This window comes from Sceloporus undulatus, chromosome 5, assembly GCF_019175285.1.
Source record: "Sceloporus undulatus isolate JIND9_A2432 ecotype Alabama chromosome 5, SceUnd_v1.1, whole genome shotgun sequence".
Lineage (NCBI taxonomy): Eukaryota > Metazoa > Chordata > Lepidosauria > Squamata > Phrynosomatidae > Sceloporus > Sceloporus undulatus.
In genome coordinates, this window is record NC_056526.1 from 181,361,145 (window position 1) to 181,433,233 (window position 72,089).

At 42.2% G+C, this 72,089-nt stretch overlaps 2 protein-coding genes across 4 annotated transcripts in view; both read right to left on the bottom strand.

Annotated features, from left to right (window-relative positions):
- The window catches only part of CFAP299 (cilia and flagella associated protein 299), a 296,430-nt gene extending 292,064 nt beyond the window's left edge, over positions 1-4,366 (bottom strand). For all 3 annotated transcript variants that reach the window (XR_006104115.1, XR_006104117.1, XM_042469009.1), the window contains exon 1: positions 4,247-4,366. Coding sequence is in view for 1 of the 3 variants with exons in the window: in XM_042469009.1 (XP_042324943.1) it covers positions 4,247-4,366 (120 nt within the window). In the remaining 2 variants the exon portion in view is untranslated. The remainder of the gene's footprint in view (positions 1-4,246) is intronic.
- A 20,511-nt stretch (positions 4,367-24,877) lies between these two features.
- Positions 24,878-52,344, bottom strand: FGF5 (fibroblast growth factor 5). Its single transcript, XM_042469898.1, has 2 exons — positions 51,938-52,344; positions 24,878-24,997 (listed from the first exon to the last, which is right to left on the bottom strand). The coding sequence occupies exons 1-2, from the start codon at positions 52,332-52,334 to the stop codon at positions 24,981-24,983; spliced, it is 414 nt and encodes a 137-aa protein (XP_042325832.1). The 5' UTR covers positions 52,335-52,344; the 3' UTR covers positions 24,878-24,980.
- Between the last annotated feature and the right edge of the window lie 19,745 nt (positions 52,345-72,089).

A 72,089-nucleotide genomic window follows, 5' to 3' on the forward strand; every position in this document is an offset into this window, starting at 1 on the left:
TAGCGTGGGCTATCGAAATTCGGGCTAAAATCCATCTTTTCTGAAAAGACCCAGTTTCCGTGAAATATGAACTTGCCCTCGATCATGATCGGGGAAAATTCAGGGAGGGATTAAGGTCAGAGGGCGGGTATTCCCTCCCCTCATCCGTGGGGAGGGAGGAGGAGGAGGAGGAGGAGGAGGAGGAAGGAGCTGTGAGAAGAAGGGAACCATGGAGGGCATTCTATAACGGAGCAGGAGGAGGAGGATGAAGGAGCCAGGGCAGCTCAGAGGGAGGGGAGGGTCAGAAGGAAAGAAGAGGAAGAGGACTGACGGGAAATTGGGCTGCGGGGCCAAGCTGGAGGAGGAATGTAGGGAAATCAGGCTGTAGAAGGAACCTCTTTTATTTTTGACAATCTATGTGCATGATTTTTTTAAAAATATATATTTTTATGGAGTACATCATACCAACAAACATCAAAACCACAAAATGGAACAAATAGTATCAACAACAACAAATTACCAAATTCCCATACCATGCAACAACTTTCCTATCCTAAAACACATATAACATATAACGAACCTTCCTATTGCCTGAATTCTTCTTCTTCTTGTTCAAGAATGTAACTGTTTCATCTATTTTCATAACTTAATGTAAGTTAACATTAAGTGCATGATTTTTTTGGGTGACATGTCTGTGTGCTTGCTTGTGCTACTTTCATTTCCTCTTGCTCTTGGATTATTATTATTATTATTATTATTATTTGTGTTATATGCGGATGCTACAGTCAGAATGCCTGTGCTGCATTTCCCTTTTATTCCCAATTGATTCCATGGGACAGTTGGAACTGACAGGTCACTCTCTCTCAGCCTCAGTGGAAGGCAATGGCAAAGCTCCTCTGAAGAGAATGTAAGCAGGAGGAAAAGGGTCAGTTCAGTTCAGGTCAAAGGCAGGGCATGAATGGAGTTCGCATCAGGCACCTCCCCCCCTTTTTATTTTTTAAAATTATTTTTGACATAATATGAGCATGTTTTTTTTCTTGAGGCAGATATATAGATGGATAGAACATGGCTAGCTGCTTGTTCCCTTTCACTTTCATTTGCTGGCTTCCAGCAAAGGGGAAATGTTGCAAAGGGCAAGACTTGCGAATGAATGCTACAATTCGAATATTACATTTGTTGCTCTTGTCAATTTGGCAAATTGGCAAAATGATACATGCTTTTGCTACTGTCTCTAAGGAATTCAGGGGTAGCCCTGAATTCCTTTTAAGAGCAAAAAAAGAATGCATGGCAATCGCATCCTATTCTGGCATTTCCGAGGTGAGGAATTTATTATTATTATTATTATTATTATTATTATTATTATTATTAGTGTAAGATGCATTCTGGGGTGGCAAGGAGTGGGGGATACAGGATACATTAGCTTGCATTTTGGGTTTGAAAATGGGGCCAAGGGCAGATCATAAACTGCACTGACCCAAATGCCCACAACACACACACACATACGCACAAAAATGTGCACATTTTGGTGCATTTTGTGCCTGGCTCTTTTAAAAAAAAAAGGAGAGGGGAAGCACACTTCCGATGCCCCAATGAGTGCTGCAAACGTCACCTATGGCGATCGCTCGATTGACAACAGGCACCTTCATGTTAAACCCGATTTCTGAAGAAGGCATTCGGGTTAAAATGCCCCTCATTTTGTAGTGGGCACTCGCTTACGGAGAGATTCGGGAGGCCCCCCCCCAAATCTGCCCAGTTCCTTCAGGAGCAAAACCACTACTGGGAATGGGGCCCAAGATGACTAAATTGAGGTTGTCATACTTTGGCTACATCATGAGAAGAGATGACTCACTAGGAAAGGCAATAATGCCAGGAAAGGTGGCGGGCAGTAGAAAAAGAGAAAGACTGCATTACCAGATGGACAGATGGCCCTCAGCCTGCAGGATCTTAGCAGGGCACTGGAGGACAGAGGGGCTTGGAAGTGTCTCATTCACAGGATCACCATGAGTCAATGCCAGCTCAAGGGCAGTTAACAATACAACATATCTGATCAGAGAGATGTGACTTTGTTGTTGTTGTTGTTTTGGCAGGAGTGTGTGCTTTTAGTGAAGAGACAAGAAAACAACTGCAAGTTCTCCAGCCATTCAAAATGGCACTGTAAGGCAGGGGACAGTCTTGTGATCTGTCCAGTAGTTAACACAAGGCTCAGGGTTCCTCCAGATGAGGATTTCTTTTAGAATCAACCTGGCTAGCTCATTCATGTTTTATGGCAGGTTGATACGTAGCATTACACATTTGTAATATTCCCATATTTTCCCAGTTGAATTAATACCAAGGAAATAAAATTTTAACAACAAGCATCCGTGGTTTGAAAATACTTTTAAAATATCTGAATTCCCATAGGTGAACCTTGGTTTTGCCCTTGTATATAAGGGACACCATTTTACTATGCCATTATATTTAATGAGACTTGATCAGCCATGGATTTTGGTATCCACAGAAGGAGCCTGGAACCAAACTGCAGGGGATACCAAGGGCCCACTGTATAAATTCCAGATAGCGAACCTTGATTTTGCAGTTTTATATAAGAGACACCATTTTGCTATGCCATTTTATTTAATGGGACTTGAGCATCCACGAATTTTGGCATCCACAGGGGGTCCTGGAACCAAACCCCAGCAGACAACTAGGGCCCCCTGTACCCAGCTCCCTTAGTCTCTCCTCATAAGGTTTCCAGACCCTTCGCCATTTTGGTTGCCCTCGTCTGGAAACATTCCAACTTGTCAACATCCTTTTTGAACTGTGGTGCCCAGAACTGGACACAGTATTCCAGGTGTGGTCTGAGCAAAGCAGAATAGAGTGGCACTATTACATCCCTTGATCTATGTACATCTATTGCATCACTATACTTCTATTGATGCAGCCTAGAATCGCCTTGGTCTTTTTAGCTCTCGCATCTCACTGTTGACTCATCTTCAACTTATGGTCTACTTGGACTCCTAGATCTCTTTCACATGTAGTTTCATTCAGCCAGGTGTCCCCCATCCTGTATCTGTGCATTTCATTTTTCTGTCCTAAGTGCAGTACCTTACATTTCTCTGTGTTGAATTTCATTTTGTTAGCTTTGGCCCAGCTTTCTATTCTATTCAGGTCATTTTGAATCTTGATCCTGTCCTCTGGGGTATTAGCTACTCCTCCTAATTTGCTGTCATCTGCAAATTTGATAAGTATGCTCCCAATTCTGTCATAAAAGTCATTGATAAAGATGTTGAATAACATTATTGAGCACCCTTTGGGTTCGGCCAGTCAACCAATTACAGATCCACTTAACAGGTTCTTTGTCTAGCCCACATTTTACAAGCTTCTTTGCAAGAATGTCATGGGGAATCTTGTCAAAGGCCTTACTAAAATCAAGATATACTATATCCACAGCATTCCCTTGATCTACCCAACTGGTAAGTTTATCAAAAAAGGAGATTAGATTTGTTTGGTATGACTTATTTCTCTGAAACCCATGTTGACTTTTTGTGATTATGGAATTGCTTTCTAAATGTAAGGACTGGTCACTTCTCTCCAGGATGAAGAAGGGGAACCATTCCATTTTAATTGCCACTCTTTGTATGTTTTCGATTGTTTTTAGCTGCTCTGAGTGCCAACTTTTGGGGGGAAAAGCGGGCTACAAATGACTATAATAATAATAAAAATGAGAAAAATAAATAAATAATGAGGTGGAGGAGGATGAGGAGGATGAAATAAATAAATAAATAAATAATGACAAAAACAGATGATAATAATAATAATAATAAGTAATAATAATTACAACAAAAATTAATAACAACAGAAACAAATAATAATAATGAGAAAATAATAATAATAATAATGAGATAATAATAATAAAGAATAAGGAGAAAAATAAATAATAACAACAAAAATAATAATAACAATAATAAATAATGAGAAAACAATAATAATAATACAATACAGGAAGAGGCAGGATATAAATAAATATTATTATTATTATGAGAAAATAAACAAATAATAATGACAAAAACAAATAACAACAACAATAAAAATTAATAATAAATAACGAGAAAAATAAATAAATAAATAAATAACGAGAAAATAGATAATAAATTATAATAATAAATAATAATGAGAAAATGAATAATAATAATAACAACAACAACAACAACAACAACGACCAAAAATGATCTGAAAGAGCCAGGGCACTGCACTCTGCGCGTGCTCAGGGGCCCTCTCTCCGGCTGACCTCCAGGTAGAAGAGGTCCTGGGTGGTGATCTGGGAGTCCAGATAGTCCTCGTAGGTGTTGAACTGGGTGACGATGTGATCCAAGGCAGCCGCGACGTCGTCGCTCTCCACGCCGGCCATGGCTGCTCCCAGCGGCGTCCCTAGCAACCGCCCCTCCTCGAAGCCACGCCCCACGCAACCAATCGCCGCGTGGCCTCGCCGCTTAGCCACGCCCACCGCGGAAGCATAGGCAGCGATTGCCACGCCCACGCCTCTTCCTTACACTGTAGCCCCGCCCATCAGGTAAAGCCCTTTGCAAGAGGCTCAGGCTGCGTCTGCACTGAGGAATTGACCCAGTTTGGCACCGCTTTAACTGCCACGGCTCCATGCTGTACACTCCTAGGAATTGTTGTTTTGTGAACTGCTCTGTCAGAGAGCTATAATCCACATTGACCCCTTACTGTCATGGCTCCAGGCTATGGGCTCCTGGGAATTGTTGTTTGCTGAACTACTCAGCCTTCTCTGTCAGAGAGAGCTATGATCCAGTTTGGCACCACTTTGACAACCATGGCTCCCTGCTATAGGGATTTGTAGTTCAATGTAGCACTCTGACAGAGAAGGCTAAATGAGCTCACAAAACTACAATTCCCAGAATTCCCTTGCATGGAGCCAGGGCAATTATAATGCAGTTTGATCCCACTTTAAGTGCCCTGGCTCCATGCTCTGGAATCCTGGGAATTGTTGTTTGATGAGCTATTTAGCCTTCTCTGCCAGAGAGCTGTAACTCACTTTAACCCCGCTTTAACTGTCTTGTCTGAATGCTATGGAATTCTGGGATTTGTAGTTTGTTGTGGCACCAGAGCTCTCTGACAGGGAAGGCTGAATAAGCTCACAAAACTACAGTTCCCAGGATTCCATAGCATTGAGCCAGGGCAGTCAAAGTGGGCTTTGGACCTTAGGTGTCTTGTGTGGAAGCAGAACTTGAAGCATGGACACCATTTTGGCAGTTATAATCCACTTTGACACCAGTTTAGCTGTCATGGATGAATGCTATGGAATTCTGGGACCTGTAGTTCTGTGAGGTATTTAGCTTTCTCTTGTCAGAGAGCTCTGGTGCCACAACAAACTACAAACCCCAGGGTTCCATAGCATAGAGCCATGGCAGTTAAAGTGGTGCCAAACTGGATTATTTCTTCCGTGGGGATAGTCACTTCGTTTGTGCAGCTTCCAATGGCTCTGGTCTGTTTGGTTCGGAAGTGCTGGCGAAGGGGGGGGGGGGGGAAGCACTTTCTTTTCGTGGGAGGGTTTTTGTTTTGTTTTGCAAAACCCATTCCTTTGGCAGGGTTACTCAAAAGTAGGTGCATGGAACTTGTAGCTGTGTGCCTTCAAGTCGTTTCTGAAATATGGAGACCCAATCATGGGGTCATCCAATGGGTTTCCTTGGCTGAGCAGGGAATTAAACCCTGGACTCTCTAGAGCAGTGCTTTTCAACCTTCCTAATGCTGCAACCTTTTAATACAGTTCCTTGTGTTGTGGTGACCCTCAACCATAAAATTGTGGTGTCTCGGTTCCTAAGACCATTGGACATACAGTATGTGTTTTCAGATGGTTTTAGGCCAGCCCCGTGAAAGGGTCGTTCGACTCCCAAAGGGGTTGCGACCCACAGGTTGAGAGCTGCTGCTCTTTAAACAGAGGCTGGATGGCCATCTGCTTGGGGTGCTTTGATTGTGAGTTCCTGCATGGCAGAGTAGGTTGGACTGGATGGCCCTTGGGGTCTCTTCCAACCCTATGCTTCTAGTCCAAAGCCCAAACCAATATGCCACACTAGCTTGGTAGTCTTTCTTGTTGTTAATTGCCCTTGAGTCGACCCCAACTCATGGCGACCCTGTGGATGAGGCATCTCCAAGACCCCCTGTCCTCCTCTACTTTACTCAGGTCCTGCAAATTCAGGCCCTTGGCCTCCCTGTCCCTCTGGCCTGCACTCTTCCACTTTTTCTACATCTCTCTACCTTTCCTAGCATCCTTGTGTTTTCCAAAATAAAGCTGCTTTGGGCCACTTTGGAAGTGTGCTATTTAAATGACGCTTGCGTCCCAAGAGGGTGGAAGCCACACCAAAGCCATGCTCCAGTCCTAAGGCAGATGTTGATCACAAAGTTGTGCTGGAGGACCTAGAGATTCATTGAGAGGTGTTCTCTCATGTAAAAAAAAAGGAGTAGTTTTTTTATTTGCAGTTTCCCCACTTTTATGGAGGTCCTGTGCCTCTAATTCCAGTGAATGTGTAGGGCACACTATACATCCTCCTCTTCAAAACAGAGCCACCTAACTAATGCCTACACTGAAAGGTAGCATCTTTCTGGTGCTTATGAGTTACATTTCCACTAGCTTTCTTGGTGCTTCCTCCCATCTTTTTTGTGCAAACATTTGCTGCACTAAAAATATCAATAATAGGAAGAGAAAGCTACAAGAGAGAAAGTCACATCAGGTTATCCTCCCCATATGCTTGGAGATCATCAGCAGGCAAGAGAAGAATTTGTTTTGTAATAATCAGGTTTGAGATTCAGCTTGCTGACAATCATCCCAATTCCTTCGGGGATCTCTTAGGAAAGCAAATGGTAAATGCTCTCACTCAGCAAAGCTCCTTGTGACTTTAAAATGAGGTTGTTGATGCTGGGAGCTCCCCAAAGAGGTTTGTGTCTGGTTAAAAAAGTGGTCCTACTATGAGACTGAGTGCGGCAGCTTACTTGATAGAAGTAGCAGATTTGGGGGGTATCATTACAGTGGTGGTGGACTTACCTAAATCATGTGATCTACAGTTTTGTTTTTAAAAAATTCAAATCCTTGTGGAATGTACCGTAGTACTGTATACATTTATAATGCAATAATGAACTCTGCCAGAGTTTGACCAAAGAATTGCACTGGAGGACCTACAAATGCCTAAAGAAGTGTTCTCAGAAGGGTGACTTTATGTTGCAATCTTTAAATTCCTAAAGGGCCATCACAGAGAAGAGGGGGCAGACCTGTTCTCTGCTTCCCCAGAGGACCAGGTCCAACGGCTCACCAATGGAAATACAATTGGCCCTTCACATTTGTGGCTTTGATTATTCATGGATTTGATTAATATGGTCTCTCTAGGAATCTCTTGGTGCTCCAGCCTGACTCCAGCTCAACGTCCACCAGAAGTTGCACTGGAGGATCTAGAGATTCCTAAGAACATATTAATCAAATCCATGAATATCAAAGCCACAAATGTGGAGGGCCAACTGTACTTCCATTGGTGAGCCAAATTTTTTTAAAAATAGAGTTTGAATGGCTCCCATAGGCCATTGTATCCAGCCCTTCACTAAATGCAGGAAAGAGCATTCAAAGAAAGAGAACCCACCATCCATCAGTAATAATTTCCACTGTCAAACAACTTTTACAGCCCTTACTATACTGTTCCTTCTAATGTTCAATTGAAATCTATCCTCCCGTAACTGAAAAACCATTGGACTTAGTCCTACTCTCTGAGGAAGCATGGTCCTCTCTGTGACAGCCCTTGAGACATTTAAAGAGTGCAACCATGTCACACACACATCTTCTCTTCACCAAGATGAACATGCCCAGCTCCTTCAACCTTTTCTCCTATGTCTTATCATCCTTGTTGCCCATCTCTGAACTTGCTCCAATTTGTCTATTGTTGTGGTGCACTTTTTCGAGTCCTTTCTGACTGACGGCAACCCTAAGGTGGGCCTATCATGGGGGTTTCTTGGAGAATTTGTTTAAATTGGGTTTGCCTTTACCTTCCACTGAGAGAATGTGACTTGGCCAAGGTCACCCAGTGGGATAACATGACCAAGCGGAGATTTGAACCTTAGTCTCTCAGTGCTTGGTCCAGCACTCAAATTACTACACCATCCTGGCTCAGTTTTTCTAGATAGATAGATAGATAGATAGATAGATAGATAGATAGATGACTGTTAAGGGATTGGAAACATATGTCATGTGCAGTTGGAGCTGCAAGTTAACACACATACATTAGAAAATGATGCTTCTCTCAAATAAAAAAAGAAAAGACAGGTGTGCTTCTTAATCCCTCATCTTCTCTCTTCCCAGGCTGTCCAATTTACAGATTCAGTTCATGTTGCCCTGATATCATACAATACATAAGAGAGTTTATTAGAAAATCTCTTATTCAGATCTCACCTTGGATATGAACTCACAGGGGACAGAATTCTTAGATCATTTAGCAAACTTTAAATTTATCATTTACTTGTACAGTAACTTTATTTAAATCTATTTGTATAGTGTCTGGAGAACCAGTACAGAATTATTCCTTTCTCCTCCATCCAAGGAAGCTGTCTTGATTCTAAACCAGCGTCTGTCACAATAAACGACTGGGTAAGGGCAAACAAGATGAAGTTTAATCCAGACAAAAGGACCTTTGAGGCTGAGAGGAAGAAAGAAATTGGTAGCATAAGCTTTTGTAGCCTTAATTCTACCTTATCCATGAAAGCTTATGCTATCAACCTCTTTCTTTTTCTCAGTTAGCCTCAAAGGTGCTACAAGATCTCTTTGTGTACTGGCACAGGCTAACTCAGCTATGCCTTAGAATCAGTCCAGACAAGACAGGAGTGCTTCAGGTCAATCAAAGGGATTCAGTCTGTGTTTGATGGGGAGTAGCTGCAGCAGTTTACTTTTGCATGAGCATACTGGGAAGGGCAAGGCTCCACCTGCCTCCTTTCTGAGGTTCTGAGTTCAATTAACTTTTGCTCTTTAAATTCTAAAGATACTGAAGTAAGCTGAGGACAAAGAGGAAAGGAGGGAGGGAGAGGAAAAATCTATGACATATCTCATTGTAAAGGCACCAGAAAACAAGGATGACAGAGAATTAATCTGGACCTTTCCTGCCAAATCAGGACAATTGGAGGGTATATTTCATTTGACAGGGTACCCAGTCCATGACCTCAGATTTTGATCATAGAGTCAAGATAGGTAACCACAGAAGGACATATTTCCTCCCCAAGGTTTTTATGGTTTTAAAGCAAGTGTAGGAATCATATGGTCCTCCAGATTTTGTTGGACTAAAGCTTCTAGTGTGTATCTTTTGCTGTAACATATGATAACCTGGCATTAGTTTGCTCCAGCTCTATTAGAAAGACACGATCTGAGTGAATCTAATTGGAATTCCTTCTCCATTTTTAGGACAAATCTGAATTATTTTGAAGGCTATTGACCTTGGCTCCTTAACTGAGATATTTAGAGCCTTGGGGAAGATGCTTGCCATAATGTTAGAGAGTATATGATGCAGGGACAGATAATTTTGTTGTTTTTTGTAGTAAACAGCAACGAGGTGCCTTGTGTATTATATGCAGAGCTTGAAAATGTTGCTTCTGTGAAATACAACTCCCTGAATTCTCTATTACCATATGGCAGTGCTGGCTGTGGTTTTATGAGAGCTGTAGTCCCTGCTCTCTCTGTATATATTCATATTTATATTTTCAAGTTCTGCTTACTGTATATATTCATATAGAAGTCTAGAAATTTTGGCAAAAAAATTGACCCAAAACATGGGCCGACTTATCCATGGGTCAATGTAAGTCCTGTACTTTAACTCATATATATGGTCACTTCCTTTCTCTGAGTAGAGAGGCAAAAGGGAAGCACCTTTTCCATCCTGGGAACACCTAAAAGAAACACCAGCCATCTCTACTGTCGCATGTATTCAGCCTTTAGGGTGACCATAAACAATTATGCCTGCCAGAATTTTGTATGTTTTTGGCATGATTTTCCTTTGCTTCATCTTTTACATCCTTTGTTACATGTCTCTAAATTGTACCCTCGACTTATCCATGGGTCATACCAAAATCCCAAATTATGGCCCTCAAACCTGCCCTCGATCTATACATTAGGTCGACTTATAGTCACGTATATACAGTAAATTAAAAATATCGTTAAGATGATGGGAGGTCAAAGTAAATCCTCTCTTGTCATTTGCTTTTTGAGATCAAATGGCAAATATACAGTAAATTATAAATATCAGTAAGATGGTGGGAGGTCGAATCCTGTCTTGTCATTTGTTTTTGAGATGGAACGCCCAATTCAACCACTGCTGTTCAAGTGTCTGAGCATGGCTTTCACGTGGTGTCATCCAAGGTGAATTACTCTGAATTGTACTGAAAGTACAAGCAAGAATTAAGAGTGCGTGTGAAGAGAAATTCATAAACAGACACATCGGATGAAACAGCAGCACTCCAAGAGGGACTGCTGTACAAGCTTTTGCAAAACCCATGAACTGTGATCAAAAGCCCAAGCTGACAGGACTGCCCCTTTCTACTGCTATCTCATTTATCCTCAAGGACAGATGGATTGCCAGGCCTGCATTATTTAAGGAATGCTTAGAGTTGAAGAAATGATGAGGGATTCAAAGAGAGAGAGAAAGCGAAAGCTCTACATTCTTTGCTTGTAAAAGTATGTGAGGCAGGACAAAAAGGGCTATGTTCAGGATTGTTTTTCAGTCCCTTCTGATGAAGTTAAAATGCATTGCCATTGTTACCTTAAAAGGTGTGGGGTTCCCATGTACGGGGTCAGCATTTTCGTGGTGTTTTGGAGGAAAAGATGCCTGCAAGAGTACAGGAACTACTGGCATCTTTTACAACTATGTATACCGGTACTAACTGTAGCAAGACTCCAGTTTTAATGAAATAAGAGGGGTTTTTGCGAAATGTACAACCTTAAGAACCATACAAGGCTTAACTGAAAGAAAAGATGTGAAAGGCTGGATAGCAAGAAATCAGGGGTTAGAAGGGGTGGTCATAACCAGACCTGAAGAGTAGGTTCCACTGAAGTTGGCGAGTGGCTCAGAGATGGAGTCTGAGGGCAATACAGCGAGTGAGAGGGACCTGGTGTGCACACTGAGTCCATGGGTAAACTGTGAGTAACAGTGGGCAGCTGTCTGCAAGGTGGCTGGTCCTTGTTTGCATCCTCAAGAGATAATGGAGCTGTCTCATGGTGTAACAAAGACTTGATGGTTTTCCCATGGAACTGACAAAAGTGATTCTGGAAAGGCTGATGGCTTTAGCTTCAGAGTTGCAAAACATTAATAGTGTCTGAGACAATCCCTGATGATCACACAGAAAAGGTGGAAAGGATCACAGCGTGAGGTGAAGGGTATAGTCTCTAACTGCTTTGTGATGTGGCTTACTTGATCTTTATAGTCTGGGAGAGGAGGGAGTGAATCAGCAAACCCATTTACAGTGGTATCTAGGTCTTCCACATGTTTGATTTAAACAGGAGCAGTTTCTAGGTGAATTTTGTCTTTGGGGCACTACTGTTTGCATTGTCTCAGCAAGATATTTGCACTTCATTCTGTTTCATTCTGCATTTCCATCCATAGGCTAATGTGGGTCCTTGCTCTTAGACTATTACCTTCATTCCAAAAACTTCTAAAAAGCGTACAAGATTAATACATATTAAAACAATTAAAAGCTGAAGGTCTGTTTAATTTTTTTTAAAGGGGATCTTTATTTGACAGGGAAAAAAGACAACAGATTTGAGGCCAGCTATTATAGTTATATAGTACTGTATGTATTATATAGGGTGAAAAATAAATGTTTTAACAAAATATATAAATTGACGTCAGTTTCAGCAGCCTAACACCAGCAATGTCTCTGCATTTTAAAACATGTATTACAAGTGGAAAGCAGCAAGGAATCAAAGATGGAAAAAAAGGGGAGCAAAAGGCCTTTTCTGTGGGTGTTCCCAGTCTGTGGGCCTCCCTTTCAAAACAGGTTAGGCTCTTATGCATCCACAATTAGGTAAGGACCCTAGATATGCCTAGGGTTGCTGGATCTCAGGGGCTGCCCACTCTTCCTCAGTCTGCAGGCAATGGGAAGAAATCTCAGAGCAAGAGGACTGTCTGTGTATTTTCCTTATTTGTTATATATGGGAGGGTTTGATGTAAAAATACTTTTGAGCAACTATGATTGATACTTAATATATCATGCTAACTGATAACCAATTCTTATAACCTATCCCCTGTATCACTGTATGTTCATATGTGCATTCAAGTCATCCCATGAATATCCTAGGGTTTTCTTAGGCAAGGAATATTCAGAGATGGTTTGCTATTCTTCTGAAATATAGCCTGGTGTTGTTTTGCAACTTACATTCTGACAAAATATTAAATATTTGTAGGCAACCTGACACTGGAATAATCCATTGTTGGAAATTGATGTTCAAAGACGCATTTCACATTTGAGATTATAGCTAGGTCATGAGAACACAAGAGTATAAATATGAGGTTCGATACTCACTGAGTTAGGAAGCTTACTGCCAGCTCCTCATCTTGACAATTTCTTCAGAACAGCTCGAAAAATCTGCTGGGTAACACTTTGATTTAAAAACATGCTGGTTTAAAACCCTTAGAAAGCTTTTGAATATTTCCCCCTTTTCTTCTTAGCTCTTAGCTTGTCAGAACTGTATGTATTATAAATATTCTCCTTGGGCTGTTTTTTGTAAAAAGAAAAACAAGTTCTGTCTCTCACTTGGGAAAAAAAAACATTTTAAAGGGCCAATATGATAACTACCAGCTCTACAAAAGGGGCATTTTTAATGGGCAATTTTCACACAGCTGGGACAAGAAAAGGTTAACTGATTTTCTTATCTGTAAGAAGTCACTGCAGCACTCTTACAGGCAATCAAAGCCTATGCAGTATTTGTGATAACAGCTGTTCTAGATTGGGTCATTAGCACTGAATGAGAGGGAAAGAAAGCCTGGCATTAATTTCAAATATGCATATGGCAGTGGCAGTCTTCCAACCAGCCTAAGCACATAAGGATATGGTGTCACTCTAGATCAGAACAGAGGTCCATTTTGATAAGCATTTTCCAGCAGCCATTAGGCAGGAACCACCCAAGATGGTGACAAACAGAGTATGAAGACTAAACCCCTCACATGCTGGCTGTCTCCAGTATTAAAAGATACAGTACATTGCTTTTCATCATAGAGGTTTAAATTAGTTATAGTGCTCCATAGGTATTAACAGAGCTGTCCTCAATGGATACCATGGAACATTCATTGCCAAATTTGCCCTACATGGATTTGTCATTCTTGTTTTTAAGTATGAAAGTGGCACCCATCAAACATCTTGTGTTACAAAGCCTGGAAAAGTTATCTTTTCGATCACAACCCTCAGCTAAAGGATTCTGGGGATTGTTATCCAAACAGTAATTTTTCCAGGCTCTTGTTTGCTGTATGTTCTGTAAAGTAGACGGGATTGAAATGGGAGTGTCTACTTGACACATACTCATCTCATACTGGTCACAGGGTGAACTACATTTTCTTTTCTTACAGGTGGATTAGTGCAGTGGGATACAGTTGTCCAGGATGGAAAAGTAATCATAAGTCATTTGTGACAATCCCTAAGCAAGTGTTAACAACATTTCACATGTTAACATTGCTTGTTTTGGAACTAGAGGATGTTGTACATGAAGACTCATCAACCCAACTGATAACTGTTTAGGACAGGTTAACAGCTACTACAGCCTGATAAATTGTGATAATGTGGAAAACTTTAGATGTTACAGTATGATTGGTACATATAGTACTGTTTTCTGGATGCCTCATTTGAAAAAGAATATAGCCAAGTTGTAGCAGGTCTAGAGAAGGGCAATAAGGATGCTAAGAGCTATGGAGAACAAAACATATGAGGATCAGTTAAGGTAGCTGGGCATGTTCAGTCCAGTAAAGAGAAAACTGAGGGGTGACATGACTGCGCTCTTGAAATACCTCAAGGTATTTCTGTCACAGAAAGGTGGAGACAATTTTATTCTCTCCTTTCTCAAAGTGTAAGACCAGGTCTAATGGTTTTCAGTTAGCAGGAGGTTAGGTTTTGATTGAGCATTAGAAGAAACTTCTTGATGGGCAATGGGCAGTTTGGCGATGAGACCAGTTACCTAGAAACAGTGGTGTTTCTTGTATGGATGTCTTCAAAAAGAGGCTGGACAGATATCTCCTGAGAATGTTCTAGCTCGGTGGTTGCCAAAATTTGGCTCTCCAGATTTTTTGGACTTAAGTTCCAAGGATTCCTAACTGTTCACCAAGTTGTCTGGGGCTTCTCAGAGTTGAAGCTCAAAACCTCTGGAGGACTAAAGTTTTGGAACCACTGTTTCTAGATGGTGTGCCTGCATTGAGCAGGGAATTGGACTCAATGGCCTGTTGGGCCCATTCCAACACTCTGATTGTCCGTATCAGGCTAACGTTCAGAAATATGGCCCTTAAATCATTCTGAACCCATTCCAAACTCAGAGTTTATAAAATTACTTTTTGGATTTCTGTACCCAGAATCTCCCAAGTTTGATCCCTGAGAACTATGGGAGTTGCATTCCAAAAAGTAATTTTTCAAAGCTCTGCCGAGAACTGGCTTTCTTTGTTTAACATTCAAAAGCCCTTAGCACCTGGTCACTTCCATCAGTTCTCACTACTAACAATGGCCTAAGAATTTCCTCTGCAGAACATCATTATTCACTTATCTCCAGATAAGTGGAGGCTCACACACTGACAACAAGATTTGATTGGACATGGACAGGTGCCAAACACCATTAGCTCTTATTAATAAGGGGTGCAATCTGTCAAGCAAACTGCCGTCTATTTCAATCAAGGTCATGTTTTGGAGCAAACTGCTACAACTCTGGTTGGACAGCTCTTTCACTGTACTGTATTAATTAGCCATGTTGATTTCCTTCATCTTAAGACCAAATCACTGTTGGCAATTCAAGTTTCCTAAGGCTTCAGCCTTCATTAAGGAAACAAAAATATTTAAAATTAAAAATATTAAAGCAAAGCCTGTTATGGTCAACCTTTAAATCAGCAGAGTAGGAGAAATGTGTCCTTGGCCTCATTCACACTACGATTTAACCCATTGTGGAAATTGGGTTAAAAGGGGGTTTGTTCATACTTGTGCCGATTACACTCAGTGTAATTTTTTTTGGGGGGGGGGGCAGCACAAAGCACACATAAACTGGGTTTTTTTGAACCTGGAGGGTTCCAGCACATCTTTGTAAAAGAACCAGTTTTGGGGTTTTTTTTTAAGGGGCAGTGAATGGGAACATGAGGTCGATCCCATTCAGAGCACTCATGAGGAAGGACTTATGTGCTGAGGGGACATGATGAGATGGTGGATTGAGAGCTTGTGCTCACTGTTGCTTTTGCATGGTTGCCACTGGGCGTTTGGAGGGTTTGCTACAGCTCTCTGTGTTGTTTGTCTTCATTTCCAACTAATGGCAACCCTAGAGACAACTTATCGTGGGGCTTTCTTGGCAAGGATTCTTCAGAGGGGGTTTGCAATTGCCATCCTCTGAGGCAGATGGGGGGGGGGGAATCCCTCCAAGGTGAAGCTGTCACAGGGGTTTCATGGCAAGGGGCTTGCCATTGCCATCTTCCAAGGTGGTGAAGGGCATGGCATCAATTTACACACCAGTAGTCATTATTGCAGTTTGCACACTTTACAATTCCTCCATACTATACAACATGGGAAGGCAGTTTAATGTTGAACTAGACTGGGAAAATGATACCCAAATTTGATTGGCATTTAAAAAACAACAACCCACAAATGATCGAAATGGTGGTTTCATGTTAAATTGATACAAATGGTAAAGATACCTAAGGGACAATCCTGTACACAGTATCTTGGGCACCAATCCCACTTAATTCAGTTTGACTTGCTGCTACACAGACACTGATAGGATTTCACTTCCTTTGTCCAAACATGCAATTTCTTATTGTCTTCTTCTGTTTTGTTTCTACAGTAGTCTTTCATTATATCAGATTGTACATTTTCCCTTATTGCAGTAAGCCAAAGAAGTTTGATACCTGAGATGGCAATTCCAAATAAACTTCCTTAATATTAAATAAATAAAATAAAAGGCACTTTACATTTCTGTAATGGGACCTCAGAATCTGCTACCAGTGGCAGATTATACTGCCTAATGGAAATGAATACATAAAGAATACTCCTGGATCATCATTATTCTGCAGCCTTGTGACATTTCATATGGATATATTGTATGGGTGGCATTATTTTTATTGCACTCACCAATTAGGAAAATATTGTCTTGTTCATCTATAGAGAAAGGTGGGGGAGGGAACTAAAGGCTTGGGAATTATAAAACACTAGAAAGAAACCTGCAGGCAGGGAAAAAATGCTAAGGGAGCACTACTTTAATCATTCCTGGGAGGGGGGACAAAGATAAAAAAGAGGACACTTGTATTACTGCTTTTGCAGAATCTCACATGATTGCTACTAAAATCTGATGAGGTGAAGTAACTCCTTTCCCAGCAAAGATGAGTCCCCTCCCCCTGAATTTACTTTCTCTTCCATACAATTCAAGATTCTTCCAGTTGCTCTCATTCGGCCAGAGACCAGACCCAGACCTACTTAGCTTTCAGCAGTATTGATGCATTCTGTTCAGTCATACAATTGGCTGTTTTTAGAGTCTGGAGGTAATAGTCTTAATCCACATACCACCACCCCACAATCCTATGTAGATGACAATTTGTGTTATCACTTCACTTACCTTAAAATCTGGTAAACCAGCCTTGGTGACCCTCCTCCTTATTGTGTTTAATCAGGTCCTGATGATGTACCCCAGAGTGATTCCCTGATGGTAATATTAATCCTGTGCCTTCAGAACATGCTCTGTTTGTTATTGTGTGCCTTTGAATCATTTATAGAACCATAGAGCTGGAAGAGACCTCTAGGGTCATCTAGTCCAACACCCTGCCATGCAGGAACTCACAATCAAAGCACACCTGACATTTGGCCACCCAGCCTCTGTTTAAAAACCTCCAAAGAGAATCTACCACACTCCAAGGGAGTGCGTTCCACTACTGAACTGTCAGGAAGTTCTCCTAATGTATCCGTTTCTGATACATAATTTACTTGTATGGCACAATTAGGTTTTTCCCCCTCTTTAATACATAATTATTTACTTTGAACAGATGTAAATGATTTGATCACTGAAATGTAAGAGCAGCACAGATTTACAAGGGGAGGGGGGTTTAAAATGATATTTCAAATAATTTCACCATTCTTTATTGCCTTTTTTTTAAAAAAATCAAATAAACATATTTTCTTTTATGCAATATTCATAGATAATAAATACATGATAAAAACCACACTTTAATCATTAATTTGTGGAGCATCTCCCCTTGTAAGTCTATTAAAAGGGATCAGACCGACCACAAATGCTCATTTTAGTCCAGCTTTCCCCAGCCTGCTGCTCACTAGATGTGTTGGACTACAATTCCCATAATGTTTGACGGTTGCCCATATTAACCATGGCTTATGTGACACATCTGGAGGGTGTCATTTTGAAGAAGGCTGATGCAATCATTTGGTCTCACTAGACTTAAGTCTGAGTAGAGGTTTCTGTTCTTTTTGGAGAGAAGCAACAAAGTTCTTGTTATCTAGCTTTCTGAGTGGTATGCCTCCCATGACACCTTTCTACATCAGGCATAATATGTGTCTCCAGCGTGTTTCATTGTGAAGAACAATCTGCTTTAATTCTTGTTTTAGCTTTCATACTCCTGGGAAGTAACAAGTACCTGCATATCTCACCTCCCCTTCTGATAACCTCAGTGAGCTTAGAATTCATGTTTCAACCTAGACAAGAATATTGTTTTTAAAGAAGTGGTTCTCCAACTTTAGTCCTCCTGATGGTTTACACTTCACCTCTCAGAAGGCCCAGTTAGGAGAACCAGTGGCCATGAATACTGAGAGATGAAGTCCCTGTCACTGGACCATGAATATTCTAGGAGGTTTTGGATCTCAGTAAAGGACCTATTTGCAATATAGAACACAGAAACTTGGATAGTTCTTTAAAGCCCAGATTAGACCCTAGAGTGGACTCACTGTTCCACTGACATGGCAACCCCCAGCCATCATGGAATAATTCAAAATAGCTGGAGGACCAATGGCTGCTTTGGAGACAAGGCAGTACTCAGCCATCGGTCCTCCAAGTACCGGGACAAGGCAGCCACTGCAACCTTTCTTATTCCTTCCCCAGTTCTCCTCAAGTTCTGTCTCCCTGATACACACACACACACACACCTCTGTAGTGAGTATGATCTTTGTTGTGGTGTCTTACAGGTACAAGAGTGGAGAAGACATCCAGTATGTAGTCCATAAACCACTCTTCCCTGCTGAAGGCGGTGGCTCCAGTGTCATCTGTTCGGGATTTCAGCCTTAATTTTAAAGGAACTATTCAAGTTAATAACTCTTATCCTCAAAATAGGTTCAGGACCTTGAGTAGCTGCTTTAAAGTTAAGATTCAAATCCAGAGTGGATTCACAGTCTCTGTGACATCAGAGCACCAGTCTGCATTGCATATTCCCTGACCCCATTTTAGTCAAATTATCACCTGGAGCCTTTGGAAAACAGTAGCTATGCCATCAGAAAAGGTAAGCAGGCTGGCTCTCCTTGCTCTCCCCCATAACTCAAGCAGTGCCCCTCCTTTTCTCCTGTACCCCCATGGTACACATAGTTCATTCCTGCCTTTAGAATTTCAGCTGCCCATGGGGAAAATGCCCGTCAAAGCCTCTCATTCAAAGGGAGGAAGGAGATATCTATACATATAGAGTTTCCAGACTGGTGATAATATACCAGTATATGCATCAATATTGTTAGATTATGAGGCAGGGGTATATACGCACCATTCTCTACGTTGTGAAAACTTTGCCCCCTACTTTGTTCCTTGTTTTGCAATTTTTTAAAAAAATATGAATATTGAGTAAAATCCCTATCCTTCACAGAAAGTTAGAAAGGACCATATTGTCCAAAACCTTCACAAATGACTAGAAGGGCAATCAGCCATAACGGCAGAGACAGAAATCTTGGCTTCCTTAGAAGAACCAAGGACAGGCAGACCCAGATTTCTCTGAGAGATTCCTGGGACATATTGACACTCCTCCTAACAATGATAGCTACTGGTGCTTGAAAGGGCATTAAAAAAATGGGGGACACCACTCCTGTAACATTGGCATGCAACATAAATATCAAGATTCTAGCCCTTATGGATGAAAATATAACATAAGAACACAAACTGCTTTATCCTGAGTAAGACCATTGGTCCATCAATAGCACAGTAGTAATTCTAACCTACAGCAGCACATTGGGGATTCAGCAGGATTCTTTTCTAGTCTGTCCTGGAGATCCTTGATATTCCCTGGTGATCTTCCATCCAAACACTAACCTTGCTTAGCTTCTGAAATTAGATGTATCCAATGGTATATGGTGGTTATAGTTGCTGTTGTGTGCCTTCAAGTTGTTTCCGACTTGTGGTGACTCTATTATGGGAACTCTTGGCAGGATTTCTTCAGAAGAGGTTTGCCTTTGCCTTCTTCTGAGGCAGAGAGAATGTGACTTGGTTAGGGCACCCAGTGGGTTTCCATGGCCAAATGGGGATTCAATTTCTGGGTTCCAGAGTCACAGTCGAATATTCAAACCACTACATCACTTTGGTTAAACCATAACATAGTTTAAAAGTATATGAAAAATATTTGTTGTAATTTAAGATGCTGCAGGTGGTGGAAGACTAAGGATTCCATGGCCAGAGAGAGTCAGGTCTTCTTAATGACCAGCAGAATCAGGGAGAAAATGTATAAAATGAAAATAATTTGAAGTAAAAGAAGTCAGGCATATTAACATCATGTGCGCAGGTTGCAGAATCCAGGGGTTTTTTGGGGGGGGGGGGGGGGGGGGTTGGGGGGTTGGTGCACAATAGGTTTTGCCTTCATGCAGAATTTTACTACTGTTTTCCCCATTCCTAGAATTTAGGAAAATTACGTTTGTTTTGTCGTTTTTGTTTTTTTGTTTGTTTTTTGAGAACAGCTTCCTAAGTGTATGCACTTGTGGGCATGGCTGCTGCTGGGGCATTCTGGGACTTCTTGTCCAAAATGTAACTTCTCCAAGCTCTGCTTTAAAAAAAAATGCAGATTGCACAGCAGGCCTGATCTTGATCTCATTAGAAAAGCTAAGAAACCCTGACCAAGAGCCAATTCACACTATGCAATTATAGTACTGTTATTCCACTTTAATCACCATGGCAATGTCCAATGAAATTCTGAGATTTGCAATTTAGGGAGCAGCATTTTAACTCCTTTGCCGGAGCACTAGCAGCAAAAAAAGATTACAAACTACAAGATGAAACCATCATAGCTAAAGTGAATAACAATGATATAACTGGGTAGTATGAATGCACATCAGATCTATGTAGCTTGACAATCCTGTGTGTGTGTGTGTGTGTGTGTGTGTGTGTGTGTGTGTGTGTGTGGCCTATCTATCTCTGGCTCAAGAGCTGACTTAGAAGTTTATCACATGGGACGAATCCCATACAGAAACTAAATTTAAACTGAAAACAACCCATATTTGCGGGCTGTTTCTCAGAAGACGTTCGGGGTTAACATGAACAGAAAGTTCATTTGCGGGATGTTTTTCAGTTCATGTTTGTGTGAAAGAGAAATAACACAAAAATAACTTGAACACAGAGTCATCAAAACCAGCTTCTTTTTACTTTCACTAAATTCCAAAAGTACAAAGGAACTTTCCGTTTGGATTATTTTTGCGTTATTTCTCTTTCACACCAACACATCTGATAAACAACACCTGGATCTTAAAGTGCCATTTCTGCACGGGATTTTACCAATTCACTTTCCATGTGATAAATTACTTAGAGTTTGCAACAAATGATCACCTGCAAACATACAGCCTCATGCATATCTACCAAGTTTGATTTGGCTCTTGTTCTGATGTGAAGAGCAACCCCCTGCCACCATATTCTCAGAGGTGGTCTGATTCCCCCCATGGCACATGGCCAGCCTTTAAATAGTTGCAGTAAGCCAGAAGGGCGAAAAGGACCTTGGAAAACCTTTGGAAAAGGAGTCTCAGGAGATGATTTTGCTTTGCTGAGTAAAACACTTGTTAATAGGCAATGACAGCAGTGGTTGTCATCTGAGCCACCTTTAGGGGTGGGTCTCATTTCCCTCTCTCTTATAAAGCAGCAGTAGTAATGCTGTCCTCCAACCCTCCCTCACCCTCTCTCTTTGGACCTATAATAGCAGGAATTCCAGAGGGTCATAGCAGCAGTATTTTAAACACAGACACTGAAGCGATGAGGTTGATGGACAGAATAAGACTTGTTTTTCCACCTGTCCCAAGGAACAGCAGGAGAGAGAATAAAAGCAGGGTCATCTGGAACAGAAGAGCTCCTTTCCTCAGTCTTGATCCCCTCACTTGCCTTCCTGGGGAGGAGAGAGATGAGATAAAACAGTCCCTCCCCCCATGCTGCCTTAAGCATTCAATTGAAAATAACAATAACAACAAAAAATTGGATGGGAACAGTGAAGAGGGGATTAAGGTTATGGCACAGGCTTCAAATCTGTAAAAAATGAATGCTACAAGGAATGGAATCAATTCTTTAAAAACTCACAGTGGTAGAGATGGAGGCACACAACAGTGGTTTGTTTGTTTGTTGTTGCTGTTTCACATCATGAGCACATATGCATCCTAATGTTTTCCAAGATTTACATGTCTACATGGAGCTATGCAGTGCAATAGCTGCTCTATTCTCTTACCTGTTGTTAAAGGTTTAGCATATATTGTTGTTGTTGTATTCCTTCAGTTTCCGATTTACGACCCTAAGGTGAGCCTATCATGGGGTTTTCTTGGCAAGTTTCTTCAAGGGGGGGGGGGGTTGCCACTGCCATCCTCTGGGACTGAGAGAGTATGACGTGCCCAAGGTCACCCAGTGGGTTTACATGGCTAAACCAGGATTCAAACTCTGGTCTCCAGAGTCATAGTCCAATGCTCAAACCACTACATCACACTGGCTTGCTTAACATATATAGTGGAGGCATATCGGGAGGCATTTCTAGAGCTGGCCCTACTGTTTGTCAAGTTTGGTATCTTATGAGAGGACGGCAGTTTGTTCATTATCTAGTCTATTATTATTTTATTTTTACTGCCAGGTATTTGTGATCTCCTCTGTCTCCAGTGTCAAAATAATTTGACTGATCTAGGTTACTGCATACCTTGGATGCAGCCACACTTCATAATTCTAGCAGTTTGATGCCACTGGATGCCATCCTACAAAATCCTGGGATTTGTAGTTTGGTGAGATACTTAGAATTGTCTAGTACATTCCCTAACTTTAGTATTAGAGCTGACTGACAGCATTCAGGCTACTTCAAGAAACTACAAATCCCATTATTTCAAAGGATGGAGCCATGATATTTCAAATGGCAGAATGGAGTTATAATTGTGTAGCATGGATAACCCATTCCTCTGTGTGTGCGCTCATGCACACACACACCTCTGAGCAATATGCTGTTTTGCTTTAGGCAGCAAAACACCATGAGCCAGCCTTTGTATGTTTACAAGTTATTTTCTAGGAACAAAACTCTTGCACACCACTCCTTCTCTCTGGGGATGGCTAAAGGTAAAAGCATCCAGAGATATTTATTTAGAACCCAGTACTAGTCTGGTCACCTGATGTGTCTCAGAAATAACTAGGATTTTCAGCCAGGGGTTATGAGTAGAAATGGATTCAGATAAAGTTAATGCAGTCTGATATATATTATATATACTTGACTATAAGTCAACCTCATGTACAAATTGAGGGCAGGTTTGGGGATCAAAATTATGGATTTTGATATGACCCATGGATAAGTTGAAGGTAAAACTTAGGGGCATGTAACAAAGGATGAATCTAAAGGGTGAAGCGAAGGAAAAAATGCCAAATAATTTACAAAATTCCAGCAGCCATAACTTTTTGCACTCACCCTAGAGGCTGGATGGATGAGAGAGTAGAAGGAGGGTCAGTGCTTCCAGAATAGGTTACACTCTTGCCTTTCACCAGGGGATGAGCTAAAGTACAGTACTTACATTGACCCGTGGGTAAGTGGACTCAGGTTTTTGGGGTCAATTTTTTGACTACAAGTTCTAGACTTATACATGAGTATATGCAGTACTTTCTTTTCAGTGGAAAAAGAGCAGGGCAGGTTTATTCAAGAAGACTCTAATGCTTGGAAACATTACCTTTTTTGGATTGCAGTTCCCCAAACTAGCAAAAGGATACTGGGACTTGTACTGTAAAAGAAATTTAACATTTCAGTGCCTTGGAAGTCTCATCCTCAACTGAGATATCTGCTTGGAAAATAATGAGCAAATATCACCCTCCTCACACACCAGTGGTGGCTGCAATTCCAGTATAACATTCACGTTGGATATTAGTCTAAATTTTAAAGGAGCAATCCAGATATTTTGAAGGTTGAGTTCTGACAACATTGATTCTTCCTCTAAAATTCAGACTACATCTCATCTTAGCTGTCCTACCCCACTGATATAAAAGCCACCAGCTGCCACTAAGTTGTCTATGATGTACATGATGTACACAACCTCCCACTTCATAAAGTATTGCTAACCAAAACTATTTTGGCTTTCCTTGAAAGTGTTTGAATGTTTTGACTAACAAGAAACACCCACCTACACATCAAATTGGTTTTAAAATTTGCTTGCATCTAGAGTTTGATTGTACGGTGCATTCACAGGATTACACCAGAGAAGAGGGCAGCTTTTGTCCACACAAAACTCCACAAAGACATTGGAGTCCATGAATATCAATCAGGGCCACTGAATCAGGACCAAGGATTGCTAAATTTTAAAGTACAGACTTTGACATTTCACAACACCACAGGGCCTTTCCAGCCTGGCCAATGTGTCACATCATTATTTCTTTCTCCCATAAAATTTCAAAGTCTGGAAATGCTTTAACAATATAGATCCCCAGTTGTGTGAATCCACCTTCAACCATCCGTTTGTCTGAGGTATTTTCAATTTTTCTTCCTCGAAAGTGCAGGAAAGAAAAAAGTGTTAGGAGGGGAAAATTTTGTTCCCCTCCTCACACACACATACTCAAAACACAATTAAGAAAACAATTAAAACCAAGTAGTAGAAGAAAAAGATGCAACATATGAGGTAATCTTTCACATCTTAAAAGAATCATTTTCAGCTCTACTGTTCACCAAGCTGGAACAGCCATTTAAAGTCAGCAGAGGAAAATTTATATTCAGCGACTGGAAAGCAGAAAGATGAGACTGAAAATTAAGGCAACCCTCATCGCCCTCCATCAATGCCTTTCCATCCTTCTGAACGCCTTGGCTGCCTTTCCTCAAAGAGTAGCTGAAGAATTATACTTCATTCCTCCCAAAAAACCAATACAACTCTGATGTCAAAGTCTCAGAGGATTGTGAATCTTCCGATGGAGTCTCCCAATGGAGTTGGGTGCACTGTCTCACCCGCCATCCTTCATCATGGAATAATCACATTTAAGCAGCAGCTTCTGAAAAGGAAGATAACATTCCTTGGTTTAAGAGTTCATTGGTTGCTATCCAAAGCGAAACTTGAGTCTATATTTGACAGGAGGAGAGTTTTTCCGAGGCACCGGCAAGGAAACCTTTGGCTTTGGTGGGATGACAACAGGTGGCTTTTTCTTCTCAGGGACAGCGACTGTAAAAGCAAGTTCGGGCTGTTCGGTTTGTCTGAACCTTGGGAGGAAGTGAGTGGAAATATGCTGTGGTTTAACTCGGGGACTGCACCCTCTTTTTGCTTTGCCCCGTTTGTTCAAGGCCACATACCATTCCCTTCCCGTTTTCCCAGTCCTGTGGACTGCTGAGGCATAGGTGTTGTAGCTGTTTTCCTGAAACCTCTCTCTGAACTTGCAGTCATCTGTAAATGTGGCCTGAAAAGAAAAAACAAAAACAAAAAAAGTTGTTTCCCCCCTCAAAAAAATGAGTATTTCAATTGTACTATACTTTGTGATCACTTTGGCCACATAGCCAGAAAAACACAAAAATTTCTCACTAGAAAGAGCATCTTTCTTTCCCCTCCTCTGCCTTCTCCCCTAAGAATCACTGGCATAATGTAAGATTAGAAACAGTAACTTAACCAACTATAAAGGGTATATGAAGTGCATATTCACTTTATTGATGCTTCAAGTCATCAGTAAAGCCAATTTTAGCCTATGTGGAAGTACAATGGAGTACACCATGTCTTCTTAATGGAAACATTGACTACTGTGACCAATAATTATCCATCAAATGTATATGCTGTACTATTATACGAATGCAAAAATAAAATCTGTGCTAAAACATTTTGCTTGCTTTTAAAAGAAATGGATAATTACTTTATTTGGTTCAATTTATATTGTTTACTTTCCTCACTAAAATAGCTGTTCTGCTTTCAGTTACTGCTGGATAGGCTGGATTACTGTAATTGCTCTCCATGTGGGCTTCCTTGAAGGATAGTTTGGAAAATTTAGCAAAATGCAGCCACTCCACTGCTGGTGGAGGAAATTCAGTAGTTATATTGTGTGGCATGCATTGCTATTGTTGTGTGTCTTCAAGTCGTTTTTGACTTAGGGCAACCCCAAGGCAAACCTAACATGGGATTTTCTTGGCATAATTTTTTCAGAGGAGGTTTGTCATTGCTTTTCCCAGAGGTCAAGAGCATGTGACTTGTCCAAGATCATCCAGTGAGTTTCATGGCCAAACAGAAATTGAACCCTGGTCTCCAGAGTCAACACTCAGCCCACTATGCCATGCTGGCTCTCATATTGTGCCAAATTCTGCTGGTTACTGGTATATTTTGGGGAACTTGGATTGAAAGTGCTAGTATTAGCCTAGAAAGTTGTAGGAAATTCCATGCAACTTTACTTTGGGGGATTAAGAGTGAAGGTTTGTAGAAAGGGCCACCTACTCCCCCAGTTCAGCATGGAAAGACATCTTAGAAAACAACTCTGTTTATTGTGAGGTTTTTATTGGTTCAATTGGCTGGCTGTATTTTAAAAGCTCTAGGCATCAGCTGATTTTGATATTTAACCTTTTTGTACCAACTGGACATTTTAGTTTTTCAGAGTAACATTTCGTTGCCCCATCTGCACAGAATTAGACTTAAAATGTTGACATTCTGTGATATTATGTCCTGAAGAGCTTGTACACAATGTCTGAGATCTGACATCAAACAAACATGATGTACCAGCCACACAGTTCATGTCCTCCTCCATCTCAGCAGCTGTCAAAGAGGGGTCACTTCTGTTTACTGCATCAATGAAAAGGGGAGATAAAGGGGAGGTATTTCAAATGACGAAGAAGCAGTTGGTTTCAGCTCAGAAGGGAGAAGAAATGAGTCAATCCTCACTTTCTTTCTCTTCCAAGTCCAAACCAGCCACAACTTTATTGACTCTTCCTCCTTCTCTCCTCTCCACTGCAGTGGTATCTCCTTTGTCTTGAAAGCTGTGATGGAAGTGGGAAGTTTGGGTCAAGGTGCAAAGCAGAGATTCCCAAACGTTGGTTCTCCAGATAATTTTAGAATTCTTTTCCCAGAAGCACCTGCCACCATGGGCAATGTCCAGGAATCCTAGGAGTCTAAAACATGTGGAGGATCAAAATTTGGAAACCAGTGGAATAACTCCTTGTGCATGTCCAAAAAGAGACCAGTGTGTGCATAAACTGCACTTATGCATGTGAGCTGGGGTGGCGTAGTAGTTTGAGCATTGGATTATGACTCTACAGACCAGGATTTGAATCCCTATTCAGCCATATAAACCCACTTGGTGACCCTGGGCAAATCAAACTCTTTCAGCCTCAGAAGATGGCAAAGCAAACCCCCTCTAAAGAAACATGTCAAGAAAACTCAGGAAATGACTTCAAGGCACACAATAATAACACATCACTAACAGGATCCTGCCTGATGTCCCCAGCATTTAATCACTTGTCTTATCCAAATTTTCTAGGAGATAGTTTGTTTCAGTCTAAAGAGAAGGAAAGGGGGAAAGAAAAGAGGGGAGGGATCTTGTGGCATAGTTAATATTATTTTAGTATAAGTTTTGATGGACTACAACACCTTTCCTTAGATACACCAGATCCCACTTGATCTTGGAAGCTAAGCAGGGTCAGCTCTGGTTGATGAGAGACTGCCAATGAATACCAGGTGCGGTAGGCTATGTTTCAGAGAAAGGAACTGGCAAAATCTCCTCTGAGTAGTCTTTGCCTAAGAAAACCCTATTAAATTCTGGGGTTATCATAAACTGACAGACATGAAGGCACATACAAACACACAATGAGTTATAAACAACAGAGCTACCTTTGCTGAATTCCATTTTTTTGAGTAAAGAGGGCATAACAAAATTACCTTTGAAAGGTAACACATATTGTATGTTTAAAGAGTCATGTTTTTAAATTATACTCATAGGGCATTCTTGGGCATTCTGATTTTGATCAGAAATTTAAAATCTATAAAACTTTTATCGACCTCTTAATAATCCTAAAGTCCACACTGCAAGCAATGGGTAATCCAATGTGTGATTAAAACCACATTTTGTAACATTTCAGACAATTAATTGTTTTGGTAGGCTTTTTAGTGAGTTACACAACAAACTATTTTTCAAAAAGTACTTTTCAGAACTATGCATTTTGCTTTCTGAAGTAAATGACAAAAAGGTACCCATTTCTTGTACAGCAGAAAAACTAAACTGGCTCTGCTGATGGGAAAACTGATGGGAAAGCATATTCCACTGCACCTGAGCAGTAAGCAATGTCCATACTGACCAATTGCCCTGATTTGGCAGGGACACTCCAATTAACCCTCTATCACTCCACTTTTAAAATGTCCCTGTTTGTCTCTCCTCCCCACAATCGCCTCCTTCATTCCCTTCATCCATGGATTACTTTAGTTGCTGCAAATGTGCAGAAATAGTTTGCATTCAATTAACCCAGAAGGAAGAGAAGAACATGGAGCAGAGCCTTGCTCTTCCCAGTTGGTTCAGTGAAAAGCAAACTACTGCAGCCTCTCCAAGCATGTGTGTTCTTCATGCATAACTCTTGCCATCTTGACCATTGACATTGCATGGCCATGATGTGTCCTGGTTTTCATATCTGAAACGTTGGAGGGTATAGGAAGTGCAGGAAGCAATTTTATCATATTTTTCTACTAGCACCAGTTATTTTAGGCCCACGGGAGGCATTTTTTTCTAGTTGGAAGTGATTTACAAGCTGACTTACTGGTAAAATGTCCTCCCCTTAAGCTAAAATGGACCATGGCGGAATGTGGTGAGAATGACCCATCATCCCTACAAGACACTTGAGGGCAAAAAAGATGATTATTTTTTGCACATGGGTTCAGTATTCCAAGGACTCTTCGGTGCATTACAGACGGCCCAGAAGGGGCCGTCTCGCGCCACCACTGGTTGCAGCATCCGGGAACCGCAGCAGCCAAACGGCACGGTTCCCGGATGCTGCCAAGAAGGAGCGTGAAAATCGCGCTCCTTCTTACTCCCTGGAAGAGATGCTATGAGGCGCTAGTCGCGCACTCATGGCGTCATTTCCAGGGCACGACGTGCGGATGCAGAGCGTCCGTTACGTCAAGATGTCTGCGGCCGTGTGGAACGGCCACCGCCATTTGTTACGGACAGAGTCCGTAACAGGAGTAGGGGCGTCTAGAAGAACGTCCCTTTTTTAAACTGGGACGTCCTGAGGACGTCCCAAATGGCAGTATGTAACCCGCCTTCGATGATCTGTGTGGCCCCTAACCCCTGACCATTGCCTACCCCTGTCCTAGGAGGCATGGGGGCTTATTTTTAAAAACTTATATTAAAAATTGTAAGGTTTGGATTCTTTGAAGTCCCATGGGAAGCAAATATACTGCCCAATCTTGGGCACTTACCCACTCTGATGTGTTCTAATAAAGGGTGTGCTTCATCTACTAGGAGAACCATTTCAGGCTAGTTAGCATGCCCTTGGGACTAAGAGCTTGGAAATCTGCTTGTGAGTACTATGACATCCAGAAGCTTCCATCCAGCATAGCCACTTGTATTCCCACAAGGTAACTTTTCCAAGCTATGCCAGAGATTCTCCATGCACCCACCCAGCCTGCAGTTTGGGTTGTGTACGGGAGCCCTAGCATGGCTTCATGTGTGTTAGCCCTCAAAATGTTCATTAACTCTGTGCATTTGGTGCTAGGGAAATTTTTCCAAAAGAGCAAGCTGGGACTGTGAAGGTTACAGGATACAGTATATTTTGTTTCCTACAGTGACAAGGACTTGCAGAATGGGTTCTCTAGCAAGGACTAGGCATGATGTTTATCTTCCAGGAGGCTGTACATGATCAACTAATGGTTAGAAAACTTCTATTTGCTTCATGGAATTTTTCCAAGACAGGCACTTTTTAGTAGTGACTTGGCAATATTGGCAAATTATTTTAATATGTAAAGAGTTGTGGCTCCTAGCTCCTATTCTTTTCAGACTATGGTCTTTCAGGATGGGAGACAGAACTCCATTTCTTTCTCCAGATAAAACTGGATCCTTGATTCACCAACATGGCCTTCAGATCTTTCCTGGTGCAGCTGGGAGAAGTAAAACAACTTTAATTGCCACTTACAAATTGCTTAAAGAAGAGGAAATCTATCACCCCTAAAAGAGGAGATATTGCATGTGGTGATTTATATGTACAGATGCTCAATTAGACATAAGATTCTAACTTTTCTAGAAATACCATAGTAGGGAAGCCTGTAACCAGATGACCCATATGTCTTTTTGAGCATTCTGGGAGCTGTAGTCCCAGAAGTCATTTTTCTTGAGTCCTGATGTTCCCTGGGTTTAAGGTCCTAGAGTGCTAAGGGAAGAGATCAAAGGGTGAGCCATCATTGTAAACAGGGATAGGCTGGGAGGAAATTCTGCTGGTAAAGTTTTTGCTATTCTTCCCTCCTCTCTCTTAATGAATGGACCCTTGACCTCGGTACCCTCTCCCATGTGTTCAGCCTGAAAGAAAGTTGGACTGATGGATGAGACACACACTTCCGTGCCAAAACAATCCAAAACCCTTTGGGAAAGCAATCATGTGGAATTGTCTTCTCAGATTTATAGTGAACAAGCCAAGAACAGGAATTCACTGCACTGTGATCATCTTCCAGCTCCCCTCTGTTGTTAGTAGCTATTTAGAGCTTGTTCATTTTTGAAGAAGGAGACTGGGGGGTGGGATAGGCAGAAGAATTCTCTTTTCACACATAATCCATCATGGTGAACAATAAGACCTTTTTTTTAAAGCACATTATTGAAGCCATTATTTCCTCTTTTTTTTGCAAGAAAAATGCTTAACTCAGCCCTCTCCAAACTACTGGCCTTCAGGTGCTTTGAATTAAAACTGACATCATCCCCAGCTAGCAGGACATTGGCTCTGTACAAATGATGGGCCCTGTAGTCAAACACATTTGTCTAGCTTTATCTGTTAAATGGGGTGGGATTTGTATAGTTTGTTGTTGTTTTTCAGGACATAAGACATCCTGGGAAACCCATTACTAGGGCTTCTAACATTGTTCCAATTTGACTGATGGACCCCAGAGAGTATTAACAGTGACTACATCCAATACAACAGATGTCTCTTGTGAAGGTCACTCCCCTGCTCTAATCTATGTCTGGCCATTCGGGCTAGAACAAAAGGATGAAAAAGTATGGATGTGATCTTATCTGTGGCTACTGAAGCAAGTCCTCCGTTTCCTGCCAAGATCTGTCTCAACCAGAAGAGCAAAGCCTTTGTCTCTTGGGACATTAATTTTGCTCAGCTGCCTTTGCAATCAATGAGAAAAGAATTATTAAACAGGATGGTAAATTGAAAATGCCTCTGAAAAATTTGCTTTTGTTTATGTTGGAAACATCAGTGGAACACGCTCTTTACTATGAAAAGGTTTATTATTTGTTAAACTCTCAAAATATTATATGATTTGACAACCATGAGATAGTATCTAGTAGGTCTCAATGAAAGCATTTAAGGAGGAGCTTAAAAGCATTCAAGATGTTTGCTTCTATTAGGAGGTGTGCTACAAGGGTTTTATGCTCTGGTCCCATCTCATACTTTGACCCTCAGAGTTTTCCTACCAAAACTTCAAAAATTCAGCACCACAGAATATTACAACCAGTGCATAGTGCAGTAAATGAGATTCCTTAAGTCCTTGTACTGGCTTCATATTAGGCATCACTTTCAATATCACCTAAGGAACATTTTGCTCTCCATACCTTTTGGACTACAAGAGCTGAATCCCATGCTGGATGGGGCTGAGGAGGGTTGTAAACTAAAACTATTATAGTTTTTATTGTAAAATATTTCCATCTCTGTCCTGAGAAGTTTTTGCCTTTTCTAAAGTCTGTACTGTTATCACTGAATGTTCAACTATGGGGCTCAACAGACCACCTTGAAAGGGGGGGCTGGGGGTGCTCATTTTTGCTACTGAGGGAGGCTGCAGCAGCCAAAACACATGGCTTCCCTCTGCACCAAAAAGAATCAGCTAAAAGCAGGCTCTTTTTGGTGTGCACGGTGGATGCCATGAGTGCGCCATTGGCGCACTGTCATGTGTTGATGACACAAGCATGGCGGCACAACATGCGAACACTGCATTTGCATCATGATGGCAGCCCCCGTGTGGACCATGATGGTGGTGCTATCATGTACTAGGGTTTGGGAGCATGTGGTTGCTCTGCTCTCCTGAACCTTAGTTTTGGCCCCAGGGCACCACAAAGTGCCTGTCTGTACCAGGCCTACTTTACTTTTGAGTTAGGATGGCCACCTGAAGTCTTTTCACATTAGACAATTATGGTGCTATGATTCCACTTTAAATGCCATGGTTGCATCCTATGGAATCCTGGTACAGTCAGCCCTCTGTATCCCTGGATTCTGCATCCCCAGATTCAACCATTCATGCCTTGAATTTTTTTTTAAATTCCCAAAGCAAACCTTGATTTTGCCATTTAATATAATGTATACCATTTTACTTGTTGTTGTTGTCATTTCCAACTTATGGCAACCCTATTATGGGGCTTTCTTGACAAGTTTCTTCAGAGGGGTTTGCTATTGCTTCCCTCTGAGGCTGAGAGAGTGTGACTTGCCCAAGGTCACCCAGTTGGTGTACATGGCTGAGCCAGGATTTGAACCCTGGTCTCCAGAATCATAATCCAATAGTAAAAGCACTACAGAAAGCTGGATCACTACCCCATTGTATAACAAGGGACTTGAGCATTCATAGATTTTGGTACCCACAGTGGGTTCTGGAATCAAATCACAATGGATAGCAATATAGAGATGGGTACTTAGAATTCTAAGGAGAAAACTCCAGTGTCACACCAGAGTACACACTCCCGGATTCCACAGGATGCAGCTATGGCAGTTAAAGTGGCATCATAGCATTATAACTGTGTAATATGAAGTGACCTTTGTTTTTTTCACCTTTAGCATCTATATGGCTGACAGACGTGTATTACATGATACTCCCCATGCTAGGAATAGCTATATCTGTTGGACTAGGCCAATAAAAATACATATTTTCATCAACATGTGTACATTTCCTCATATTTAATATGGACAGAACTTGAGGGCTTTTCAAATGCATCAGAAAATGACAGATTTTCCCCATTCCTCCTCTTGGGGTACTTTCAGAGAGATAGATTCTAGCACCAACAATCAAAAAACACTGCAGCTGCTCTGCCTCCCCACCCAAACAGGTTTTCTGGGCTAAGAAATGTCATGGAAGTGGCAACAAAACAGAGGAGAGCTACAACTAAAAGAAGTCATAATCTGGACCCCCTGCAAAATTCCTCAAAGGAGGAAAGGTAATACGTATCACATTCAGTCTCACCTGGAAACACCCTTGGGATCACACCTAGTGTATTCTCTTCCCCCACTTATATTTCATCATATCAGTAGTGACACTGCCATTTTCTTTCTTTAAAAACAGGGGAGGAGAAATGCAATATATCTACACATTCTAAACTTCAGTCAGTTTAATGGTAGGTAGGTTTTATGTCCCTAGTTTCTTTCCAGGCTCTCAGATTATAGGCCAGGCATGCCAGGTACCAGGTTAAGATTGTAGGGAAGACATGCAAGGTACCTGGATCAATCTTATGATGATTCTCTCATTTTAGAAAGCTTGCGTATTTTTTTATTTTTCAAAGAGCCACATGAAAATGTATTCACTGTACACTCACTTTTCTGCTTCTTAAAAATAAAACAGTCCTTTTTGAGTAGATGGGGAGGTAGAAGGGGAAAAGCAAATGGCAGCCCTGGTGTTAACCAATTGGGATTGTATGCGGTATTTCTTCTCCAGAAATTGACCTGAAGCAAAATTGCCCCCCGCATAGAAGATGTTGGGTGCATTTTGGGGGGAAATTTTAAAAAATGTAAGTAGTTTGCAGTCAACAACAGAGATAGTAGGAAATGATAATTGCCAGGATTAAGGTTGCTTCTGAATCCAGTTTCCTTATTAAAAATGAACTGCCTTATAATTTAATTAAATTGCTGCCTAAATGGAAGGCTGAAGGTCAGATAAGAAAGGGGGGACCTACCAGAGCCCACTAAATTCCATCCCCTGTATAACAGTGGGACTTAGGTTTATCTCTAGTTCAGCTAAAAGTAATCAAAATGTTGTCAGTATCAAAGAGCTTGCCTGAGTGACAAGCACAGCACTTGCCTCTTGCCTCCTCGAACTCATTAGCCCATAAAATAACTTCATCCTGCCAAAGCAGGAAAGAACAGCAGATGCTGGTTTTACATTATCAGCATTATTTAACCCAGTGATCTTTAGACATTTGGCTCAGGTTTCCACTAATTTCTTGCACCAGTTTGACGGATGGAGCCCCAGTCCTAACCTTTCAGGCTGACCCATCTTAACTTGTGTCCACCTATAACACCACTTCTTGCTTGTAGCAATCAGCCAAGAATCAAGAAAGGGGTTTAATTTAATTTTGGCAGCCACTAAATTATAAGTCAAAGCTCTAACATGAAATGATAAAATGATTTCACATTAGGGAGGAGGGGGAAAAAACAGCTTACATTCACCCAAACACCGGGCAAGCTACAGAAGAAGCTCTAAAGCTGGTTGAAAGCAAATCTAAGGCCTTAAAAGGAGACTGCACAACACTCAACACATTGATTAAAATAAATTTTACTAAACCGGAGCTACCAGCTATACTTATATTCTAGACAGCTCAGCTTTAATGTCTTACAATCCGACTTTTTTTTTTATCCAGACATCCTCTGTAAGCAGGAGATAATCCACGCAGAAATTTACAAACATATAAAATCTGTTGTTCACTTTTAAAGCATGACAAACTGAAACCTTATTCATAGGTTTGCCTTGTAAATGATACATTTTAAAAAAGCAGGGACGTAGCCAAGGGGGGGGGGTCCTTGGGGTCCGGACCCCCCCCCTTCCATTAGAAAAATGAATGGTGCGTGCTGCTGCGACGCTGTGCCCAAGCCCCATTATAATGGTGGCACTTAGTCTGGACCCCCCCTTCCTAAAATCCTGGCTACGTCCCTGAAAAAAGGGAAAGAATTTTGATGGTTTCGAGATTCTTGCCAAGAATACCCATTGTGCATCTTGTTGTGAACAAAACTTCACCTCACTTTAGAAATATACACATTTAGAAGATTTGGGGAATATTTTATACACATACATTGGCATAAATTTATAAAAAGTGGAGGGTTGAAAATATGTGCAGTTAAAAAAATGCACACTTTAATCAAAGGAGAAAATGTGGGGAAAACACACTAATGGAGAAAAATACCACACAGTTTAGTCCACAATGAAAAATAATGTACAAATATGTGTACAATAGAAAAAGCATGTGAACACATGCAGAAATTACTGAATGCATATGAATTTCCATGAGGAAAGAAGAAACAAGGTCTCTTTTTACACTACACAATTAAAACACTTTGGTAGCATGTTAACTGCATCCTATGGAATTCTGGGATTAGTATTTTGAGAATTTGGAATAATTTGGGAAACTACAAAACCTGGGGCAAAGCTATGGCAGTTTAAGTGGTATCAAAGTGTTATACAAGCTGAGCATCCCTTATCCAGAATTTCAAAATCCAAAATACCAAAGTCCAAAATTGTCCACACAAGTGTCTGAGATACGTAGTGACACCTGTGCCTTCTGATTGTTCATTGTGCACAATGTTTCCTGCACAAAATTATTAAAAATATTATGTATAAAATTACCTTCAGGCTATGTATATATAAATATTTCATATTTAGGTTTGGATCCCAACTCCAAGGTATCATATTATATATATGCAAATATTCCAATGGGGGGGGGGGGGGAATCCAAAATCCAAAACACTTCTCACCCCAAGCATTTTGGACAAGAGAGACTCAATATGTAATTATATAGTGTGAAAGAGACCAAAGCCTTGCAACCTGATATGAACTAAGGCTGGAACAGGAATACAGATGGGATAGGGAGAAAAGCTATGAAATCAAGACTGAGAATTTATTTTTATTTTTATTTTTGCATCTCAAATAAGTAGCACAGCTTGTACTTGGTGTATGGTCTGGCACATTAGACCAGGCCAAACACTTTAGTCAGAAATCTTCTGGCTTTGAAAAGCGGCCTCCGAAGTGCGCCTGGGACCCTGGCTGCAGCTGGGCTGCACTTGTCAGTAGAATCAGCGATGAATTACATGCAATAATTCCCACCTGCATATCGCAATCTGGTGCATCCCATTGGGGTGCAATCAGGGGTTTTGTCCATGTGATAAGCTCCTAGGAATGTAGCCGCATTGCAAAATCAAAGCAGTTTGACACTACTTTAACTGCCATGATTCTAACCTACAGAATTGTGATATTTATAGTTTGATTGATGTGCCAGAGCTCTCTGACAGAGCAGGCTGAATACCTCACCAAATTACGCATCCCACAGTTCTGTAGGATAGAATCAAAAGTGGTGTCAAGCTACTTTATTTTTGCTCTGTGTGTGTACCCTAGGATGCTAACCAATGCATTCAAATTGCAAACGAAGATATTCCACTTAAACATTAAGAAGAACATCTTGATAATAAGAACTATTTGACTCTGAGAGAGAGAAAGCCTGAGACCCTCCTTCTTTGGAGGGAGTTAAATGACGTTTGGAAATGTTACATTTTTGACTGAAACTTTTTAAATGCTTTAATTGTGTATTTCTGCATGACAGACAACCTTCTGGGTAGCTCTTAAGATACTTTTCAGCTCTATCATAATTCTTTACAATCATTAATTTTATGACCCAAAAAACAGTTTCTTTCCTTGTTTTTTCCTGGTTTATTCTTCATCCAAGGTGATGAGTGAAGGGGGACGAGGTAAGGTTTTAGGAAGTCTTCACATACTGCATGACCCCTCTGTGGTTTGTGTGCTGTATGGCAGGGGTAGGCAACTGAGGACGCGGGGCTGGATGCGCCCGGCAAGGCCTTTGGACCGGCCCCAGCCTGGTCCTGCCGCCAATTGCCGCAGAGCCTTTGGCCTCTCGCGTGAGGGCGTGGGGTCCTTGGCCTATCAGGAGGAGGCGGGCAGGGTGGCAAGCGGGGGCAAGGGGGGGCATTGTTCTATAGGCCTCAGAAACTGCATTTATATTAAACATTTTTTTTAAAAATCAGCAATTTTGTTTGTGTCCTCCATTTTTAAAAAAAAGTGTCCTCCTTTGAAAATTTTGTCCTACAGTTTTCCTGGTTTATTTATTTATTTAATTTTTTTAAGTATTTAATTATTTATTTTTGGCTTTTCGGCCCCCCCATTGTGCTGAGGGAAGCAACCCGGCCCGCCCGGCTCAAAAAGGTTGCCTACCCCTGCCGTATGGCTTCAAGTTGTTTTCTGGCTTATGTGTTGACCCTAGGTTACCCCTCAGGGGTTTTTTTCTTGGCAGATTTCTTCAGGGGGTTGGTTACGTTGCTTCCCCTGCGGGCTGGTGAGAGCAGTGTGGACTAAGCCCAAAGTCACCCAGTGGGGGTTTCACGGATGAGTGGGGGGAATTGAACCCTATCTCCCAACATTGTAGTCCAACACTCAAACCACTGTGCCATGCTGGCTCTTCCAAAGACACCTATCCTATATTATGGTTTGCTAGCAGTGCATTCTGATGGCTATTCCATCACAGCAGCATTTATGAAAGTTCTGTCTGTAGATCATAGGCTATTAGCCTGGATTCTAAAGTATAGTTTCAGGCTTAGTCCATTACAGTATCTCTTTTAAGGACTTGGTGGTATGGTGGATGTGGGATGTAGATGTGGATGGGTTGCCTTCCTGAATACATCTAGATGGATTCTAATCAAACCGTTTAATGACTTTTCTTTTTGACAGACTTTCCTAGTTTATCGTTTTTGCAGCGACTTTGCGCCATATTGAGTTTTAGCAGCAAACTTTGGATAGTTTGGAAATTTAACTTTTTCCTGATTGCCTGAACTTCCAGAATCTTCCAACTACATAGTTTAATGGCCCAAGCTGCCTAGGGATACTGGGAATGGACGTCCAAAATGCAACTGTCTTCATTCTCAGCTTCTTACATCAGTGCAGAGTCCATTCATTTTTTTCCTCTTCTTGCAGTTTTGGGCAGGCAACAATATCATATGGTTTCGGTATTTGATGAACTGTTGACACCCTGTGAGCTGCTAACACATGTCTGTGGGGTCTTATACTTTAACATGAAGTTTGAATGTTATGCAGGATTTTTATAAGGCATTCAAAGCTCTTTTTACTGCTAAATTTTTCTAAATCTGAAAAAAAGAAATCTCAGATGATATGGTGGATATACCTCTGTATGTGTGTGTGCACACCTGTGCATGCGTTGTATGCACATATGTACATGATTACCCACGACCATGGAACCTTCCTTGTTTTGAATTACAACTCCCAGAACCCCCCAGTAGTAGTATAGCCAGTGGGATTCTGGGAACTGTAGTCCCAAAAAAGTACATGTACAAGTTCTTGCTATTTCACAGATACCATTTCAGCCATTATCCCACGTGTAAGGCAGTTTTAGTAAATTAGTGTGATTTTTACTTCACACTTTGCGTGGAGTTTTCCTTTTTTTTGACATCGCTTAAAATTTGTTTGCTGAAAACTCCTCGTATTCCTCTATCCCCTGGCCACCCGCTTTTCCAAATACCTAGGATGACGAAATCCCAATAAAACACAATTTTCTTTTTTTCTTCACAGCACTGGGGCCGAAGGAGACGGGACGGCATCTTACGTTACTTTTCCTGATGACACTGAGTGCGGAAGAAGACGGGATGGGAAGAACGAAGAGTAAGACAGAAAGCGGAAGAGAAGCAAGAGAAGAGAAAGGAAGAAGAACGAAGAAGAGAAAGAAGAAGAAAGAGAAGAAGAAGAAGACAGAAGAAGAACGAGAAGAGAGAGAAGAAGAAGAAAGACGAAGAAGAAGAGAAGAAGAAGAAATCCCTAGCTTTGTCATTTTAGGTCTTAACCTAGTGATTTCATGGATGATTGCTTTTTGCTTGCTGCTTGAGTTATCTGAATATACATTTATTTATAGGACGTTTCATGGTTTTTGGGCAAGATGGGCAAAGATGTGTTGGATGGGGGGGGGATGGGGCCTGGGATTTATGGCTTGGCTTATGAGTTGTGATCCGTTGCCTTGGATGAGCAGCGAATATTATGGAAAGAAATGAGAGGAGGTGCTTTCCAAAATCAAAGTGTATAGTTTGAGTTGCGACTTTCCCCTCTCCACGACTGAATTCTCAACACTGTGACCCCAGTCCCTGAAACAATTTCCAGCACCTGGGGCTCAGCAATGGACTGGAACAAGCATACAGCAGCCCTCCATATTCCCTGATTCTTTATCCACAGATTCAAGCATTCATGGCTTGAATAACGTACAAATATCAAAAAATATATAAATTCCAAAAGCAAACACTTGATTTTGCCATTTATTATAAGGGACATCTTTTTTACTATCAATTGTATTTATAGGAATTTAGCATCCATGGGTTTGTTATCATGCTGGGATGTGGTCTTGGAACCAAACCTCAGTGGATACCAAGGGCACACTGTATTTATCTATATGACAAATGTGAGCGAGTACATTTCTTAGCAGCAGATTATCAGCACTCATTTGGAGCAGTCCTCTCAGAAATGAAGAGATCTGTCTAGGCGGCTTGAATCTTGGACATCTTTTTCATCAGCTAATTCCCAGACTGGCATGTATTCATCTAGTGTAATATTTCTCACTCACTCACACTCCCAATAGATTTCACAGGGGCTAACTGTTTGCACAAATCTGGGGAATTGATGTATATGGGACAGAGTGCTGGAACTTGGATATGGAAGAAACCAGGTTCAAATCCACACTAGTTATGAAATTTGATCATCTGGCCCAATTTCATCAGGGGTTGCCCTGCAGTGGAGCAGGGGGGGGAACTTTGTGTATCAAAAGTAACACGAAGAAAAAGACAAAAAACAATACAAATCACCACCATCAAGAGCACCCACACAGATATGTTTGTTTCACTGGTCTCCGGGCGTACTATTGGGGGAAAGGGGGGGGTCTTCCTGAACGGTGGTAAGGGGGGTTCTTCTTGACATTTAAGTTGTGTTTGAAACTAGCCAGTTGTAATTAAGAAACACTATAAGCATGTATATATACCTTAAATAAGGCATCGCTTCAAGGCTCTAAACAAAGCAAAGAAACACAGTTCACCTGGGCCCCGACGCCAAGACCCATTTCATACCAGCATTTTCTATACGCTCCAGTGCCCTTCTCCAAAATGCTTAGGATCAGGAGGTGTTTTGGATTTCAGCTCTTTCCTGGATTTTGGAATATTCACATCTATACATCAAAGAGATATTCTTGGAGATGGGGACCCACAGTCTTAAACATGAATAATTTTTGTTCCTATCAATATTATGTTTTTTCCTCTCAACCCTCTCCCCCACTGTCCCCTGTTCCCCTGTTACAACTCCTGTGCTGAGGTGGAGGAGGGGTGTATAAGTGGCGTGTTTTGTAATGGAAACTTTTGCGGGAATCACTGCTCTGTGCCCATTTCCATGTATAAACCCTGTATAAACCACCACTGGCTCCGACCAGTACTGGGACTGTGCTCTGTTTTTGTCATCTGATGCTGAGGCATGCTCCAAGGGAGTCTACTCCTGTGGTCCTGATTTTCAGCTGCCTGTTCCCGCACCTTGCCACATCTGCCCCGAACATCCACCGCTCTAGCAAGCTCCAGCCTGTAACAGAAGACTTTGGTCTAGATTCAAGTTGAGTCTTCTGACGCCCCTTGTCCAGTCCTAATAAGCCACTATCTCTCCTTCAGAAATGAGGAAGAAGGTTGCTTTAGACTTGTCCTGCTCTTTGCGCGCAGAAGGATGTTAGCTAGCCAAACTCATTTTATGTGTGTTCCAAAATGTATAGTTGTGGGGAACCTTAAGACTACCATTTGGTGGTTAGGGAATCTTGAGATGAAGTGGATTACAGCCCATGAACCTCATTCATAAATCGTATCTATTCTAGTGAAAGTCCAGTGTCTGATACCACTCTCTACTTGTCGCATCCATAACAGTGATGAAAGCTGTTTTATTTTCGGCTGCATCAATGAAGTATAGTGGTGCTGATGAAAGGCAGTGTTAGTAGAGTACAGACCATGGTTAACTGCATCTAGTTCTGGACCTACCAATTCAGAAAGGATGTGGGAGAAGAAGCTGGGGAGTGTCAGGGGGTAGGCAACCTTTTTGAGCCGGGGGCGGCGGCGCCTCGAGTTGCTGTCCCTCAGACAACTGCTGGGGGGGCCGAGCCACAAATAAAATAATTAAATTACTTTTTAAAAAAATAATAAATATAATAATAAACCAGGACACTGTAGACAACCTGTTCAAATGGAGAGGACACTTTTTAAAAATGGAGAAACATAGGAGGACATTAAAAATTGTCTGATTTTTTAAAAAAATGTTAAATAAATGCATGTGTTCTGAGGCTTCGATAGACAATTGCCCCCTTGCCGCCGCCTTGCCCCCTTGCCCCGCCCCTCCTTGATAGGCCAAAGGCCCCACGCCCTCACGCGAGGGCCAAAGGCTCTGGCGGAAGATTGGCGGCAGGACCAGGCTGGGGCCAGTCCGTCCCAAGGCCTTGCCAGGCCACATCCGGCCCCCACAGCCGCAGGTTGCCTACCCCTGGTCTGAGAGGAAGGTGACCAAAATGCTGAAAGTTCTGGAAACCGGGCCCTATGAGCAGTGTTTAGGCCGTTACACACGGGCAAGTACACTTAACGGTACGCGCAGAGCGTCGACTAGGGTAAGAGGGGTGGGTGCTTCCGCACCGCCCCTAACCCTAGTGCGTGCTGTGCATGCACAAAAATGGCGGCGCCCCTTCCACACGGCCACCTCATCATACGTCACGGCCGCGGCCCGCCTCCAAACGAAGGGGCGGCGCAGTTGTGACGTAGTGGGGTTGCGTCAGGGCGCCTAGGACGCCCTTTCGCGCGCCCCGGAAGGAGCTCCATTTCGGAGCTCCTTCCTGGTTTGGTCCGCTGGGTGCAGCCTCGGACGGCTGCACCGCCAGCCAAGGACCAAAGGAGAAAGCAGGGCCAAACAGCTCCTTTCTCCTTCTCCCCGCCGCCTGCGGGGTGTCCTTGGGGCTTGAAGCCCCAAGGACACCCCTTTCCAGGCTGCAGGAGGGGCCTTTTGCCGCTTCCCCGCAGCCCGGGGAAACAGGCGGCGGATCGGGGCTTCATCGCTGCCCTCTTTCTTGCTTGGCCGACTCCGCTGCCCGCTGGAGGCCCCGGAATGGGGAAAGGTGCACCTACAGGCCGCCCCAAAGGGGCGGTCTGTAACGCGCCTTAGGGAGCTGGGTATGTTTAGCCTGGAGAAGTTTAAGAGGTGATATGATAGCCCTATTTAAGTATTTGAAGGGATGTCATATTGGGGGCACCTTTAAGACTAACGGATTGGGGTATCTGTGAAGCAAGCTTGTTTTCTGCTGCTCCATAGACTAACATTAGGAAGAACTTCCTGACACTAAGAGCTGTTCAACAGTGGAACAAACTCCCTCGGGGTGTAGTGGAGTCTTTTTCCTTAGAGGTCTTTAAACAGAGGCTGGATGGCCATATGTTGGGGATGCTTTGATTGTGATTTCCTGCATGGCAAGGGGGTTTGACTGGATGGTCCTTGAGGTCTCTTCCAACTCTATGATTCTATGAATGCTTTACCTGTGCAACAGAGGGTGCACCTACATTAGAAAATAATGCACCTTGACACCATTTTTATTGCTTTGGCTCCATCCTACAGAATCCAGGGATGTATAGTTTTGTGAGGCACCAGCACTCTTTGGCAAAGATGGCTACAAATCCCATGATTCCATAGGATGGAGCTACAGCTCTTAAAATGATATTAAACTGCATTATTTCTACAGCGTGGAAGCACCTAAAGACAAATGTGCATCATGATCATGCATACCTCTCATCATCACTGAACATAATGCAAGATAAGAGTACATTGGTGCATCATAGGTGCATCATAGAAGCACAATTAGAGCTGAATAAAGACTTCTGTACTTCAGCAATTGAAACACAACTTTTGTAATTATTTTGAACTATTTTATTTTGAACCCTAAAGACCAGCATTCCTAGCTTGAGGCCTTCCAGATCTTTTGGAATACATATCCCACTATCAAACTTTCACCATTACCTCGGTAGGCTGGGGATGATTGGAATTGTAACAGAACAGCTATTGGAGGGTAGCTGTTCATGAACAGCTGCCCTAGACCATTAGAGGCATGATAGAATAGTGCATGGTAGGTCACAGCATAACAAGTTCATCTCTGCCTTTCATCACCTTGAATATCTATGACAGGGAACTCCTCCTCCTGTGCTTGCTTCATTCTGCCTCCCATTTCTTTCGGTGATTTGCTTTTGAAAAGAATGCATTTTACTCTTGCTATTTGGTGCTCTGATTTAGAGAGTGATCAAAAGTAGAAGGAAAATAGCAGATTTACTTTGTGCTGAAGGTGAACAAAGGTGATTTTGAAACAGCATCAGAATCTGTTCTTCCTTAAAAGCAAAAGAGCACAGCAGGTATGTTTTTACATAGCAGTACCACAGTTTTGAATCACCCCTGTAGTGCCACAAAATTATAGAAGGAACGATATAAGTAGTAGTTATTATGAAGTCATAATGTAAGAGCAGAAATGTACTGGAAAGAGAATGTGGCTGAAATGGGTCAAGACAGCATTGCATTACTCCATGTAGAAAGTTCAAATGTTCTCAGTTGTAATCAATACAATATACTGCAGCTAGAATACTTTGGGAATTAAATATCTACATAGATCTTCATTTGTAGAACCAGTTTAAAATGCTGGAGTTAGCTTTTAAAGTCCTAAATTAGCTTTCTCATCATGGCATCCTCCATATACTGGTTGAAGGCAGGCAGATTTTGAGGCCATATGTTAGAGAAGACTATCTTAGGATCAGGTTATTTAAAGGACTGTCTGCATGTGTCTGACCTTTAGGATCAGCACTTGAAGCTCACTGTGAACACTTTGAGAATTGTAGCATGGATAGGGTCTTTTTGGTGTGATCTCCCATTTCTGGAATATCCAAAATTTCAAAAGGGACTGTGTTCCAGAAAAACAACAAAGAATCTTGTGACATTTGTAAGGCTAACATATCTGTTTGAGTTTTTGTGGAATGTAGTCTACTTCTTCAGATACATGGAGCACTTCATTAGATTTTTTGTTGTTGTTGTTTGCCTTCAAGTCATTTCAGATTCATGGTGACCTTAAGATGACCCAAACAAGGGGTTTTCTTGGCAAATTTGTTCAGAGGGGGTTTGCCATTGCCATCTTCTGAGGCTGAGCGTGTCACTTGCCCACAGTCACCCAGTGGGTTTCCATGGCTGAGCCAGGATTCGAACCCTCATCTACATAGTCCTAGTCCAACACTCTAACCCCAGCACCATACTGTCTCAGCATGTATATATTAGATATACATGCATAATATACACATTGGCTTCAAGTATATATACATAGTATATATGGTTGGGGTGGCATTACAGCAAAACTGGATACAGAAAATCACAATCCCATTATCACTATGCATGGGGACTTGATTCTAATTACAGTAGTACAAAACAAAGCAAAACACGTCTAAACTTTTTCTCTCACTTCGACTATCGGGGGGGGGGGGCACTTCTAAAATGCTATTTGTTTTTCAAGGGATGCCTCTACTGGGTCAGTCTTCCCACAAAATGCAAACAACTGCTTTAGAGAAGCAACATTATTGGGATTTTGACAGGGACCCAAAGAGTTAACCTTTCCCCATATCACCTCCAGATTATGGATGCTCAAGCTTTCCTACAGCTGCTATTTACAGAATGGGGAAAATGTGCAGGTTGATTAAAAATTTGGTCCTGAGAACAGCTTGATGTTCACTCAGTCAGCTTGTACATTGTACATTGTTTTGACTGAGGAAATCCCTCCTCTTAACAGGGACATAGCCAAGGGGGGGGGTGTTCTAGGGGTCCGGAGCCCCCCTTCCATTAGAAAAATGAATGGTGTGTGCTGCTGCGCCGCTGCACTCAAGCCCCATTATAATGGTGGCACTTAGTCTGGACCAAAATCCTAGCTATGTCCCTGCTCTTAAGTCACCTAGTAACTGATGAACTAGCTATGGCAGCAACAACCTTTAGTGATCTGAATAGGTGAAGCCTACATGGAACAGAAAGTGATAAGACTTGTTTGTTCTCCAGCAAAATGGAGTGCCGAGATCTGACTGCTACCATTTCTGGTTTGTGAGACCCAACAATTTTCATGCCAACCTCATACCACAATTTTGAAAAGTTACTTTTTGGACCATAGCACATATAATCTTCGAGTTAGCATGACCAGTCAGCATGGCCAAAAAAGTAACTTTTCCATATTCCTGTCCCATATTCCCATGAGATGATGAGATGGCCAACACTGAATTTGCATGGCGGAGTCAGAAAACTTGAGTTGGCTTTGAGAAAGCAAAGGCTATTGTCCCAAGTGGGCATGCTATACTATAAAGCTGAACCTGGAAGGCTCGCTGGTCTACTGTGTAATTGTTTTAACTTCTGCACCACAACATCCTCTTGGGATGACAAAGCATATTAGTAATTTCTGTGGTCAATTTAATTAATCTCAAGGTTGAAGTCCAGACCTTCTCCAGATCAGACTTTCCTTCCAGGATCACCCAGAGAGTGGTGGATGCTCAGGTCAGCAAGTAGACACTCAACCAGGCATGTTAAATTTTGTTTTGTTTTTTTTAATTATTTTTAATTTTAAAAATAAATTATCCCCTTCTACAAATAACAGTGTTTAGTATCAGAGCAGCAAAAGCAAACTCCATTTTGTTCCTGCTGTCAAGTTGTTACAAGTAAGTTTAAAATGTGAAAAGGCTCAGGGTTCAAGAGATTCCACATAAACATTAGAAATAACTTATTTTCATGTAAGTGCTGTTTGACAGTGGAAAACACTGCCTTGGTGCATGGAGGCTTCTCCATCTTTAGAGGTCTTTAAACAGAGGTTGGATATTCCTATATGACTAGGGGTTAGAGTTTACCTGCACATCCATTTTAAAGCAGCAGTCATTTCCAACAGTAGTATCATACTTTGTTGTTGTGTGCCTTCCAGTCAACTCTTATGATGACCCTATCATGGGGTTTTCTTGGCAAATTTCATCAGCAGGGGTTTGCCACTGCCATCCTCTGAGGCTGAGGGGTTGTGACTTGCGCAAGAGCACCTAGTGGGTTTCCATGGCTGAGCAGGGATTCAAACCCTGGTCTCTTGGAGTCTTGGTCCAGCACTCAGACCATAACTCTACATTGGCTACCACTAAAGAGCCAGCATGATGCAGTGGTTTGAGTGTTGAACTGTGACTCGAGACTCTGGAGACCAGGGTTTGATTCCCCACTTGGTTACATTTGGTGACCTTGGGCAGGTCACATGCTCTCATCCTCAGAGGAAAGCAAAGGCAAACCCTATACTAAAGAAATTTGTCAAGAAAACCCCGTGATAGGGTCACCATTAGTAAGAGTTGACTGGAAGGCACACAAGAACAAAGTATGATACTGCTGTTGGAACTGACTGAGCCTTGAAGATGGATGAAGAAATCTTGTCAAGTAAATCTCCTGATAGGTTCACCTTTGGGTGCCATAAGTCGGAAATGACTTGAAGCCACACAACAACAACAACAAGGAAGAGATTGCTGCTGTTCCATTCCCATTGTCCTCTGTTTTGCTAAGAAAAATTGGACATATTCAGACATAACAATGGCAAACCAGAATTCTGTGCACAATGCCTGATTGCTCCCACTATATGCAGGAACAGCTGAACAAACTATAGACCCTTCTGGCCATTGTTTCTTTGTGGCAGCTGAATTTAACAATCCGGCTTGTCTCTCTTCTGACAAGTCAGAGAAATAATCCTAGATCAAACTACATGTGCACCAGATATCACAGTAAACCACTGAATGGGAGCCAATGATTTGTTCAGACATTCCTTTGTGGGCTAAGTTGCAGGTAGGCAATGAGAATTCTGGCTTCTTGTCATGTGCAATCATATTCATAATTCAACTGATGTTTATGATGCACAAATCCTACAAAGGTAGGACATCCAGCAGGAAATTAGTACTGTATTTCCAATCTGGATACACTTGCTGATTTGGCCATGAAGTAATAAATGATAAAGCATTAGAACCAATATCATGTGGTATGAGCATCATACAGATATTAATTGGACTCTGTCTATTAGGCCAGATGTGGAAATACAGCTTCCCAGATGTTGTTGAACAGCAACTCCTAATGCTCTTCATCAGTGACTATGCTTGTTAGGCTTTCTGGAAGTTGCAGTTTAATAACATGGGGGGGGGGCACATTCCCACCTTTGATTTAGGCCATTAAATGAGACATCAATAAAGGAAGATTTAAAACTCAAATCAGTCAGTATAGAGGAATCCATCTCTTTGTTTCTTCTTTCTTTCTTTCTTTTTTCTTTTCTTTCTTTCTTTTTTTTTTTTTTTTTTTTTTGGGGGGGGGGGAGCAAGGACCAACAGACCCTGGCATTTGTGGATGATTGCTTTTCTCTCAAGCCTTGCTATTTTTACAGTTAATTTTTACTGTGCAAATATTTATGGCTACTGTAAAGAAATGAGCAAATAGAATTTTCAAAGACAGAGATTTGACATGGAACAGCTGGAGGCAGATGGATAATTCAAACTAGGCACTGGAGGAGAGGAGAAAAATGTGGTGAAACAAAGAGGCTGAGAAAAGTGGGGTGAATAGCAGCAAACTGCTGACACAATAAGCTTTTTTCAGCAGGAACCGCTCAGCAGTGCCACAAATGTTCTAGTTCTTGCTGTGTAAATAAAAGGATTGGTTAAACAGCATCAATACCTGTGAGATATATAAGGATGCAGGGAAAGAAGCTGTCTAGCCAGCTATCCAAAAACCAATTATTTTGGAATAATTTCACTCATGCATTAGATCTGAGGTGTTCCTAAAGCTCATCTAGTTCATCCCTTCCTAGCCTCATGTCCTTTATGTGTGCTGGACTTCAACTCCCACCTTCTTCAGTTAGCATGATGAGATGGAGGGCAGTCTAATGCAGTTCTCTTTGCTAAGAGCAGACTGAGTCTGTAGTCACCTAAATCCTACCTTTATGTTGACTGAGTATTAATGATGGCCTAACTCTCAATATGGTTTAAACCGGATTGTGAGTCCAAATGATCCTGTTTAAACCACCATGGTTCCCACTTAATTTGAATAGCTGAAGTGATTCTGAAAGGGGGGGCATAGTTTTTACCCATTTTTACCCATTTAACCTGCGTCAAAAATACTGGTAAAATGGAATGTTTTTGGGGCTGAATCGATTTATTTCAAAATAAACTGATTCAGCCCAAGTGGGAACCAGAAGGATTTGAATCAGATTCGAATCCTCACTGGTTCCCACTGGGAGCGGCTTCCCCAGCCATACCTCCATGCCTGCTCCATCCTCCCGGCCTGCCTCTCTCCTTCCACCCAAGCTTCTCCCCCGCCCCCAGTATGGCCAGGAGGAGGGAGGGAAGGAGGCATGATGGGGAAACCACGGCTGTCGCTTCCTGTACTGATTTTTGAAGACGGTGCAAACATAGTGGGAATCACTCTATTTGCTGAACTGGTTTCAGGAATCGGTTCAGGAATTGAATCAAGAGGTAAGTGGAAATGAGGCTGAAGTCTCAGTAACACTGTTGTTGTGTGCATCCTAGTCATTTCTGACTTATAATAGCCTTAAGGTAACCCTATTCCAGGGTTTTCTTGGCAAGATTTGTTCAGAGGGGTTTTGCTTTTGTCTTCCTCTGAGGCTGAGAGAGTATGACTTCCCCAAAGTCACCCAGTGAATTTCCATGGCTGAGCAAGGATTCAAACCCTAGTTCAATGAGCATAGTCCAGTGCTCAAACCACTACTACATGCTGGCTCTTGTTGTAACATTACTTCTTCACTTTAAAGGGATGCGTAAAATAAAAACAAATACCAGTAATCAAATAAAAATTCTCCCCTGCTACAGAATCTGCCTGGTGGGCATATTTTATCCCTCTTTATATTATAAATGCATCTACGCTATACAATCATAATAGCTTGATACCACTTTTAACTGTAATTTTTCTATCCTGTGGAAGTCTGTTGAGATTTTGCAGCTAGAGCTCTGTTGCTGTAGTTCAAAGGAGGGCACTAGAGTTCTCTACTAGAGAAGTCTAAGTACATCATGAAACTAAAGTCTCCACTGATAGTGTAAAGCAGCTTGTGGTTGTTTAGATGTTGTAGTAAGCATCAACCCAAGCCAGCCTGGCCAGTGGTCAGAGATGGGAGCTGGAGTGTATAGCTGCTACAATGGGTGGGATTTCAACCAATCAGTCAGTCAATCAGTCAGTCAGTCAATCAACTGCTTTCCTTATACCCTACCTCTCCATCAAAACTAGAACTCAAGGCAGATACATTACATTACACCACTACAACACTGGGAGTTGTATTACTGTTTTAAATCTTACTGAAAGCACCCAGTGGCTATAGACAGAAAAACCTAAATAAGAAAACTTTATATATTAAAGATGTTGTAAGACATGACAACTCTGAGAATCCTTCCTTATCCCCACAATTAACTTCAGCTTCTTTAAGTCCAAAGAAACACCATTACTCTTTATAGTCTTTTCTCTTCCCACATTCATTTCACTCACCTTCAATCAACCACAAAGATTCAAATGCTGGATTTTTACTTGGGTTGCATCGGCTCAGGCTGCTGGTTTACAACTGCACATATATAGAATCATAGAATCATATAGTTGGAAGAGACCACAAGGGCCATCCAGTCCAACCCCCTGCCATGCAGGAAATCTAAATCAAAGCATCCGTGACACCACATTCTGAGGGAGTTTGTTCCACTGTCAAGTGGTTACATTTATACCCTGCCTTCCCTTCCAGCAAGCTCAAGGCAGCACCAATAGCTCTTCTCCACACCTTATCTTCACAACAACCATGTGAGGTAGGATGGGCTATAAAAGAGCAACTGGTCCAAGGTCACTTGCTGAATTTAGTGAATCTCCCAAGACAAAGCCCAGCACTCAAACTACTACCCTATACTTAACTTTCTCACATAGGGGGTGGGTGTACCAAGGAGGCTACTTATAATGCCATACAAGTTTTAACTACACTTGACCCTCTGCATTTGCTGGAGTTAGGGGCACATGACCCCAGTGAATGTGGGAAAACTGCCAATAACAAAATCACTATACTTTTATCTGAGAGACTACCTCTAGGTCCTCCAGTGCAACTCTTTGGTCAACATCTGCCAGACACTGACCATAGACTTGCTCTGGAGGAGTTACAAATGCCTAGTGGAGTATTCACTCTAGGAATCTCTAAGTTCTTCAGTGCAACTTTTGGTTAAATTTGACCAAAGAGTTGTGCTAGAGGATCTAGATATTCCTAGAGAGAACATATTAATAAAATCCATATTAATAAAATCCATGAATAAAATCAAATTCATAAAAGTCAAAGCTGCAAATGTGGAGGGATGAGGGTAAACAAATATTTTTCAAGGAAGCAACATGTGATTTCCCCCCCCCCCCCCCCACTCTGTCTCCTAAAGTGGTACAATCCATGGAACTGTGCTGAATTCCCCCTTTGCAAGTCATACTGTTTGATATGTCTTTTACATCATCCTCATGGCCTAGCACACAATGATATGAATTTGGAAAGTTTTGCTCGCCTCCCAGGGTTTTGATTGGCCAAAGGATTAGCTAAGGATTGTTTTTCAATCTCATTCGCTTATGTAGAGAGATCTTGTCACACCTATGAAGCTAACTGAAAGAAAGAAGCTGGCAGCATGAGCTTTAGTAGACTTCAGTCTACTTCCTCAGCTGCATTTGGTGGAGTGGAAAGCCAGGGACAGAACTATATATGCCATTAGTGTGTGAGAATGTTAATTCATATTCAAAATCCTTTGTGTATGGAACTGAAGTGGCAAACTGACATTTTCACACAATAATGGCATATATAGGTCTGACCCTGGCTTTCCACTCCACAAAATGCATCTGAGGAAGCGGACTTGAGTTTATGAAAGCTCATGCTGCCAACTTCTTTCTTTCAGTTAGTCTCAAAGGTGCAACAGGATCTCTCTACATACTGATATTACAGACTAGCATGGCTATATATCTGAATTCTCATACTGCTATGTTTTACTTTGTTATTATCCTATGCACATTCACTTCTATCTCCTACTGGGTTCAACAGGCCTTACTTCCAAGAGCATTTGCCAAGCAGTACACAGTCTTATAGACAATTTCCAAGCATGGCAGTGAAGAGGGTGGGTAGCCATGTTGTTCTTTTGCAACAAAACCAACAAAGCATCTTATGGCCCCTGACAGACCAGTGATGGCAGTTTTAATGTACCACCATCACTTCAGGCTGAAGTGGGTTATGCACCATACAGTAAAGCATATTGGACTTTAGGGTGCCATACAACTTAGTTGGTTTGACTCAGAAGTAAGCACCCTTTCAATGGGACATGGATGGCATGAAATCAGGTCTCAAAGTCCAAGAGAGAGAGAGAAAGGGAAAAGCCAAAAAAGAAGAAACATTAGCTATAGAAAGTGAAAACCTAAGCTATTGTAGGGAGGAGGAGGAACATTCAGCTATACATACTTACATATACGTGTGTGTGTGTGTGTGTGTGTGTGTGTGTGTAATTCTTCATGCTTCTCTTTGGAATAATCTGTTTTAGACTCATATATATATATATAAAATTATATTAGACTCTTTAGAAGAGTCTCATATACTGTCTAGAGTAATTTGTATCTATGCATGTATGTATATTGTTCTAGCCATTTTCTGCGTTCATAATTTTATTGTTGGCTAGTTCAAGCAACTGCCCTGATCTATGTCTCTCCAAGCAATGTGTGTACTACACAATTAATACACAATAAAGAGATTTAGGGGCTCAGAAAGCCGAATCCTTGGGCTTTCTGCTGGCGATGGGCGCAACCTATATACCCTGTTGAAATCAGAGACAAAATTCCCAATTTTAGATTCATTCCCACCGGGAATGCCAGTCTGAGCATGGACTCACATGGAGGTCAGTCAACACTGAAGAAAAGAAATAAACAAGAAATCCCAACCTTCATCTCAACTAATTTCTTCAGTTGGCAACCCTCCGCTCTTGAAGAGCAGACTTTTCAGAAAAAGACAAGCACACCAGGAAATTACAAACCGGGTTTGAAGACACGCGCGGGCACAGGCTGGAAGCAGGGTATGCCCATAAAAATGCCCATTTGGTCCCCGATTCCCAAAGAAAGGGGAACAGAGGAGGAAAAGAAATCGACTTACTTAACAGGCTGCCTTGATGGGACCCATTGACATGCCCATCGGGGTGGATTTGGAGATGGAAGCCGATGCCAACTCTGCAATAGAGGCTGCCAGTCCTGCGCCCGGATGGGCTCCACTGGAAACTACTCCTCTCCAAAGCGCTGGCTGGCACTTCTCCGGAGGGGCCCGAATAAGAAGCAGCTGAAAGGGCTGAAACAGAAGAAGAAGAGGAAGAAGAAGAGGTCCCAGAAGTGGACTCCTTCCTTCCAAGGCGGCGGCTGCTACTGCTGTGTCTCAGCCGGAGACCTGGGTCTCCTCCAAGTTGCTGCTCCTGGTGCGCCAAAGCCCAAAGGATCCGGTGGCTGAGGAAGAAGAAGAGGAGGAGGAGGAGAAGGCAGAGGGAGGAAGACAGGCTCATGCTTCCAGCATTTTGCACAAGATCAGGAGGAGGAGGAGGCTGCTTGGAAGAGGCGAGCTGGAGGCAAGCATCGTCAGCCCCGAAGGAAGGTCGGAGAGCTCGCCTGCGACGCTGGCACCGAGATATTTATAACCTGGGTGAGCTCACAGCTCTCCCTGCATGCTTGCAGGCTGCGTCCGCACTGGAGAAATCATCCGGTTTGATCCCACTTTCCCTGCCCTGGCTCAAAGCTAGGGAATTCTGGGGATGGAAGTTGGCGGTGGCACCAGAGCGAACTCCACCAACTTCCATCCCCAGAATTCCCTAGCCTTGAGCCAGGGCAGGGAAAGTGGGCTCAAATCGGGTTATTCCTCCAGTGTGAAGGCAGGCGCATCTCCTCCCAGGATCGCCCCCGTCTCTGTGGACATTGGAAAAAGGAGGGTCCCTTTTGGAGAGGTTCCTTTTGGAGAGCACCAAGCAATGCGTTTTTACGCGCGGATTTTTACGCACGGCTGCTGCTCCAACCCTGCCAGGTTGGCAGAGGAAGCCTGAATCGACTGAGGCAGCAGGAGCAATGGGTGCATTGGAGAGAAGGGGCGAAGGGGCCAAGGCTTCGATCTCCTGCCCCCCTTCCCCGCCTGCTTTCCTCCCTGGAGGAGATGGTACCCTACAAGGTCCCTCTGGTGGTGTGGGTTTGGGCAGGGCGTCCTGAAAGAAATGACAGGACTTGCCCCTAGGGAAACCACACTTGCCTATCAAGAGTCCTTGCAGAATACTTGCCCCTAGGAAAACATTGGGGAATGCTTGTCCATAATGAGACATTGAGGAATATGTGCCCATAGGAAGACACTGGGAAATGCTTGCCCATAGGGAATCATTGGAGAAGGGAATGATTGAGGAATACTGTGCCCATAGAGTATAATTGGGGAATACTTGCCCATACGGTAACATTGGGGACTCCCATAGGGAATCATTGGAGAATACTTGCCCACAGGGGAACATCGGAAAATACTTGCCCATAGGGAAACATTGAATACTTGATCAATGTTTCCCCATGGGCAAATATTCTCCAATGATACTCTATGGGGAAGTATTCTCCAATGATTCTCTATGGGCAAGCATGGTTTCTCTATGGACAATTATGGTTTACCTATGGGCAAGTACTGTCATTTGCTTTAGCACGGCCTGGTTTGGGCCAAGGGGATTTGCAAAGGAGGTGGCCCAGAGGGACTTGGTTCTGGAGAGTGCCCTGGGGGTCATTGTCCCAGGATTATATGTCCATTCGCTGGGGGGGGAGGTCCCAAGTGGCAGGGACGTAGCTAGGATTTTAGGAAGGGGGGGGGGTCCAGACTAAGTGCCACCATTATAATGGGGCTTGAGTGCGGTGGCGCAGCAGCACACACCATTCATTTTTCTAATGGAAGGGGGGGTCCGGACCCCAAGAACCCCCCCCCCGGCTACGTCCCTGCACGTAGGTTCAGGGACTTCATGGAGGAAGAAGAGGAGGAGGCGGCTAGGTCCATTGATGGCTATTAGGCATGCTTCCTAGAGAAACCCCCATGTATAAGAGTAGTATATCTATTATTTCACATTTGTTGTTGTTGTGATGGTGGTGGTGGTGGTGGTGGTGTGCCTTCAGGTCTTTTCTGACTAATGGCTACTCTAAGGAACAGGGTTTTCGCTTTGGTTTTTTGCCTTGGTTCTTCAGGCTGGGAAGGGACTCAAAGGCTAGAGTTGTTGTTGTGTGCCTTCAAGTCATTTCCAACTTATGGAACTTATCATTGAGTTTTCTTGGCATATTTCTTCAAGGGGGGGGGGGTGCCATGGCTATCCTGTGAGGCTGAGAGGGTGTGACTTGCCAAAGGTCACCCAGTGGATTTCTATGACCGAGCCAAGATTCAAACCCTGGACTCCAGAGTCATAGTCCAACACCCAAACCATTATTATTATTATTATTATTATTATTATTATTATTATTTTGCTTGGATGAGGTCCCAGGTGGCTTCGAGAACTTCATGGAGGAGGAAGAAAAAGAGAATAGGTTGATGGCTTTTAGTCATGCTTCCTAGGCAGACCCCCATATATAAGAGCAGTATATCTCTGAATTCAGATTGTTGTTGTGTGCCTTCAATTCGTTTTTTACTTATGGCGAGCCTAATTTAACTCTATCATGGATGTTTTTTTCTTGGCATGAGGCTGAGAGCATGTGGCTTCCCCAAGGTCATCCAGTGGGTTTACATGGCTGAGTTGGAAATCGAACCCTGGTCTCTAGATTCACAGTCCAATACTTAACCACTACGCCAGGCTGGCTCTCTTCTGAATTCAGATACCAAGATCCAAAATACATTGCAGAAATAGTCCAGTCTGAGACAGCTTGAACTGCCCTGGCTCAATGCTAGGGAATTTTGGGAACTGTAGTTTTGTGAGACATCTTGGCTTCTCTGTCAGAGAGTTCTAGTGCCACAACAAATGACAATTCCCAGGATTCCATAGCCTTGAGCCACTGCAGTTAAAATGATGTCAAACTGGATTGTTTCCAGTCTCGAGGAAAGTCTAATTGATTTCAAGAAGGCTTACGCCCAGCCTATGTAGTGGTTTAAGCATTGGGCTATGACTCTGGAGACCAGGATTTGAATCTCCACTCCAAAAACCTGCTGAGCGACCCTGGGCAAGTCACACACTCTCAGCCTCAGAGGATGGCAGTGACAAACCCCCTCTAAAGAAACCTGCCCAGAAAAACCCTATGATAGGTTCTGTCAAGACTTAGGAGATTACCGCAGGAGGGTAAAAGCGTTCCCCAATGTGTTCTCGCAGGCGCGAGCCTGGAACGTGATGAGAGCCAGAACGCTAGTTTACCACACAGCGGAACGCCGCCGTCGCCACCGGGCATTCCAAATGTGTTCCCAATGTGTTCCAGGGAGGCCATTTCTGGGAACGGTTTTGAAACCGTTCCCAGAAATGGCCTCCTGGAATACATTGGGAACACATTGGGAACACATTTGGAACGCCCGGCGGCGACGGCGGCGTTCCGCTGTGCGGTAAACAGCGTTCTGGCTCTCATCACGTTCCAGGCTCACGCCCGTGAGAACGCATTGGGGAACGCTTTTACCCTAGTGCAGTAATCTCCTTAGGTTATCGTATGGGGGCAAAACCGTCCCCCGATGTGTTTCAACGAGCATGAGCGCGGCGGACGGAGCGTGATGGAACCCGATGGGTCCAGAATGCTATTTACCGCATGGTGGAACGCCACCGCTGCCGCCGGCGTTCCATCGGGTTCCCGATGTGTTCCAGGAGGCGCCATTTCGTGGAACATTTTTCAAAAGCGTTCCCAGAAATGGCGCCTCCGGGAACACATCGGGAACCCGATGGGAATGCCGGCGGAGCGGCGCATTCACCGCGGTAAACTAGCGTTCTGGGCCCCATCGGGTTCCCATCACGCTCCGTGAGTGCCCGCGCTCGTGCTCGTTAGAACACATCGGGGGACTTTTTGCCCCCATGTGATAACCTTCAATGTTGCACCCTGGTCTGGAAAATGCCATGGATGTAGCCACTAGGAGGAACTGGAGTGGAGGTTACTTCAGTTCAAGTGCCAGGTGCATGAGTCAGCATTTGGTGAGCAGTGCATCATCATGGGAAGTCTGATGCAACATGCCCAGTAGGTAAAGCCAGCCAGAGGTGCATCATGGGTAGTATTCTGATGCAACAGCTACTGGGTATGAAACCAGCCAGGTTTCATTGGTGGCATGGCTGTCATATGACTTCCAAGGAGACCACCTATATAAGGAAGAAGGTTACAGTCTCGTTGTTGGGTTGTTGTAGTTGGTGGTTGGTGAAGTACTTTGTTAGTTGGTATAGCTGTGAGTATTCAAGACGGCTGTCTGATACTCTGTGCAATCTTTGTAAATAGCTTGGCAACAAAGATAAAAAGCCCTTGTGTTAAGTCTTGCTGTCTGGAGATTCATTTCTCCAAGCTGGGAGCTCGTGGCTGCAACCTGTGTGTGGGAGGAAATTTCCTGTGCAGCTCAGAGCCTTCACAGAACCTTCACTCTTCACATAGACCTTCTTTTGGCGTCCTGCCTATGTGCATCAACTCTACATGTGTGTGTATGGACACAGCTTGTCTCTACGTGCCCCAACAGGTTCACCTTAGGGTGACCATAAGTCAAAAATGGCTTAGGGAGATGCATCTATGCCAGTGATTCCCAGACTCTGGTCCTCCAGGTATTTTGGTCTTCAGCAGCTGGAAGCCTCAACCATTTTGGTCTGGGATTCTAGGAACTGAAGTGTAAAACATCTGGAGAACCAAAGTTTGACATCTCTAATTTACACTGAAGAAATAATGCAGTCTGACATACCTTTAACTGTCACTGCTTCCTTCTACAGAATCATGAGAATTGTAGTTTGGTGAGACCCCAGCCATCTTTGGCAGAAAAGGGTAAAGACCTTGTAAAACTGCAAATCCCAGGATTTGATAGGATGCAGCTATAGCACTTAAAGTGGTGTCAAACTGCATTGTTTCTATAGTATAGTGGTACCCTTGCAGGTACACAACAAGAACAAATGCTCCCAGGTAAGTGTAAGATTGCAGCTCCTTGTTGCCTTGAGGTTCACCTCCAAGACCAATGGCTGGACTAGTGGCCAATAAATGATTCACCCAACATGTGAATAATCTTCCTTCCTTCCTGCATTGCCTGTGTGTGAGATCTTGGCTGTCTCCTCCTCTGTAGCCGACCTGAGAAAATGACTCTCATTCTTGCTCTCTTCCTCTTTCCTGGTGCATGATTCATTCAGTTGGACTCTAACTCTTGGAGACCAGGGTTTGAATCTGCATTCAGCCATAGAAGTCCCCTAGGTGACCTTGGGCAAGTCACACTCTCTCCACCTCAGAATAGTAGCAGGGAGAGCAAAAGTTAAGACGTGGTTTGCCCTGCACTATTGTAATTAAGAATCCAGTCGTCCAGTGTTGCAATCGATCAGACTTAAGTCCTTTGCATAATGTTGAGTGCTGGACTACAGGTGCATCTACACTGTGGTAATAATGCAGCTTGACACCACTTTAAGTACTGTAGCTCCATCTTGTGGAAGTGTAGGATTTGCCAATTTACAAGGCTTTCAGCCTTCTCTGCCAAAGTTTGCTGGTGCTTCAGAAAATTACAAAATCCCAGGATTCTGTAGGATGGAATCATGGCAGTTAAGTAAAAGTTCTCTAGATTTTGTGGGACTGCAAGTCTGGGGCTGCATATTTTCCACCCTGTATCTCCATGATTTTTACAGCATATCCAAACAATTTGCCAATTTGCTGTAGCTGGTGGTAGAACATGGAAGTCAGAGCAGAGGGAGCCCTAGGACAAATAGGAACCAAATAGGAACCTGTAGAGGTAATTCCTTTGGCTCACCTTCTGTTCAGTTTCACAACACTGCCACATCGCACAACTTGTGCAGAACTGGAAATAAAAAACTGTTAATTCAGGTGATTTTTATGTTGAATAAATGACACCAAGCTGGAAAGGAGAAAAGAAACATAATTCATAGCTAGTGATGGACGTTCGTTTTCCTATTAAGCATCCAAGCAGCCTGCCTGACTTTGACAAAAAGGTTAAAGGCAATTAACTGCTTCATTTTCAGCCCTAGTTCTTAAACTAAGTCACCATGCTTAGTTCAGTGCTCCTTCAACTTACTGGCCCAGCTCTCACACACTTCTGGATCAGATCCTAATTTAGACTGGCCTTCCACTTTGGTTCTGTAGCCAATGGATAGGTGGAACAGTGCCCCCCCCCAAAAAAAAACTTGTTCAGGGGTGGGTTTCTTGAAGATACTCATTTTCTGGGTGATCACGAGAATATCCAAACCCAAGATGACAACATGAACCTATTATCACCTTCCAGATGCTAGAATTCAGTTTTCAACATTTCTCACCGTCAACTATGTTGGGTAGGCTGCTGGAAGCTAAAGTCTGGAGGCCTGTCCTAGGTATCATGGGGCTTGTACAGCTTGGAAAAGTTACTTTCATCGGCTACATCTCCCAGAGTTCCTTGGTCAGCATGCCCATTGGGAATTGTCCCCAAATGTAACATTTCCCATTGCATTTGGCATGCAAGCACTGTCACTATCAAATGGAAAATATTATCCTTTAGAATGGGTTTGAGTTGCTCCTAAGAGAAGGCCCTTAACTAATGTCTAAAAGGCAATTAAGATGGATTTTAATGGGCTTAGAAGTCACTGTTCTCTTTGAAATCAGAATAACTGTCATTCAAAGAAGTCTTTCACCTCTGTTTTAAAGCCAGGGTGATAATCATATGGCTCTCCAGATGTCATTGGATTGCAGTACTGAGCAGCTCTAGCGCATATAAGCTCTCAGGTGAGAAACGCTGGGAGTTGCCGTCTAACAACATCTAGACAACCTTCCCAAAGAAGGGGGGGGACTGGGGGATCCCTACTGAGTGTGTCAGCATTACTTTAACTTTTGAGGAAATTAGCTTTGCAATAGGCTGGGTAACCTTTAGGACCATTTGCACCTGTATATGAGTAATAACTGAAGAGAACTCCAAGTCTGAGTGAATTAAGAGGGTGCAATTAGACACACGTGATAGCAAATCACACAGACACAGCATTCACAGCTAACCGAAACTGAAATATGGAAATGGGACAGCAGATTTTAAGGGGTTTAGAGGGCAATATTTAACCGCCCAAAGAGCTGACCACGGAAAATGAGAGAGGCTCAGCCTGGGGTTTGAGAGACACAGAACATACATAAAGTGCAGTCTGGAACAAGTGTATGCTGGCTGGGTGTGAAGAGCCTAGGTTTAGAGACCAATACTTATACCTGATAACTAGCATCTGGGATGTGCTTGATGATTTCTAGTACTGTAACAAACATCTGATGGCTTTCCCAGGAATTGACAATGAAATTCTGGGCTGACTGACAGATTTAACTTTAGAGTTACAAAAACAGTGATTGGAATCAGGACAATCTCAGGGTGACCAAACCAGATGAGGAAGTTGGGAGCATGGAAGGGGGCAGGCAGAGAATATTGACTTACTGCTTTGGGAGAAAGGAAAAACTTTGTCCCAAGATGCAAGAGGAAATGCAGATGGCTTGAGGGAAGGAAGGATCAATTAGTAAACCCATTTAGCTTTGCTTGTATTAGTATCTGGATCATTCATATGCCTTGGGTTTTGCACCTCCTCTCCTGGGAACCTGAGCCAATGTTCCTAAAGACCATCATGACTTCTCCAGAACATGCTGGCTCCAGGCATGGAATATGAAAATATGGGGACCCCAAATCCAATGCAGGCAGGGTGTGCTAATAATTCCCACTCCTCTTCTAAAGACTAGGGTTCTAATTCAGCTAAAGTTAAACAAAAAAACACAATTCTAAATGACTGAGGGCTAGTCTATACATAAATGCATTATGTGAATGTATTGTGTGGATTTTCACACATTTATGTCGACGGTAAGTTGTCTTCACTTTCCTACACAAATTCACATCTATTTGCATCTATTCATCATCCCTCTGCCAAAATTGCTCAGCCATCCGAATTTAATGTGCATCCATGTGGATACTCACAGATACTCCGTTTAAAATTGTGAAGCCTTTTTCTGTAAGTTGGTGGAGTTTTCCACCCCATCTAGGCCTGAACTCCTCCAAATCTCATGTGGCAAGATCACATTCTACTCCTATATAATGAGGAGTATTTTAATCAAATAGACAAGGCCCAAGATGGCCATAGACTGTTGAGCTGACTCAGGGTTATCTGTGGCTGTGCTGAATTCAAACTTCATCCAAGGTATTTAGGAATGATCCTCACCTTAGCCTAGCTGTCCCAACATTGTGAATTTGTTCCTGAGTCACAGGATCAGGCATAACTCATTTACTCCCTCACCCCATCCCTTGTTTGGCCCCTATTTATTTGTTTGTTGGGGTTTTTTATTTGTATACTGCGTTTCTCCCAGAGTGGGATCCAAGGTGGCTTCCAAAGAAAGTAAACTTAAACACCTCAATAATTTTTTTTTACAAAATAAAAATCGATACATTAACAGAAAAAAATCATTTAAAAACAAAGTTAAAATAAATAAATAAATAAATAAATAAATAAATAAATAAATCACACATCCCAGTCAGAAGCTCCTGTACTTATCTATTAAAAACTTGTTTAAATTGATTTGTGGTAGGTTTTTGTCTGTGTGTTATGTGATTTATTTTTATGTTGGAGGAGTAAGATGAGGAGTTTAGTTTAGCTGGAAGTTATTATTTTAGATTAGAGTGAAAAGTGGTTTTAAATGTTATATTTGTAGTTGAATGTGATTTTTACATTATTATTTGTATGGAATATTTTTTAATTAATAAAAAAGATTTTTTTTTAAAAGCCTGCTTAAACAAAAGGTTCTTTATCTTTTGGCAAAAGGAAAACAAAGAGGGAGCCAGACAGGCCTCTTGCAGAAGGGAGTTATTTGGCTCTGTGAATATTTAACTGACCTTCTCTGGGAGTTGTCTTGGGAGCTGTCTTGCCACTCTTCTCTGGGACAAGGGTGGCAAACAAATGAAATCAATCAATCAGTCATATACATGTTGATCTTGGGCAGCAGAGCTGCTCTGCCAGCAGATTGCTCTGTCAGCAGATATCTGAGATGAGTCACTGCAGAAGGGGAATTCTGATGGCAGAAAAGACTAGTGCTCAACTCTAATGCCCTATAGCTGGCACATCTTTGAGCTGGGATTGCACTGCCTTGCCAGTTGCAACTCTGTGCACATTTTATTATCTGGGTATAAACGCTATTGAATACAATCGGGCCTATTTGTAAGTAACCACACACAGGATTGAGTTGTACATTTTAACTTGTTTCTTTGGTTTCTATGGGATGGAATGATGACTCATTTTAGCTGTATCAGAACTAAAATATGGAAGATGGAATCATTCTGCTTCCAAGTGCTTTGCTGAAGAGGGAGATTTTAGGATTATAATTTTAATTGTGGTCCTATGCATAACTTCAAATGAAGGAAAATATTGTTCTTTTCGAGCACAAAATACCCAGCACATATTGAGTGACAAAATAAGAGCTGATTTTTGTCAATTCCCATAGGCAGCTGTTTCTGTCATCCTGGAGATGGATGTGGACATACAGGTTCCAGTTCACAAGACTTGTACCCCAGAGCTTTTGTAGCAAGAAACTCTAAGCCTGAGTTGCTCCTGAAATTGAAATATTCACAGAATTTGGACTGAATGTAGTACTTTTGCCACTTTTGAATCCAAAAGTGTTGGCAGCTGTTCAGAGAAATCCACCATGCTTTTGACAAATCCGCTTAAGAGTTGTGCTTACAAGAACGAGCATTATGCGTTCTTGCAATATCTGCATCCTCGCAACATTTTTTCCAGCATTTTTGCACCAAGCCATCTGTGCTCTCTCATGCTATTTTAACCTCTTTTTTGCCAAACCATCTGTGTCGGTGTGATTATTTTTTAACCCCCTTGTAATAAACTGTCTGTATACTTATGAGCAAAAGATATGTGTGTAAAATTACCATCTTTTAAGCCTTAAGACTACAAAACATATGATGCAGTGCAAGAGGGAGTAGACCAACCATGTGCAAACCATCCTGGGCTTTACACTGAAGTTTACCTTGTTACAATTGAAATTGAACTTGTTGGGTTGAAATTGACCTTATTACAGAAATGGCAAAATAGGCTGGCGTGTGTGTGTGTGTGTGTCATTGTTCTTGCCTGTTCCATCTTGCCTGTTCCACTATCAGCATTGGCACCTGGCATTCTCAAATACATCTCCTCTATGTATTTTCTTCTTACTGATGTTCTTTCTCATACAGTTTTAGCAAAGATACACAGAATTCATACAGCCCCAAAGAACAGCTATATATTAACACCCATTGATCAGTGAAATTACTTTTTTTATAAAAGCACATGAAAGCATTCCCTGTTGCATTTGGATTTTGTTGTTATATTTATTTATATCTCATCTTTTCCCCATTCTTCAGTAATTCTTCAATAATGATTTTTTTTAAAAGTGTGTCTGGAGATTTTCGGGATTTCCCCATGAACGGTTTTTGTTGCTGGAGCATTCCTGGATCTTCACTGATTAAGTCCTGGAAGAGAGCAATGTGTCTGAAAATCTTCAGTGTGATTGCACAATTATGCCGGGAATATGCCTTTTACTTCCAGCTTTTTTTCCTCATCTGAAAATCTCCTCTGTCTCTCTCCACCATGTCTTCAACATTGTGAAACCTGGACTCATTAAACCTAGTATGTATATTAAGGATGTGCATCTTGGGAGTGCATTGTTTTTAAAATGGACCAATGAAATAGAATTAATTAAAAGTTGTGTGTGGCCTACAGTATAAATGGATTCTTTATCCACAGATAAAGAAAAAAAAATCTGGTTTTCTATTTCTATCTTAGCAAATTGCTCAGAGAAGTATAAAGTCACTCATATCTTTCTTTTTTACTAAGGGAGGCCAGCACATCCCTTCAGGCATCCAGGTCTTTAATATGAAGCCACTGGCACAGATGCTATATGGAGGACAGTGGTGTGCTTACACTAATTTTGATTCTTTGGAAGCTACACAGACAAAATTTTTGAGATCCATTCTTGCCGTTCCAAGGTGTGTGCCCAATGCAATTTTACATCTAGAGACAGGACACATGTCAATTGAATCACAGGTGTGGGTACTTAAGTTTAACTTTTAGCTTAGAGTGCTTTTTATTCCAGTAGGATTAGCTCCTTTAGTATTATCGGGTTTCCTTCTAGATGGAATAAGACTCTGAATGAGAAATTAGCTAAACTTGGTTTCTCACAAACTACCATTTTGACAATGGGTTTTGCAAAAGCAAAACAAGAAATATACAGTGGACCCTTGCCTTACGTGTGGGATCCGTTCCGGACACCACCACCCCCGCGTAAGGCGAATTCCGCCTGTGCTAAAGCCCCATTCATTTGAATGGGGCTCGTGCACATGGCGGCACGGTGGCACACGTGTGCCATGGGCACACGCCCCATTCATCTAAATGAGACGCACCAGCCCTTGCGCCCCACGTGCTCCCCACGGCTTCAGCACATGTGCTCAAAGTCACGTATAGCATGCCTGCGTATAACACGGGTGCACTGTACTAATGTATTACAGATAATGCACTGCAACAACATGTTAGAGCAGCCACTGTCTGTCCTGATTTCAGAGATAATGGTAATCTTTTTTTGCTAGCTAACCATTTGAGTCTTCTAACCCTTCCAAATACAGGCTAGCATTAACTTTAGCAAAATTTAATGTTCTGCCCTCAGCTTTATTGGAAGGGAGATATAATAACACCCCCTACGATGCACGCTTATGCCCTTGTGGAAGTGACACAGTGGAGACTATAGGTCATGTATTGTTGTATTGCCCCTTTTATCATAGTTACCATCACATTTTTATTTGTCCAATTCTTAATCATTTTCCTGGAAGAACTGATGGGTTTTATGTATCTTATTTGCTGGCAGACCAGCGCCCATCAATGACAACAAGGGTAGCCAGTTTTTGTGCAGCAGCAATGGTCTGTTGGTGTAAGATGGTATCTAAAAATTTATAATATCTCTTAGCTTATTCAAAATCTTAAAACAATTTTATGTTTTTATAATGATTTTATGTTTTTAAATTTTACTTTTTCTTTTAATGTAATTTTATATTCAAATTTTTAACCAGTATTATTTATTCGTATAATTTGATGATTTATTGTGATGTTGATTGACTGTTGTTTATTTGTTATTTGATGTTTGATCAGTTTGATCGTAATAAATTTATTATTATTATCCACAGATTCAACCATCCACTGCTAAGCTTCCACTGTCAGACAAGATCTGGTGTCTTTTTAGGGTATTCCTTGGCTTATGTCAGTAGTGTAGAGGACATTCCCTTTTCCTGTTAGCATCTTCAACAAATGTATAATCTGTACAAACAGGCCACACAGCAGGTGAATTAAAACAGACAAGAGAAGGCTGCTTTTGACAAGCTTGATAGGAGTTTAGCTAGATGATACAATAACTGGTTAGAAGTTATAGTATCCTCATGAAACAGAGGCATAAGCACTTGTGGGAAAACTGACAAAGGAGTAATTTCTCCAGAAAGGAAGGAAGGAAGGAATCATAATGACTAGTTTGCACAGATAAAATTTCTGGTTGGCATCACCCCTGATAAGACCCTAGAATAATTGGGTTGCTAATTTGATTTCTCACATGTAGGAAGCTTGTTAAAGGATCACTAGGAACAGATGGAAAATGAGGCTTCTTTCCATTTTAGGAAGTGAGGGAAATCCCCCCCCCCAAAAAAAAAACCTCCCAATAATCACTTCCTCTTCCAAAAATAATATCCTCTAAAATTAAAGGTAAGCTTGTGTTTAAATGCTCATCACTTTGGAAGGAAAATGCACTACAATGATGCAATCCATGATCTGTAAGTCTTTCTTGAGATGTACTCTGCTGTTTTCCATTTCACAATCTGGTTTTTCTGCACTTTTTAGCAATTACCAAAAGAGCTTTATTTTCACTTCAGCTTGCTTTGCATTTGGCAGGAGACAAAAAAGGGTGCACCTGTTGTCTGGTTGTGGAGAGGAACACCTGTCAGCGGGAGCAATAAGTGATAATGGAGGGGGGGGCGCTCAATAGGAATATCTGGAGAGATTTCACTGAAGAGATGGAGGCAAGGAGAAAACACCTGTTTGGGACAACTGAAGACCTAATGACATCTGACAGAAGATGTCAATAAAGGACAACCCAGCCCTCTGCTCCTCACAGGGACCAGCAGCCCGTAGCTGCTACAACATCTGTTAAAGGGAGGGAATGAGTGTCGTCAGTTTGGAGACATGCCTTTTGGGAAAGAATAGAGCGGAACGGATTTGAGGATTGCCAGCCATCTAGCAATTCATGTGCTTCACAGATTACTACCAGATCCTTTTAGGAAATGTGGGGGCAGGGATGCTGAGAGGCATCAGCTGAACAAAAGAGAAAAAACATTTCACAGCTTGGTGGGATATTCAGGGTTTATTTTATTTTATATCAGCTATACCTTTTCTCCAACAGGTTCAGGGAAACATCCTTGGTTCTCCTCTCCACTGTGCACAATAACCCAGCAGGGTCTTGCTGAGAAAGATGAGTGTTCCCGGGATACTCAGAAGGCAGATTAAAGTGGTTAGGGTCCTGGAACAATTTCTAACATAGTCATCCCTTTGGGCACACATATGAGTTAGTCTAAGGGCTTTATCACATGACTCTCATTCTCGCTGCAATCATGTTAAAGAAGAGAAGTGCATGCATAGTGGTTTGGCAGCACTCAATTGCACTGATCTTTTCAATAGCACAACTGGGCTGTTGCTGGCCCCGCATGCTCTCTTCTACCTTCATTCGTAATCCAAACTGCTTATCCTATACCCTACCCAGTGTGCCCTTCATTCATGTGTGTGTGTATTTTTGATTCTTTTAATGCAATTCTGGAGTTATGCTAACTCCATGGTTTTAAAAAATACAATACAAGGTTTTTTAATGGCTGTTCTGGAATAGTGAAAGGGAGAGGGGAGAGGAGAAGACACTGACACCTCATCTCAGAACTGCCACAGGATAATTTACCATGCCTAAGGACTAGTACAAGTGGGAATTTATTGATGGGTTTTCCCATCAATGGCAAGTGCAGGCTAACCAAAATTAGAAGACAAGGCTGTGACAAGACGTAAATGGCATCATGCAATAGTTATCACCAAGGGCCATATTGAGCATTATAGATCAAAACTAACACTTTGAATTTTGCCCAGAAATGGACTGGCAGCCAATGGAAGTGTTGCAACAAGGGAGTGATGTGCTCCCTATAGCCAGCCCTTGTTAGCATGCTGGCTGCAGCACTTTGCACCAGTTGAAGTTTTCAAACATTCTTAAAAGGCAGCTGCATGTAGAGTGCATGTGTGTCACCACTAGCAGTTTGAAATTATTCTCTCACTGAGAGCTAGAAAGGATCAGGGGCATACCTACTGATGGGAAATTTTATTTGGTGTTACTATTTCCTATCAACTCAACTATAGCTTGGGGTGACCCTATGAAAGAAAGGCCCCCAAGAGGCCTGTCATTAACTGCCCTGCTCAGGTTTTGCAAACTCAGGGCAGCTGTGGCTTCCTGGATTAAGTCAATCTACCTACAGTGAACTTTTTTTTCCTACTGCCATCCACTTTACCAAGCATTATCATCTTTTTCAATGAGTCACATCATCCCATGATATGTCCAAAGTAGGACAGCCTTAGTTTAAGCAGCTTCCAATGAGAGTTCAGGCCTAGTTTGCTCTAGGACGTATTTAGCAATCCATGGTATCCGAAGAACGCTTGCCCTGCACCACATTTCAAATGTGTTGATTTTCTTCCTGTCATCTCTCTTCACTGTCCAACTTTCATAACCATGCGTAGAAAATTTCATTTGGGTGAGCAGAATTCTTAATTTGGGGAGGGGGTCATCCTTCATTTTGTCCTCTCCCAGCCCTGCAACCCCTGGATGCAGATGCATGAGCATTACTGTGCAAAGCTTAGAAAAGCTACCTCTTTAGGATCTGCAATTTCCCCAGGTTGTCTGGGGGATTCTGGGAGTTGCCACCCCAAAATAAAATATTAACCTTTCCAAGCTGTGCTAGTAAAGCACCACAGAGACATTCTGGCTGTGTTTTCTGTGAGGCTAAATGCATTGGAAGAACAACATGCATTTGCAGAGAGCTCTGGAGGACTGTTTGGAAAAGCTGTTGCCCCTGAGTGATTGCAAGACTCACTGTGCACTGGAGTGCAAAGGAAAAGCCTGCCTGCTTCCCCTTGTTGGGCTCTTAAGTGCTATGAAGGTCGGACACCAAAGTTATGCTGCCTTCCAGGATGCTAGAATGTGGATCAAGTTGCACAGGCTTCCTCATGCACCTTTTCCCTGGCTGCAGCAGCTGATGCTTGAAGGAAGGGGAGCTGCAAATCCAGAAGTAAATCCCATATCCGGATGGCCTGGCTTAGCCACAGACACACCTCCCAGCGCTTTCTGGGTTTTCGTACCATTGGTGTAGAGGATGAGAATGCACACACCTCCCTTCTTAAGAGTGGATGATGTGCACAGATTAGTTACCGTTTTGGCATGTGTTAAGTACACTCATTGGCTATCAAGAGGCTCAAGAAGAATTCTGTCTTTTAATGCATGTGGCTTGTGAGATTGCAGAGAAGTAAAGAGCTGGTGGGATGACAACAGGAAAGTGGACGGACATAGGCCAGGGTCTCCCAGGCTGAACTTAATAAGCTGACACAGTCATGCTAGCATAGGTCACTCTTTGAGCACCCTGGTCCCAAACCATTTAAGCCTTAATACTAATATGAAGAAGGCCAGTGTGGTGCAGTGGTTTGACTGTTGGGCTAGAACCCTGCAGACCAGGGTTCGAATTCTGGCTCAGCCATGGAACCCCACTGTGTAACCTTGGACAAGTAACACTCTCTCAGCTTCAGAGAAAAGCTGCCAAGAAAATCCTATGCTAGGGTCACTGTAGGGTTGCCACAAGTCAGAAATGACTTGAAGGTGAACACCACCACTATGAGATCAATTTTAATTAATTGTGCCAGAGGGGGGGGGGGACCCACTAGCTTATCTTGATGTGCCCTATAGCAATGTTTCTTAAGTTACCACATGTGGAAGACCAGCAGGATTCCTCTCCCCAATGTTACAGGAACTGGCACCCTATTTATGTCTATTGACTATATGACTTTCTTTCCTAGAAACTCTCAGAAAGTTGAGAGCCAACAGCTTGCAAACTAGTGCTGGTACATGGATAATACTGAGAACACTGCTCTGTAGAACCAGTTCCAATCAATAACTTATACTTTTCTATGGGCTCATTCCCACTGGCAGAATAACATGGGTTGTGATTCAGATCCGCTCCGTGTTTGTAACTGATTTCAAAAGATCCCTCATTCTCACTATAAAGGGGGATCTTATTTTGCCACTTGAATCGGTTTTCTTTTTTCGTCCCCATTTGCGCTGCTTCAAGCCGGGGATGGCGAAAGCTGGCGATGGAGCACAAGCTGGCGGGGGGAGAAAGCCAAGGTTGGGGACAGTGAGGAGATACCGGGGAAGCCAAGCGGGGAAGGAAGGAAGGCACTGGGGGGCGGGGGATGGAGGAGGAGGATGAAGGGGAGGACGATGTTTTTTTTTAAAAAAATATCCAATTTTTCATTGATTGATTTTGCAACTACTTGCCTTGCAAATAGTTACAAAATCAAACAAGCGCATATTCTATCAATCACATATTCCTTCAATTGCATATTCTATCAATTTAATTTAAAAAACAAAACAAAAACACAAGTACACAGGCTGCGCTGCAAGGGGAGGGGGGAATAGTGGATCTGTCAAAATGTCACCCCTCTGCTATTTGTCCCTCCTTGCTTTGGAAGTAGTTACAAAATCAAACAATCACATATTCTGTCGATCACATATTCTATCAATTTTTTAAAAAACCACAAGTACACAGGTAGCGCTGCAAGGGGGGAAATGGTGGATCTGTTGAAACATCACATCTCTGCCATTTGTCCCTCCTCTCAGAAAGAATCGATTCTGATCTGGTGTTCCCACTGTTAGGAATCGCGTCAGAAATGATTCTTCTCTAAAGAACCTCAAAATAACTGCTACCAAAAAACTTTGGGCTTTTTGCGTTTCCTCTGCTTTATTTCCCCTGGAATCGATCAAGTGAGGATCAAGATCAATTTCCAGTGGAAACCAGGGGCATATGGGAATGACCTCTTCATTGTGCTAAGGGAGTTTTCTAACAGTGTAAGGCAGCCCCATATAGAGAAATTGCCAATTCAATGTGTCTTCACCCAAGGCCTGGTATTACATAAGTTCTAAATGTGAAATTACATGTGCTATTGTTACCATCTTCATCATATCACTTATGTGTATCTTCTTCTCTCCAGAAAGGAAGCCCAAAGTCGCTAAAAGTTTCATGTGAAAACTAATGCAGCAATTTCAACAGTACCAAAATAATTATTTCACAGGAAACCTACAAATACATTTTCAGTATAACACTTAAATAAATAAAATAAAGAGCAAATCAACTTTCAGTCTGATGCTCAAGAAAAACCCCCACAGTTCTGTTAATAAACAATATGAAATTCATAATGAATATATCAACAAACAGCAATGGCTTATGGTATTGTCTCTGTTATAGCAAATAATAACATTTTTTTAAAATGACATACCTATGTGTACACTCAGTCCAGCAGCCAAAACTGCAAATCACCTTAGAGCCACCAAAAAAACAGCTGAGCATAAAGTATTTACCTACTGGGATTGGTAAAAATCAGGGTCAGCACCAGATAGTACTTGGATGGGAAACCTTCAATGAATACCAGGTACTGTAGGTTATATTTCAGAGGAAAGAACTGGCAAAACTGCCTCTGAGTATTCCTTGCCTAAGAAAACCCTATAAAATTAATGGGGTCACCATCAGTTGAGAGGCAACTTGAAGGTACACATGCACACATACATCATCATGGATTACTCTCAGTTTTCAAGGGAATGGCTATGGAGTTTCTCATGTTCTTTTGCCAAACCATGAATGTGCAAATTGCTTTTCTGTGGTTGGTATAGGACTAGTGGGAAGTGTCAGCAGCATTACACCTGGCATGCTGCTCTTGGTAAGCCTCTGAAGTAAATGCTATCTTGCTTTTCATCCATAGTCATTAAAATACAATCAGTAATTCCATACTGAAAAGAGAAGCTTTAATAATGCAACAACTGTCAATCTATTACATATCCTAGTTTCTCATACACTAATGGCATATATATGTCTGTCCCTGGCTTTCACTCCACCAAAAGCATCTGAGTAAGTAGACTTTAGTCTAGGAAATTTCATGCTGCCAACTTCTTTTTTTCAGTTAATCTCAAAGGTGCTATAAGATCTCTCTACATACTGATTCTGCAGACTAACACGGTTATATCTTTGAAGCATATGCTAGTTTGAGTATTGCTTCACATCTCTATCCTGGGAATGCTATGTGTGTGTTTATGCTAAAGAAGGGGTAGAAGGGGTTTGGCTACCTTGGCAGTGCTCACCACCAGCCCAGATCTTAAACATGTCCTGCCAACCCACTGTTGCATGTCAGTTGCAACCTGTTGCATGCATCCCTCTGCCGTACTTCTAAGAGCTTTATGGGTATACAGTTATTCTCTGCTCTTTGGACAAGTAGAAATCCCATTGTCCTTGCAACAGTTGTAGGAGCTGTGTGTGATTTGCCTCAGGGCAACAGGTTCAGCCCTTCAACAAAGTTTGGCTTTGAAATGCTAGACACCCAGGTTTGCCTTTTCATCGCTTTTCTCTGACCCATAATTCCTGACATTGCTGAGAGTATTTAAAGGGAACAGGAGTTACAGAGAGGGCCTCTGTTTCATCTTCTTTGACTCCCAACAGGTGCTCAGGGGGCTTCCAGGGTATATAAATCTGGAGCATTAAGTTGTCCGCTCTTCTGAAACAAATTAACCCAGTCTTGGATTCAGGTTACCATCATAGGACACCCATTGATGGTTCACATTGGTCCAGCCTGTACCGCACCAATGATCAACTGCAGTACAGGCCCAGGGGGTTAGATGGAGGTTTTACTAAGCCCAAACAAAACATTCAAGAGAAGGCGAGGAGGGAGGAGATTGGGTTGCATGTCTGGAGGCTATGAGGAAGGGAGCTGCTGGGAGGGACAGATGACAATCAGCAGCTGCAAGGGAGTGTATGGGCAAGTTTCCCTTAAAAACTATCAAGGTGCTCCAGGCTGGGCAGAGCCAAGCCAGAATCCTACATGGAGGTTTCCTTTGCTAAACTGGTTTCCCTTTATGGAAGTATATCCTGTGTGTTTTCCCTTAATGTTAGAAGTACATGTTCTCAGGACTTGGGCCATAGGCATCTGCTACACTGCAGAATTAATACAGTTTGACACCACTTTGTGATGCCCCCTTCCTATGCACATGGGAGTGCACATGGAATGTTGTAACATGAAATGTTAAGCCACTGATTCCTGCATTAAACTTCCAGTCAAGATTTTTTTTTTTCCCTGTTGATGGCTGCCAATTGATGATTTCTTTTTCTACCATCCCCATTCAGGTGAGAAGTATAATATAAGAAAGCAAACCATGTTCTCTAAAGCATAAATACTTCACCAAACTGCAAAGTCCAAGAGTTGATATGACAGAACTATGACATTTAAAGTAGTATGCAAGTGATATAATTAGCAGTGTAGATAAACCCTTCATGGTTGAAATTGTTATTAGAAACTTTCTAAAACAGAAAGACATTTTCATGTTTATGTTACTCTTAAAAGCAAAATGCAACACGCAGATGGCACTAAATAAAAACAGTTTATTCCTGACATTTTGCCAACATTTGTGGCTGGCATAGTGAGTGCTATTGGATCCCCCACATATGACTTGGCCAAGTTTCTGGACACACAATTGAAAACCCATATAGGGCAGACCCCCCCACTACATCAAGGACTCAGCTCACTTCATAGGAAAAATCAATAACCTGGAACTAAAACCCAGAGACATACTAATCAGCTTTGATGTGGTCCCCTGTTCACCAAAGTCCCCATAATGGACACCATGACACTCATCCAACAGATTTTTCCAGAAGACATCACAGCCCTGTTCAAACATTGCCTCACCACAAGCTATTTCCAAAGGGACAATGGATTCTATGAGCAGAGAGATGGGGTAGCAATGGGAAGCCCTCTAAGCCCTGTGATAGCAAACTTTTACAT

Coding starts and splice junctions, on each gene's coding strand:
- FGF5 (XM_042469898.1), bottom strand. CDS start 52,334: ATGAGCCTGTCTTCCTCCCTCTGCCTTCTCCTCCTCCTCCTCTTCTTC.